At 35.2% G+C, this 72089-nt stretch overlaps 3 protein-coding genes and 2 pseudogenes across 3 annotated transcripts; 4 read left to right on the top strand and 1 right to left on the bottom strand.

The window, feature by feature from the left end:
- Positions 1 to 3086: 3086 nt before the first annotated feature.
- On the top strand, positions 3087 to 4899 carry LOC105862126 (olfactory receptor 4F3/4F16/4F29-like). The gene has a single exon (XM_012748174.3). It carries the CDS (start codon positions 3810 to 3812, stop codon positions 4746 to 4748), a length of 939 nt encoding a protein of 312 aa, XP_012603628.2. The 5' UTR covers positions 3087 to 3809; the 3' UTR covers positions 4749 to 4899.
- A 118-nt stretch (positions 4900 to 5017) lies between these two features.
- Positions 5018 to 6842, top strand: LOC105862127 (charged multivesicular body protein 2b pseudogene; annotated as a pseudogene).
- Positions 6843 to 17365: 10523 nt separating this feature from the next.
- LOC105862125 (protein N-terminal asparagine amidohydrolase-like) lies at positions 17366 to 21417 on the bottom strand (annotated as a pseudogene).
- A 2762-nt stretch (positions 21418 to 24179) lies between these two features.
- LOC105862128 (olfactory receptor 4F15-like) lies at positions 24180 to 25112 on the top strand. The gene has a single exon (XM_020285910.2). The coding sequence runs from the start codon at positions 24288 to 24290 to the stop codon at positions 25110 to 25112; it is 825 nt and encodes a 274-aa protein (XP_020141499.2). The 5' UTR covers positions 24180 to 24287.
- A 15973-nt stretch (positions 25113 to 41085) lies between these two features.
- Positions 41086 to 42076, top strand: LOC105862117 (olfactory receptor 4F3/4F16/4F29). Its single transcript, XM_012748162.2, has one exon. The coding sequence runs from the start codon at positions 41105 to 41107 to the stop codon at positions 42041 to 42043; it is 939 nt and encodes a 312-aa protein (XP_012603616.1). The 5' UTR covers positions 41086 to 41104; the 3' UTR covers positions 42044 to 42076.
- The last annotated feature ends 30013 nt before the right edge of the window (positions 42077 to 72089 follow it).

Below are 72089 nucleotides of genomic sequence, written 5' to 3'. Positions count from 1 at the left end.
ATGATGTTTACCAGAGACTGGGAAAGGTAATGGGGAGGGAGAGATAAAGAGCGATTGGTTCATAGGTACAAAATTACAGTTATGTAGAAGGAATAAGATCTAGTGTTCAGTAGCACAATAGGGCAACTATAGTTAATAATTTATTGTATATTTCAAAATAGCTAGAAGAGAAGATCTGGAATGTTCTCAACACAAAGAAAGAATAAATGTTTGAGGTAATAGTTTTATCAATTACCAGATTTGATCATTACACATTGTATGCTTGTATCAAAATGTACCCCCAAAATATGTACTGTTATGTATCCTTAAAAATAAAAATAATGAAAAATAAAAAATATTATTACTCTTTATGTATAAAAAAGGTATTGGCTTTGATGTTTTGGGAACAGAAAGTTAGGGTAACTTAGTTTGTTGCATTTATATATATATAAATTTATTTGAAATAAATAGAATTATATGTATTGCCCACAGATATAGACAGTAAAAGTTGAAATAGTCTTAAATTAAAGGAGGCAGAATTTTACTTAGGTATAAAGAAGGTTCTCTGACAATTAAAGTAAACATGCAGAAACTTTGAGCTGTGGGAGGTGTTGAACATGCAATATTTTTAGACTGAGTAGGAAATATATATGATGATGGTTGAGATTTGTACCTTGTTCATGCCTAGGAGCTATCTGTACATTCTTTTTTAATTTGATAACTCTGTCATTTGGAACCCAAGTTACCAATATTTTCTTCATCTATAAAGGATTAAATGTGTGGGAATCTATTTTGGAGGATTGGTCAATTCTATATGGGTGGAGAAAAAGTATAAATCACAACAGAAGACAAAGAGGTAGGCCTTGTCTTTTGCATCATGGATACTTAAAGTTAAAAATGATGAGTAAAATTAATGTGTTTAATACATACTGAATTGGCCAGGCATGGTGGCTCATGCCTGTGATCCTAGTACTCTGGGAGGCCGAGGTGGGCGGATTGCTCGAGGTCAGGAGTTCGAGACCAGCCTGAGCAAGAGCGAGACCCCATCTCTACTAAAAATAGGAAGAAATTAATTGACCAACTAAAAATATATATACAAAAAATTAACCTGGCATGGTGGCACATGCCTGTAGTCCCAGCTACTCTGGAGGCTGAGGCAGTAGGATTGCTTGAGGCCAGGAGATTGAGGTTGCTGTGAGTTAGGCTGATGCCATGGCACTCACTCTAGCCTGGGCAACAAAGTGAGACTCTGTCTTAAAAAAAAAAAATACACACTGAAGATCTTATTATGAAACTTTATTTTACTCCTATAATTTACCCTGAGACATTAGTATTATTATTTGCAATTTTATAAATATATAAACTGAGGCTCAAGAGTTTAGGTAACTTGCTTAATATCACCTTGTCAGTGGCTGAACCATGATACAAATCTTGGTTTCTGACAGTCTGTATTTTTCCACTATGCTATGTTGCTTCTCTAAATAAAACTGAACTTACAGTAAAATGTGATAAATATTCACATAGAGGCTTGAACAAAATGCCTTCCACTGTATCAAAATGCCCTTCATAGTTTAAGCTTTTAAGAGCATGTGCTAAGTACTCTAGGGTAGTGCTTATCAAATTATCTTCTCATATTATCTTAGTTATATGTATTTTTTCCAATGCTTCTTTGACTGATACTTTAGTAGAATATAAAATCACACAGTTCAGTCTTGCTGTAATGTTAAATTGCTAGAGAAGTTTCTAAACACTCTCAATTTTGGTACTTAACCTGATACAAACTGGTAACTGACAGTTCATGGAACTGCTCCTCTCTGTGGACCACTTTTTTATTGCTTCAGAGAATTTAAACGTGAATAAGTCATAATTTCTGTCTTCCAGAAGCTTCCAGTTTACTAAAATATAAGGGATAAGAAAATAAATGCTAGTAATACAAAGCATGACCTCACTGCTATGATGAACATTTAATAAACCTTGAAGATAAATATTTTTCAGAGTTGGTGTGTGGGAAAAAAGGGCTTCTTTGCCAGCATATGGGTGTAATATTGGAGTGGATACAATAGTTGAGAAAAGGTGAATTGTCTTGTGTGATTAGAGCCAGGCTGTATAAGTCTTGAAGCAAAACTCAAAAAAGTTTGGGGGCTCAATTGCTGTTACCTAGTTATCCAATTTTGTGTCTTATAAGGAACATTGAGGCAACTACCCTAACTGAAACCAGAGGAGTATTAAATGCAGAGATAACTTAGTGGAAGAGAGCTCCATATGACAGCTTCTACCTTCTCCATGTGATCACAATTTCAGAATCGGTGAGCATATTAGATTGTTACCCTCTGCCACAGCTTTATTAAGGTATGAATGACAAATAAAGATTGTATTTATGGTGAGCAATGTGATATTTTGTTACATGTATAGATTGTGAAATGATAAATCAAGCTAATTAACATATTCATTATCTCACATACTTTTTTGTAGTTAGGACATTTAGAATCTATTCTCTCTCTTTTTTTTTTTTTTCTTTTGAGACAGAGTCACTTTGTTGCCCAGGCTAGAGTGAGTGACGTGGCGTCAGCCTAGCTCACAGCAACTTCAAACTCCTGGGCTCAAGCAATCCTGCTGCCTCAGCCTCCTGAGTAGCTGGGACTACAGGCATGTGCCACCATGCCCGGCTAAATATATATATATATATATATATATATATATATATTAGTTGGCCAATTAATTTCTTTCTATTTATAGTAGAGACGGGGGTCTCGCTCTTGCTCAGGCTGGTTTCGAACTCCTAACCTTGAGTGATCCGCCTGCTTCGGCCTCCCAGAGTGCTAGGATTATAGGCGTGAGCCACCACGCACGGCCAAGGATCTATTCTCTTAATAATTGTCATGTATGCAATACATTATTATTGCCTATAGTCATCTTGATGCATCATAGATCTCAACTCTTCATCCTTTCTAACTGAAACTATGTACCCTGTGTTCAACATCTCCCCATTCTCCATCAATCCCCAACCGGCTCCTGGCAACTACCAGTATACTCTTTGCTTCTGTAGATTTGAATTCTTTATTTTAAAAAATTATTTTAAAAAAAATTACAAAATATTAAGGGGGTACAAGTGATTTTATTACCTGGATGAACTGTGGATGAATTCTTTCGATTCTACGTACAAGTGAGATCTTGCAGTATTTGTCTTTCTGTGTTTGTTTTATGTCACTAAGCATAATGTTCTCCATGTTAATTCATGATGTTGCAAATGACATGATTTCCTTCATTTTTAAGGCTGAATTGTATATACGTCACATTTTCTTTATCCATTCATGCATTGACAGAGACTTAGATTGATTCCAAATCTTGGCTATTGTGAGTAATGCTGCAGTAAAATGCAAGTACAGATACCTCTTCGATATACTTATTTTATTTCCTTTGACTAAATATCCAGTACTGCAATTTCTGAATCATATGGTAGTTCTATTTTTAAGTTTTTATAGAAGTTCCACATTGTTTTCACTATTGGCTATAGTAATTTACTTTCTCACCAACAGTGTACAAGGGTTCACTTACTACAAAGCCTCACCAAACTTATCTTTTGTCTTTTTGATAATAGTCATTTTAAAGGTGTGACAGGATATCTCACTGTAGTCTTAATTTATGTTTCCTAGATGATTAGTGATGTTGACAATTTTTTCATACCTATTGGAAGTTCAAATGGTTTTAATGCTAAAGTAGAAATAGGCTTTCATAACTTTGATTTCTCTCTGTCCAGTTTACTAATATAATTATCATAATTTATATTCTCTCCTGTTATTCTCCTTCAGGAGGCACTGCTACCAAAGCAAATGGATGGGGCAAATCACTCTGAGGTGTCAGAGTTTGTGTTCCTAGGACTCACCGATTCCTGGGAGATCCAACTTCTCCTCTTTGTATTCTCCTCTGTGTTTTATGTGGCTAGCATAATGGGTAATTCCCTCATTATACTCACTGTAACTGCTGACCCTCACTTACATTGTCCCATGTATTTTCTATTGGCCAACCTCTCCTTCATTGACATGGGTGTTTCTTCTGTCACTTCTCCCAAGATGATTTATGACCTTTTCCAAAAGCACAAAGTCATCTCCTTTGGAGGTTGCATTGCTCAGATCTTCTTCATCCATGTCATTGGTGGCGTGGAGATGGTGCTGCTCATAGCCATGGCCTTTGACAGATATGTGGCCATATGTAAGCCTCTCCACTACTTGACCATCATGAGTCCACGAATGTGCATCTTCTTTTTAGTGGCTGCCTGGATGACAGGCCTCATCCACTCTGTGGTTCAGTTGGCTTTTGTAGTAACCTTACCCTTCTGTGGTCCTAATGTGTTGGACAGCTTTTACTGTGACCTTCCTCGGTTTATCAAACTTGCCTGCACAGATACCTACCAACTAGAGTTCATGGTCACAGCCAACAGTGGATTCATCTCTGTGGGCTCCTTCTTTATACTAGTCATCTCCTATATCTTCATCATTCTCTCTGTTCTGAAACACTCTTCAGCTGGTTCATCAAAGGCTCTGTCTACACTTTCAGCTCACATCACTGTGGTAGTCTTGTTCTTTGGTCCTTTGATATTCTTCTATACATGGCCATCTCCCTCCACACACCTGGATAAGTTTCTGGCCATCTTTGATGCAGTTCTTACTCCTGTTCTGAATCCTATCATCTACACGTTCAGGAATCAAGAAATGAAGGTGGCAATGAAGAAAGTATGCAGACAGCTAGTGAGTGACAGAAAGATCTCTTAAATAAATATTTGTATTGTCAAGAGTCCTCATTGAGTATTAAAGTTCATTGTGAAGGTCAACTCAGAGAGAAGCTTCTTTTACTCCTACTTTGATTTGATCATCCACATTGATATTGGCTGTATTTTGTCTTTCATTTAGGAGGGGGGACATTTGGTTCTGAAAGGAGAAAAAATTTACATAGAAAGTATTTAGAATCCAGAGATTATAATCATCTTGAGCCTCAATTCTTAAGGGATAATATTTATATGAAGTAATTATTAGAGATACATATGATGGTAGGTACTTTAAGTCCTTCAGAACAGGGAGAAATTTCTCCCTAATCCACTGTAATCAAGCATGACCTCATCTTAAACTGACTATATCTGTATAAACCTTATTTGTCCATATGAGCATATTCACAGGTACTCAGTGTTAGAACCTCAGCATACCTATTGGTGGACACAAATCAAACTACAGCGGAAGAATAGATAAGAATAGATATGGTTGTAATATAGTTGTCTATTTATTAGAGTAAAAATATATTTAAAATAAACCTAGTAGAAGTAACTTTTGCTTTTTGTAGGCAAACAGCTATTCTTTTTTTTTTTTTTTTTTTTTGAGACAGAATCTCACTTTGTTGCCCAGGCTAGAGTGAGTGCCGTGGCGTCAGCCTGGCTCACAGCAACCTCAATCTCCGGGGCTAAGCGATCCTACTGCCTCAGCCTCCCGAGTAGCTGGGACTACAGGCATGCGCCACCATGCCTGGCTAATTTTTTGTATATATATTTTTAGTTGGTCAATTAATTTATTTCTATTTTTGGTAGAGACGAGGTCTCGCTCAGGCTGGTTTCGAACTCCTGACCTTGAGCAATCCGCTCGCCTCGGCCTCCCAAAGTGCTAGGATTACAGGCGTGAGCCACCGCGCCCGGCCTATTCTTTTTTTTATTAAATAATGGAGAATATAAAAATAGAAAGCACAAAAATTTATTCTTGTGAAGTATATAATCTCTGACTACTAGGAAGATTACATACAAGGTAAAGAAAAATATTTACTGCATCTTTAAAAGAAGAAAGAAAAAATTTGTCATGTCGTTCAAATAGAAAATCAAATTCTACTCTAGCTCCAAAAAGTGTCTTAGTTCCTAGTCACCTGAGCTCCCGGCGCCACGGCTGCGGTAGCCTCGCGGATACGCCCCTTCGCCGGGTCCTGCTTGGGGACCCTACCCTCCGCCCGCTGGCCCTTCGCTCGGCCACCCCGAACTCGCCAAGGGCCTGTCCTTTTCCTCCTGTCCTTTCCCTGTCTCGGGCCGGACCGGGCCGAGCCGGGCCGCCAGGGCGCGGTCCCTGACCACGGCGTCCCTCTTCAAGAAGAAAACCGTGGATGATGTAATAAAGGAACAGAATCGAGAGTTACGTGGTACACAGAGGGCTATAATCAGAGATCGAGCAGCTTTAGAGAAACAAGAAAAACAGCTGGAATTAGAAATTAAGAAAATGGCCAAGATTGGTAATAAAGAAGCTTGTCGAGTTTTAGCCAAACAGCTTGTACATCTACGAAAACAGAAAACAAGAACTTTTGCTGTAAGTTCAAAAGTTACTTCTATGTCAACACAAACAAAAGTGATGAATTCCCAGATGAAGATGGCTGGAGCAATGTCTACCACAGCAAAAACAATGCAGGCAGTTAACAAGAAGATGGACCCACAAAAGACATTACAAACAATGCAGAATTTCCAGAAGGAAAACATGAAAATGGAAATGACTGAAGAAATGATCAACGATACGCTTGATGACATCTTTGAGGGCTCTGATGATGAAGAAGAAAGCCAGGATATTGTGAATCAAGTCCTAGATGAAATTGGAATTGAAATCTCTGGAAAGATGGCCAAAGCTCCGTCAGCTGCTCGAAGCTTATTACCATCTGCCTCTACTTCAAAGGCTACAATCTCCGATGAAGAGATTGAAAGGCAACTCAAAGCTTTAGGAGTAGATTAGTAAAAAAAAAAAGTCGTAATATTTTTGCTTATGTAGTATAAACCAGGCACAGTGCAGATTCCTTTTACAAAACACATTTATTTTGCAAAAATAAAGAACATGATTGAACAGTTGTTTCCTAACCCATGGCTATTTTGAATCTTTTGCCAAAGAATGACAATGATGCAAAAGTGGGAACAGTTTGGATTTTAATTAGAACTATTTAGGAGTGATGATGTGTGAAAAGTTGACTTCTTTTCTGCATGGCACAGAGAAATTATATTCATTACTTAGTGTTGGTTTATGTTCTAAATCTTTTTACACTGAATATAAAAATCTTGTTAAATGCCAGTAGGCATCAACTTAAAGAGACTTGTAAAAATATTAAAAGTATATCATTAATTCTGTATCTGTTGCTTGTCTTTCGTAAGCGATTGTGTGTTATGACCATAGGCAGTTCAGCTGCCAAATTATTTTTAAATGATCTAAAAGAAGAGTGCTATTTAAACATCTGTCTTAAGCAAAAAACTGCCATGGCTTTTTTTTTCCTTTGGGAGAACATTCTATTTGGTAAGTTTATTACCTTTCCAAATGTGCTTGGCACCTGCCTTAAGTAGCACAGACATTTTGTACACATCGTTAAATTATTTTGACTGGCAAAAAAGAATTATATCTGAAACTAAAATTGAGGCCTTGTACAAAGATTTTCCAGGCTTTCTTTAATAAAGCTTATAAAAGTGAATTGAATATAATTAGCAAAAAAAGGACACTGAATTAACAATATTTTACAGCAATAAAACAAAATATTTTGGCCTTCCGAAAACTGAGGAAATTTTTTCCATGTGAATTATAATTTAATCTGTTTAATTTTTAACTCTATTAGTGTGTATATTGACTTCTCTAAATTGAAGCCATTCTCAAGTACTACTACTATGACAATACTCAAACTAAGTTTTTAATATAAAAGTTAACTTTTTTTGGTAAAATTACAATTTTGTTAGAAATTACTGCCTAAATGTGTAGTAATGTATTAGCAGTATTTTTAAAGGTAAAGTTGCTGTGGTATTTAATATATATATAGAGCGTGAGAGAAAATGAAGGAGTGCCAAATTAGTTAGGAATAGAATTTAGGATTAGGTTAGTTTTGAAAAATGAGGTAATATGGGTTCTAGCACATCCCACCACAAAAATTGAAGGAGATCAGGTATGTATAACCTGTTTAATTTGGGATGATGGACATTTTGGACTAATGTTGACAAAATACATTTGAGGACTAGAATACATGTGACATATGGATTGGTGGGAAGAAAGAAAAACTAAACTGTATAGTTTACACTCCATAAGTCATTTTATAATGCTCAAAGATTAGGTTTCATTGTCAGTATTAACAACATAATTTTTCTGAACAGTGATGGGTCAAAACATTTTACTGGATTATTGAATGTTTACTGGGAACATGTTTTGATTCTTGGATGTACATAATAATGACATCTAACTTATTTACTTTCTTGTGTACATGTAGGGGCTTTTGTTTTTCAAAATTATTTTGTTAAAAAAATTCCAATAAAGATTTTATTACTGTTAAAAAAAAATTCTACTCTAATGTTAATGTAATATTTGACAATAAAGCATTCTTAAGATTTTCTAGTAGACCCATAAAAGCTAAGCTGTGTAAACTTTATCAAAATTTTAACATATGTCATTACTTCTATTCAGATTTATTATTTGAAGTTACATATATGTAATCAAGGCAAATAGAATTCACTTCCAGAACCTTCTACATCTTTCTCTATCCATTGAGCCTTGTCTTTTACTATTGAGTTTCACTTTCACATTTTGGAATAACAAGACATTTTATTTTAAGATGAATCTACCTTTTTTTTCCTTGATAAAGAAAACCAGATCCTATTTCACTGTATATCAGTCATATATTTGGCTATTACTTTTAGTTTCAATCAACCATATTATTTATGACGTTAACCAAAGAAATTAACTTTTATCTCATAAAGAGTGCTTGTTAAAGAAAACTAGAACCTGACAATAGTTATGTGATAAAAAAATTTTATTCAGGAATTATTATAATAGGGAAAGGAGGCCTCAGTATAGGATTGGGCTCAGTTCCCAAAACAAGAACAAATGTGGATTTATGGCTAAGGAGTAGGTTGTGGTGTCAGTGGGTGAAAAATTATTAATAGGAGACATCCAGGGTAGGGAGAATTCTTGCTAAACAGACTTAACTGGATTCTTGCCGAAGGAAGGCCAGGGCAATCAAATATCAAGGGTGGGGTTGGGAATTTGACCAGCTATCAAGGGTAATCAGAAATGAAACATGGAGGATTATTTCTACACTGACTTAGCAGAATTCTTGCTAAAATTGCATTATGCAGCTCTAGTAGGGAAGAGGGCCAAGGATGAGGGTTAGCTGAGAAGAGAGATCAGAAAAGTCTGACTAAATTTTGGTCAAGGAGAGAGTCTTTGTCAACTCAAAGGTGAAAAATTGAGACTTGTCTGACATATTCACTTATATTAGTAGACCAGCAAAACTCATTAGCATTCAAAATATAATTCTTGTTTTTAAATTTCACAGTATTGTGGGGTATAAATATTTTTGGTGATATGGATTGCTTTTTTTAATTTCAGAAAATTATGGGGGTACAAACATTTTGGTTACATATAATGCCTTTGCGTTGCCCAAGCCAGGGTTACAAGTGTGCCCTTCCCCCATACAGTGGGCACTGCAACCATTAGTTGGGAGTTTATCCACCCCTTACCACCCCCTCCCACCTGACTGGTACCCAGTGAATATTACTTCCATATGAGCACCTTAGTGTTGGTTAGTTAGTATCAATTCGATGGCAAGTACATGTTATGCTTGTTTTTCCATTCTTGTGACACCTCACTTCGAAGGAGGGGCTCAAGCGCTATCTAGGATAATATAAGAGGTGCTAGTTCCCCATTGTTTTTTGTGGTTGGGTAGTATTCCATGGTATACATATACCACATTTTATTAATCCACTCATGTATTGATAGGCACTTGGATTGTTTCCAAGTTACAATTGTGAATTGTGCTACCATAAATATTTGAGTGCAGGTGTCTTTATTATAGAATGTCTTTTTTTCCTTTGGGCATGGATTGCTTTTAAAATGCTTGAGTCATGGTTATAAGTGTGCTCGTCACCCAGATAGCATTCACTGGACCTGTTAGGTAGGTTTTCACCAATTCCCTCTACCCGCGTCCCCCCTGCTTAATTTCCATTAAATTTTAGTTCCCTCTGTGCACATGTGTACTCATCAATTAGTACTAATTTAACAGTGAGTACATGTGGTGTTTCTTTTTCCATTCTTGAGACACTTCGCTTAGGGTAATGGTTTCCAGTTCCATCCAAATTGTTGCAAAAAGCATTAAGTCATCCTTCCTTATGGCTCAGTTGTATTCTCTGGTATAAATATACCACATTTCATTATCATTGCAATTATGAATTGTGCTGCAATAAACATACATGTGCAGGTATCTTTTTGATAAAATGACTTCTTTTCCTTTGTTTGGGTAAATATCCGGAAGTGGGATTGCTGGATCAAATTGTAGGTCAACTTTTAGTTCTTTGAGGAATCTATATACTATTTTCCATAGAGGTTGTACTAGTTCACAGTTCCACCAACAGTGTATAAGTGTTCCTTTCTTTACTGCCACAGATATCCTATTTGAAACTTCTTAAAGGCAGTAAATGTTATTCTTAAAGTAGAAAATATAAATATACTTACTATAATAACATTATTTGAAGATATAGACACACCATAAAGGTATAAATAAAGTGACACACATACATACACACACATACTTGCTCCCCCATGATCAACGTTTCAATATGCATACACAATTTTATTTAAATTCAAAGACTATATCTGGTATTACTGTATATAACACTAAAACAAAGTGTTAGGACAAGTAAGGATCTTAGAAGTTGTATCTCAGTGGAAAAGCTATAAAACTTTTATAATTCCAATTGATTGAACAAATAATTGTACATTTTTAATAATTTTAAATGCTTGCTTTAAACTCCACGATGATAATATCAAGGAGAAGACCTATAGGTATTATATAAAAATATTATAAAATCAGTCTATGCTATGCAATTTTGATTATTTGAATTTGGATTCTTATATAAAAATGTTCTAAGCTGGTAATTTCTATGAGAATATTTTTCTGAAAAAATTGGCATATTTAGACTAGTAGACATTCAGTTTTTTCTATTTCTTGGGAATTTAGGGACTATTAGATTTAAGTAAGCACTTGTTAATTTCTATAAAGCAATACTAATAGAAATCCTTGAAGAGGTTTTATATCTAGTTTATTAATATATCCTTGAAGTAGGAAAATATTTCACATCACACATTGAGAGAAAAAGTCTTCTCAGTTATGAAATACAGTCTCACATAAACCTCCTAGGCTTAGTTCTACAACTTCAGCTATAGTTCAAGACTCAGATTTACAAAAAAGTTGAAAGTAGAGACAAATACATAAAATCTCACACTAGACCTCTAAGAGCTATTCTACTTTTAGTGAAATCAAGAGAAATTCTTGCACAACACACAGATTTTTTTAAAAAGCAAACTGACAAACCACATTCTCAATCATCTCTCATCTGATAGGTAATAGGTCCCCACTATTCCTATAGAGATTACCACATGATCAAATCACAAAATCAAATTTGTAATTTTTGCTGTCACTAATAAGGAATTACCTATTGGACTTGTACAAATCAGAACCAGAATTAAATTTGGCCAAAAGCAAGAAAAACAAAACTGAAATTAGAGTGTCAGTGAAGGTAAAGTTTTGCTGCTATTTGATATTTGTTATGGGAATCAAGAAGAATACGATTGAGCTGAAACAATTCACAAGGTGCATTGTTTGGGAAACACATTTAATTGGCTCCAGAGGTGTGTCCACCTGGATATTCTGATGAGGTCTTTAGGGTGGTCAAAATATAATTTTTAAAACGTTTAAAATACAGCTTATATAAAGTTATCATGTGTCATTTATCTCACTGCCGAGGGAACCAGCAAGATGGTAAGCTGGTTCCAATTAAGTTTTGATGAAATCAGTTTCTAGGACTGAATGAATTCCCCTGGAAGTGCTCTTCAAGTTACCAATTCCATGATTCTGACTGTGCCAATGTTTCATAGGTGGGCTAAAGCACAGTGAACACTTTGGATCTTTTAAGAGACAAACTGTAACTGGCTATATAAATAAGAAAACATTTTTGATAGTGTTTTTGTAGTTTTTTTATGTTTTAAGTTTTTAGGTCAGTAAGATTTATTGACTAGAATTTTATAACTTCTTGTTGTATTTTTTTGTTTTTTTTTTTAAGAAACAGTGGAGCCCGTTTGTTGTCAAGAGATAATTATAAAGTCTTATATTTGTTTATTTATTTATTTTTTTGAGACAGAGTTTCACTCTGTTGCCCAGAGTGCCATGGCATCAGCCTAGCTTACAGCAACCTCAAACTCAAGCTTGAGCAATCCTTCTGCCTCAGCCTCCTGAGTAGCTGGGACTACAGGCATGTGCCACCATGCCCAGCTAATTTTTTCTACATATTTTTAGTTGTCCAGCTAATTTCTTTTTATTTTTAGTAGAGACGGGGTCTCAGTCTTGCTCAGGCTGGTCTTGAACTCCTGAGCTCAAATGATCTGCCCGCCTCGGCCTCCCAGAGTGCTAAGATTACAGGCGTGAGCCACCACACCAGGCCTAAAGTCTTATATTTAATATTACCTGTTTGTCCATAGAAGAGAAGAGAAGTGATTCTCCACCACAGATTGTGTCTAAGGACACACTGAGCCTGTGCATAAGGCTGAAAAAATGGCCAATATTAACCCCTAGCTCATTATATTACTAAAATCTCCACCCTGGGAGAGACTTATCCCCCATTTTTTGATCATGGGATGTAAGTACTAGCATGATTTCTTACTGTACTTGTGTGCAGTACACTTGTGTACACTGCCCTCACAGTACACTTGTATGGGCACTTGAGCCCAAACACTTAATGATGCTCACTCCCCTCATACATTATTCATTTCACTCCAAGAAAACCCCTTACCCTGTTGATCAGGGAGGCAGATTTGAGGCAGGTCATACCTCCCTACTCCAGTAGATGCATCTCCTGCAATAAATTCGGTCTTCTTTGACAATCCTTATTGTCTCAGTAATTGGCTGTGTTGTCAGCAACATTGAAACCCCCACCTCTTGTGGGTTCTTTAGCAAAATCCAAGGAAAAAACCTAGAATCAGATGGTGCCTATTTACAAAAGTGGTCTACATTTAAAATTTTGGTTTACATTTTTGTAAATTAGCTTTTTCTCATATATTCCCTTTTAATGTGCCATTTTTTCCTGTTGGGATCCTAACTGATACAAGTATTTTATACATGAGATTTAGATACATGTGTAGTGGCTTGTGCCTTTAATCCCAGCTACTCAAGAGGCTGAGGTGGGAGGATTGCTTGAGGCCAAGAGTTTGAGACCAACCTGGGAAATACAGTGAGACTCTATCTCTAAAAAAAAAAAAAAAAAAGAAAAAAAAGAAAAAAAAGAAAAAAAATTAGCTGTAGAGCCTAGGAGGTCAAGGCTGCAGTGAGTTATGGTCATGCTGTGCTACTGTATTGCAACCTGGGGGACAAAGTAAGACTCTGTCCCTTAAAAACAAAAAAAACACCCCAGACCAAAGATATAGAAGCATTCTACATTTTAAGAAGTTTAAGGGGGCCAGGCTTCGTGGCTCATACCTGTAATCCTAGCAGTTTTGGGAGGCCATGGAGGGAGGATTGCTTGAGGCCAGGAGTTGGAGACCAGCCTGAGTAAGTATAAGACCCCATGTCTACAAAAAATAGAAAAATTAGCCAGGCATGGTGGCATCCTCCTGTAGTCCCAGCTGCTTTGGAGGTTGAGGCAGGAGGATCACTTGAGTCCAAAAGTTTAAGGTTGCAGTGAGCGATGATGATGCCACTGCACTCTCGCCTGGGCAACACAGCAAGACTGTCTCAAAAGAAAAAAGTTGTTAAAATAAAGAAGTAATCAATATGAATATTGCTCAACTTTACTGTTAATTTAATCTAATCAGGGAAATTCTAATTAAATAAATTCTCTACACTGAAAGCCTATATACTGGGTGGGACATGATATGCTGTTTACAAGATGTGGACTGGAAAGTTCCTGAGCTCTGTGACACAGTGAGATATTCCTCTCTTGGAACCTGGAAACAAGGCCCAACTGACATGACAGAGTGTTGGTTTATTGGCTAAGATGCTGATGAAGTATTCCTGGGTTCATATGGGATATAAGCCCTAGAATGAGGTCATCCAGTGCTCTTCATTGTTGGTAGTTCCACTCTTTAATGGTCGTGAATCCACCAGCCCAGCAGAAAGAAAGGCATTAATATGCTGTGTCCACCAGCTAATGTAATTGATCCTTTGCCTTAATTGGTAAGTATCTCATACAAGTAAATATGTGAATGTATTCTTCTATTGACCAATTAAATAGCAGTTGTGGTCATGAGAGGCACTTTCATATGGGTCTATTTAGTAGTATACGTTATAACATTCATCAGGTGTCGGGCAGATGGGAGGGGATGGGTATATATACACATAATGAGAGCGATGTGCACCGTCTGGGGGATGGACACGCTTGCTCTGATGGGGGTGGTGGTGGGGCAAGGGCAATATACATAACCTAAACATTTGTACTCCCATAAAATGCTGAAATAAAAACAATATTTCCTAAAAATTCTACCTCTCATTATATATCCTTTGGCAGTATTAAATACCTGCACATGTGTATAAGAAGTCATGTAAAAAATATTTGTCTGTTGTTACCTATAAAGTAAAAATTTATAAACACTTAAGTGTCCACTAATGGAAGAATGGTTAGATAAACCATTCTGATGGCTGTTCTCTACTCACTCTTCCATGTTGAATTGTCACAATATTCCTTCTGCTTTGTGCCCTGTAGCCTTCAACTTGATGGACTAAATCAATGGGTAGCCCTCTGGCTTTTGCCTGGGTGCAGCTAATGGAGGCTATGGCAGAAATTTGGAGGACTGGAAGACAGTGAAATCACAGTATTTATTCCCTCAGTTCCCTCCCATCTGGGCTTCGTGTTGGCAGTTACTGTAACTAAAGGCCTACACTTTCATTGGTGGCTGCTTTTTGCTGTTGCAGCTCTTTTTCTGGTTTCTGGTACTGCTTCCCCCTACTGCCCCTCAGCATTGGGGGTAGCGATAGCTCCCTGTTGTAGCTAGTGCTGGGTACTTCACTGTTCCTTGTTGATTTCCTTTGATGCTGTCTGCACCATTATAAATTACATTTCCTTGTTTACTCCATTTGAATGTGGTATTTTTTTCCTGGTGAGAACCTGATGTATTTGTGCATGGAGAAGCCCCAAGAAATAGCTCCTTAATATGATGTCTTGGATTAGCTGGCTCACATATTTGAGGCGTACCTGTATAATTTCCTTATCTTTAACATTTACTTATGTTCTGCTCATAGTCATTTACTACAATTCTATTTAAAAACTATTTTTACCCTTTTTTTTTTACATTTTAGCTTTGGCCTAATTTTATACTTTATATTTTAGCTTTGTTCAGTTAAACAAATATTTAATATGTCCCAAAAATGTACAAGGCACTGGAGATATAGAGAAAAATAAGGCAACATCCCTATCCATGAAGAGTTTCCATCTGCAGGACATGGAGAGAGAGATAATAGTTTCAAGGTCACAGGTGGCTGCAGTGATACAGTATGCACAAGATGCTGTGTGCATATACAGAGGAACAGAGAGTGAAGTAGTGGTTTTAGCAATAGCTGTGCATGGGAATTACGTGAGACACTTCTGAAAAATACAAAGACTCTTGGCCCACACCCCAGAGAGTGTGATTCAATTGTTCGGATTGGATACATTATTATTATTATTATTTTGCAATTGAGACTATTTTCTTTTCTTTTTTGCTTTTTTCTTTCTTGTTCTTCTAGATATTTTGAAATACACAATAAATTACTATTAACTATAGTCATTCTGTTGTGCTACTGAACACTAGATATTTCTTCTATCTGTATTTTTGTGCCCATTAACCAAACTTTCTTTACCTCCTCCTCCAAGCTACCCTTCCCAGCCTCTGATAAACATTCTACTCTCTAACTCCATGAGATCAATTTTTTAGGTCTCATATATGAGTGAGAACTACGATATTTGTCTTTCTGTGCCTGGCTTATTTCACTTAATTGCCTCCAGTTCCACCCATGTTGTTGCAAATGACAGGATTTCATTTTTTTATGCCTAAATAATATTTTATCGTATATGTATATACCACATTTTCTTTATCCATTCATCCCTTGATGAATACTTAGGTTGATTCCATATTTGGCTATTGTGAATAGTTCTGCAATAAACATGAAAGTATAGATATATGTTCAATATACTGATTCCCTTTCTTCTGGGTATATACCCAGCAGTGGGTTTGCTGGATCATATGGTAGTTCTATTTGTAGTTTCCTGAGGAACCTCCATACTGTTCTCCACAGTGGTTGCACTACTTTATATTCCCACCAACAGTGTACAAGTGTTCTTTCTGCACATCCATGCCAGCATTTGTTATTGCCTGTCTTTTTGATAAAAGCCATTTTAACTGGAGTGAAATGATATCTCATTGTTGTTTTGATTTGCATTTCTCTGATGTCTAATGATGTTGGCCATTTTTACATATACATGTTGGCCATTTGTATGTTTTCTATTGAGAAATGTCTATTCAGATCTTTTGCCCATATTTTAATTAGATTATTTGATTTTTTTTTTCTGTTGAGTTGTTGGAGCTCCTTATATATTCTAGCTATTAATCCCTTGTCAGATGAGTAGTTTGCAAATATTCTTTCTCATTTTGTGGGTTGTCTCTTCCCTTTGTTGATTATTTCCTTTGCTGCGTAGAACTTTTTTTTTAGCTTGATACGTCCCCATTTGTCAATTTTTGCTGTGGTTGCCTGAGCTTTTGAGGTTTTAATCAAGAAATCTTTTCCCAGACAAATGTCCTGGAGCATTTCCCCAATGTTTTCTTTTAGAAGTTTCATAATTTTAGGTGTACATGTTTTTTTGAAAGCTCTCTGACTCTTCTCTTACCACTCTCTACCCTGTACCTAATATTCCTTTAGTACTAAACAACTATAGTTTCTCAAACATGCCATAACATGCCGCACCTCATTCTGCATGCTATTAGGTCTTCCTGGAATTAACCCCACCTCCCCTCGTAACTTTCTCTCTTAAGCCTCTACTCAAGTATTACTTTCCCTAGGAAATCTACCTAGTTTCACCCAGGTAGGTTTAGGGTTTTTTTTCTTCTGTGTTCCTACCCATAGCATTGAACATGCTATTAGTAGAGCTATTATCCAGATTGGATTAAAACACTTCATTTGTATGTATATGTCTCCTCCTGAGCTCCCAGCTACTTGGGCAGGGACTGGCATATGGGTAATTGTCAAGAATGGGTTGAATGAATAAACTCCATATCTAGGTACTAGCTATCAAGGGACTTACAATCATTTGGGCTTTTTCTTTTCTTTTCTTTTCTTTTTTTTTCTTGCTAAAGTAAGATTTTATTTCGAAAGTTATCTGAAAGACATCAAGTAAGGAAGGAGACCTAAGAGTCAATGGATGTAGGTTCCAAATCCATATTCCTTCCAGCCCCTACAGTGGTCTTTGTCATGCCAAAAAGTTGCTTTATCTGATAATTCCTATTTTTAGCTTCCTGGAGAAGAGATCTTTTCCCATAAGCCACCATCTTCATTTATTTTGTAGAGTAGAGCTGTACTTCCAGGAAACAGTGTGTTAGTTGGAGATGGGTATTTTTTTTTTTTTTTTACCTTTTTTTTTTATTATTATTTTTATTTTGGTATATTATGGGGGTACAGATTTTAAGGTTTCAATAAATGCCCATTTTCCCCCCTCCCCCCAAAAGTCTGAGTCTCCATCATGACCATCCCCCAGATGGTGCACATCTCACTCACTATGTATGTATATACCCACCCCCCTCCCCCCTCCCACCTGCCCAATACCCTATTACTGTAGCACCTATGTGTCCACTTAGGTGCTACTCAGTTAATACCAGTTTGCTGGAGAATATATCTGGTGCTTGTTTTACCATTCTTGGGATACTTCACTTAGTAGTATGGGTTCCAGCTCTAACCAGGAAAATATAAGGTGTGCTATATCACCATTGTTTCTTAGAGCTGAATAGTACTCCATGGTGTACATATACCACATTTTATTAATCCATTCTTTGATTGATGGGCACTTGGGCTGTTTCCACAGCCTTGCAATTATGAATTGTGCTGCTATAAACATTCGAGTGCAGGTGTCTTTTTTGTAGAGTGTCACTGGATCATTTGGGTAGATGCCCAGCAATGGGATTGCTGGATCAAATGGTAGATTCACTTGTATCGCTTTAAGGTATCTCCATATTGCTTTCCACAGAGGTTGAACTAGTTTGCAGTCCCACCAGCAGTGTAGGAGTGTTCCTCTCTCTCCGCAACCACGCCAGCATTTATTGTTTGGAGATTTTTTGATAAAGGCCATTCTCACTGGGGTTAAGTGATATCTCATTGTGGTTTTGATTTGCATTTCCCTGATGATTAGAGATGTTGAGCATTTCTTCATATGTTTGTTGGCCATTCTTCTGTCTTCTTTAGAAAAATTTCTGTTCAAGTCCTTTGCCCACTTTTTAATGGGGTTATTTGATTTTTTCTTCCTAATTTTCGTGAGTTCTAAGTATATTCTAGTTATCAGTCCCTTATCGGATGCATAGGATGCAAAAATTTTCTCCCATTCTGTGGGTTGTCTGTTTACTTTCATGACTATTTCTTTGGCTGTGCAGAAGCTTTGTAGTTTGATCATGTCCCATTTATTTATTTTTGTTGCTGCTGTGATTGCCTTTGGGGACTTCTTCATAAACTCTTTGCCCAGGCCGATGTCTAGGAGAGTGTTTCCAACTTTTTCCTCTAGAGTTCTAATAGTTTCATATCTTAGGTTTAAGTCTGTTATCCAGCGTGAGTTGGTTTTTGTGAGAGGTGAAAGGTGTGGGTCCTGTTTTAGCCTTCTACAGGTGGCTATCCAGTTTTCCCAGCACCATTTATTGAAGAGGGATTCTTTTCCCCAGCGTATGTTTTTGTCTGCTTTGTCAAAGATGAGATGGCTATATGAGGATGGTTTTATATCAGGATTCTCACATCTGTTCCACTGGTCAATATTCCTGTTTTTGTGCCAATACCATATTGTTTTAATTACTACAGCTTTGTAGTATAGTTTGATATCTGGCATATTAATGCCTCCCATTTTGTTTTTGTTGCCTAGAATTGCTCTTGATATTCGGGGTCTTCTTTGGTTCCATACGAAGCGTAAAATTATTTTTTCTATACCTGTGAAGAATGCTGATGGGATTTTAATAGGTGTTGCATTGAATCTGTAGATCAGTTTGGGTAGTATAGACATTTTGATGATATTGAGTCTGCCGATCCACGAGCATGGTATGGATTTCCATCTGTTTACATCCTCTGCTATTTCCTTCCTCAGTGTTTCATAGTTCTCCCTGTAGAGGTCTTTTACCTCTTTGGTTAAATATATTCCTAGGTACTTTAATTTCTTTGTTGCTATTGTGAAGGGAATTGAGTCTTTGATTTGGTTCTCAATTAGATTGTTGTTGGCGTATATGAATGCCTCTGATTTCTGTGTATTAATTTTGTATCCTGAGACTTTACTAAATTCATTGATCAGTTCCAGGAGTTTCTTGGTTGAATCCTTGGGGTTTTCTAGATACAATATCATATCATCAGCAAACAGTGAAAGTTTGATCTCTTCTGCCCCTATTTGGATACCTTTGATTCCATTTTCCTGTCTGATTGCTGTAGCCAAGACTTCCAGCACTATGTTGAACAGAAGTGGAGATAGTGGGCAGCCTTGTCTGGTTCCAGTTCTAAGTGGGAATGATTTCAATCTTTCCCCATTCAGTATGATGTTGGCTGTGGGTCTGTCATATATGGCTTGTATCATTTTTAGGTATGTCCCTTCTATGCCTATTTTCTTAAGTGTTCGTATCATGAAAGGGTGTTGAATTTTGTCAAAAGCTTTTTCTGCATCTATTGAAAGAATCATGTGGTCTTTGTTTTTGCTTCTGTTTATGTGGTGAATTGCATTTATAGATTTACGTATGTTGAACCATCCCTGCATCCCTGGGATGAAGCCCACTTGGTCGTGGTGGATTATTTTTTTGATAAGTGTCTGGATTCGGTTAGCTAAGATTTTGTTGAAAATTTTTGCATCTATATTCATTAGGGATATTGGTCTGTAGTTTTCTTTTTTTGTTGCATCCTTTCCTGGTTTTGGTATCAGAGTAATATTCGCTTCATAAAAGGTGTCGGGGAGGTTTCCGTTCTTCTCGATGTTGTGGAATAGTTTCTGCAAGATAGGTACCAGTTCTTCTTTGTAAGTATGGTAAAATTCAGGTGTGAAGCCATCTGGACCGGGACTTTTCTTTTTAGGGAGATTTTTAATTGCTGTTTCTATTTCAGCTGTTGAGATTGGTCTGTTCAGGGAATCTATTTCTTCCTGGTTGAGCCTAGGGAGGCTGTGTGTTTCTAGAAATTTGTCCATTTCCTCCACATTTTCCAGTTTGTGTGCATAAAGATTTTTATAGTATTCATAAATTGTATCTTGTATCTCTTTGGGATCAGTTGTGATATCTCCTTTTTTATTCCTGATGGAGCTTATTAGAGATTTCTCTTTTCTGCTTTTCGTTAGCTTAGCCAATGGCGTGTCAATCTTGTTTATAGAGATGGGTATTTTTTTAAAAACATCAAGGTAGATCTAATATGTTCAACAAAGTGTGTGTGTGTGGGGGACTCGGCCAAAGGTGAAGTGGAAAAGTTCTCTAGTATTTGCTTATCATCTTGCTGCAACCAGAAATCCACATGTGGAAATGGCACCCAGGAAAATGGTTCTATGCGAAGTTGTTCTGTCTTTGCGTCGCAGATGCTACTCATCGGTCCTCCTGTTAAAGCCCTTGCAGCACGCAGCTGCTTCTCTTGACCTCGGTCTTGAAAGGCGGCTCTGTAAATCTCCGCAGTGTTAACATTAACAGCTATGCCATAAATTACTGGAAAGTGGTTTTCATTTTCTTCTCGGTCATTTAATTCTGTCACACATAATGTCACTAAGTGAATGTCCTCTTCTTGTCCATCAAAGTCACTGAGAAGCTGATGAGTAAGTTTTTGTGACAACTGCCTATCGTCACTGAAGCCTCCCACCTTGGTGGGAGGTGCAATTCCAGCCTTCCACCTTGAGCGTGGTCGGAAAAGGATTTTATGGAGTTCATGATCAAGGGGACCTCAGCTTTGGTGTGGCTTCCATCACAGTGTGTCAGGCAGGTAGCCCCATGACCTTGTGTGCCTCAGGACCACAATGTGACAAGTGGTGGCATCCTCAGAACCCAGAATGGAGATGGAGCCATCCTTTGGGGAGGTCACTGCAAGCTCTCTTTGCTGAACATACAGAAGGCCCTGGGCTCCCACTTGTTGAACAGACTGACCTCTGAGAAGTCTGGCTCTTTCCTCTGGAGGCTGGTGGGCTCGGACCAGGTCCTCGACGGACTGAGGAAGCCACACTCGCCGCCCCACCACGAGCTGCAGCATCGCAGAGGCGTCTGCCCGGGCAGGCCCTGGGAGGCAGCTGCCTCTCCAGCCCCGGGCAGCCCGCTGCCCCTGCCCCTGCCCCTGGGCTTTTTCTTTAAAATTGACTTTTGTTGTCATTTTAGAGATTGTACATTGTATGCCATTTTTTAAATGTGAAAGAGATTCAAGTAATTTCTACTGCATATTCTGCATTGTGTGTGCTTAACCTGATTGAAATTTGTAGTGAAATCCATGTGATTTTGATTAAGTATGTTCACATTCCCCAGGCATTCTGTTTTATTTTGAACCACCAATGACAGAGTCAAAATTGGCAGATAAAATTGCTAAAGGTGATGCTCTTGAAACATCTAATTTCAGTTTTGTTTCCTCTCCAGTGACTTGTTAAAAGATTTATTCTTTTGGTTGTTCTTACCAAGCCAGTCAGGTTCTGGGGACAATTTCCCTGATCACATGATCACATTAGCAGAGTTGGCAAATCCCGGTTTCTGCAGCAGTACCTGGTCATTACTCTTCAGTGCTGTTAATTAACTACCTTTTTTTTTTTTTAAAAAAAATTCTTTCAGCTTTTTATTTAATAGCAGTGGCACAAACAGAAGCTCAGTTACCAAGATACTCTTATTACCTGATGATGTTGTGGTCTGGGAAGAGGTAGGTGAAAAATATAAAGTCAAGATAACAACAGGAAAAAAATTGACTTGGTTTATTAAATTCAGTTTCAGAAAATAGGTATAGTGGCAGAATCTACATTTATAGATATTAGATAAGTTTTTGGTTGTGGTCAGGTAGTTATAATGTAGGGAAAAAGGAAGAGGTCACATTAGGTGGTACATAAAGTGCTATAGATTGTGGAGAAAGGCAAATAACTGACTTTGACTTTTACATGGTTGTGGAAATGTATCATGGGTTTCTAGGGTGAAACTAAAACTATGAAGGAGAGTCAAGATCAGCACAAGACAGTATTTTAAACATAGGCAAGGGATTTGGGGGTTCAAATGATGATTTAGAAAAGGATTTATTTTTTTTTTATCTCATTAACCTGTTTGATAAAAGCAAAGGGAAAGTAATAAAATCCGATACCACTTGCTCTGTTTTATTTCTGTCTTTGCAGAAAAGTTAAAACAGGAAGAAGACCACTAGAGACTAGTGTGTTATGGCATTTATTGGGACCAAAACCAAATTATATGCACAGAATTTGGAGGATTGACTGGTAAACTGTCTAAGAGCCCACCTGTCCTTACCTGCATGCCTGATTACAGACCTATCATCATTTTCAGCTGTGATGAGAAAAACTGCTAGAATGGTATTGATGGGGGAATCAATTCTTCTGCTATGATAGTATAGTTATTGGGCATTTAATTGTGTTTTTTTTCTCTCTGATTTTGGCCACTACAGTGTAAAATAGAAGTAGATAAGTTTCAGGGAAAAATAACAAATTTAGGAATCCAGGAGCATGAAAATTGACCTAGAGGAAAGGTGAAAGGAATGGGCAACTTAGTTTGATTTATTTAATTCAAGTTCAGTAAGTATTTATATGAGAGGGTTCATAATAACACTTATATATTTCCTTTTATAGAGAAATAGACAAGTGGATGTAGGCTTAAAACAAACAATCAGAAAACTCATTTGGGAGCAGGGAAGAAGTTTTGGATTGTCAGAATGATAAAGCATAAGAATAGCCAAAAAAAAGACGAATATTGAATTCTCAAGTATTATGTTTTTAGCTAATTTAGACATTCTACTGATGTGGCTGGATCAAAAATTCTATTTTATTTCTATGGCTTTATTAGTAGGGCACTCTTTTTCTCCGTTTTCTTCAACTTAAACTTTAAAATATATAAGAATCTCTTCTGGGAGACTGACCAAATCCATGTGAATCTACAAAAGAAATTATGTTGTGTAGCGAGCAAATGTCAAAAGAGTCATAGTTTGTAACTTTAATGTCCTTTAATTAAGAAAAGCAAAAGAAAACATGGTGGAGAAAAGTCTTGGAGAGAAAAAGATTGAAAGCGTTCTATTAGAATGAGCTCAGTTTACCCAAAGCAAAAAATGGCTCAGAGTTCACTGACCAACCTTCAAGGACAGTAGAATGCCTTCCTCTAGCTTTGTGTATTCAACCAGGAGCAACTCTTGTCTCTGAGACTCTGAAGGCACAAGTCATACACTTTAATGTCTTCTGGTTTTCAGTTCTTTGCTTTGTTCCCACCCCCTGGCCTTCCTTTTTTTTTTAAAGGTTATCTGGCCCATTTCCCTTTTTTCCTGTTTCCTTGTCCAATTCTTCCATTGGTTGTATCTCATCAAACTCATTATAGTTGAACAATATCAAAATTTGAGCCATAGGTTCTTACAAATTTCTGTTATTTCTTTGTCTAACTAGTATATGTATGTTATGGGTTATATTACTCCTCTAGAAAGAGGATGGCTAACATTGATGATTAAAGGATGGTTAACATTGATACAGAAATTTAACATCAAATGCCCTTTCATTTTGGTTTCATCAGGTGCACTATGGGTACCGGTCCACTAGATCATTCACTGTCTCTCAAGTTAGCAAGCCTAAGCGGCAATTCACTTACTGTCATATGTAACAACAGCTTTAGTGGCCAAAAAAATGTTATTCGATGCCCAGGTAATATTTGACTTCTATACTTTATATACCTTTAAATAGATTTTATTAATAGAATACAATTATGATTAATTTGAATTTTTTCATTTTTTCCTCTTTAGGTAACATGGGAGTGAACCTCCTGAATGAGCCAATAAATAAAGCCAACCACTCTGTAGTGTCTGAATTTGTGTTCCTGGGACTTTCAAATTCCTGGGAGATCCAGATTTTCATTTTTTTCTTTTCTTGTCTTTTCTATGTGTCCAGTATGATGGGAAACCTCCTCATAGTGGTCACTGTAACCTCTGACCCTTACTTGCACTCCCCCATGTATTTTCTGCTGGCTAACCTCTCTGTCATCGATCTGATATTTTGCTCCATCGCAGCACCAAAGATGATTTGTGATCTTTTCAGGAAGCGGAAAGTCATCTCTTTTGCAGGCTGTCTAGCTCAGATCTTCTTTAGCCACGCTGTTGGGGGCACAGAGATAGTGCTGCTTATAGCCATGGCCTTTGACAGATATGTGGCTATATGTAAGCCTCTCCACTACCTGACCATCATGAACTCGCGAATGTGCATTCTGATTTTAGTGGTTGCCTGGGCCATTGGTCTCATTCACTCATTCATTCAGTTGGCTTTTGTTGTAAACTTGCCTTTCTGTGGCCCTAATGTATTGGACAGCTTTTATTGTGACATACCTCGGCTCATCAAACTTGCTTGCACAGATACCTATAAATTGGAGTTCATGGTAACTGCTAATAGTGGGTTCATTTCCTTGGGTGCTTTCTTCTTGCTCATCCTCTCTTACATTTTCATCCTGGCCACACTTCAGAAACACTCTTCAGAGGGTTCATCAAAGGCTCTTTCCACTCTCACAGCTCATGTTACTGTTGTGGTTTTATTCTTTGGTCCACTGATTTTTTTCTATATGTGGCCCTCTCCTTCAACACCTCTGGATAAATTTCTAGCCATATTTGATGCAGTTTTGACTCCTTTTCTAAATCCAGTCATCTACACATTCAGGAACAGAGAGATGAAGATAGCCATTAGGAAAGTGCTCAGTCAGCTTATGGGTTTTAGAAAAATCACTTAAATAGCTTTATTGAAACACAAAATTTCCAAGTGACTATTGGAAGTCCCTAATAGGCAAACCTCATAAAGAAGGGACTTTCTACTATGAATCACTTGGATCATTCACAGACCTTCATTGCCATATAGTGGGTTTATTTTGTTCCCACTGAAGACTGTGTGACATTCTTCCTTGAAGAGAAAGAAGGATTTTTTAATACAATATATAGAAACCAAAGATTATATTAACTCTTACATTTTAGTTCCCAAATAATTATGCTAATAATATTGTTCACATATATTAAACAATGTTGTAAATAAGTTTGTTTCTCAGGATAACTGTGCTGCAGTTTTCAAGCTGTCCTGCCCTATAACTGATATACTTATTAACATCATGCTTTACTGTTTACATTCCATAATTCCCTTTTTATTTGTTCTGTGTTATTATCTCAGCCTTTTGGTTATGAGTAAAATGCAGCAGTTATCTTTAGGATTTGTGGTCCACTTGTATTCTGGTATGTATTTTCATTGCTTTGTGTCACCTGCAGAACTAAAGATTTTGTAGTTTACTACTTCCTTCTTCATGTCATTGGTTAAAAAAAAGAGAGAAATATTTACAGAGTATATACTATATGTAAGACACTGTTCTTAGTATTAATTCATTTGTACTCACAGTGGTCCTTGAGATGGATAGTTTTATTACCCTCATTGTACAGATTGGTTGATGGAGGCACAGAGAAGTCAAATAACTTGCCTAATGTTAGTAAACGGTAGATTTGGGTTTAAACCCAGGCTATTTAGGGAAAACTCTCAAACCGTATTTGTCCTCTGCTCTTGTAGCACAACAATCCTCAACACAGAAGAATTATTCTGTGACCAAATGCAGGGGTTTATTTTCCCATACAGCAAGCAGCAGAAACTAGCTGGGAGTCCTCTCATTCAGTTCTCACACTATCTACTAGGAGATAGCGTCAGATCCCACGGGGAGAGGGCTCAGTTCCCAAGACTGCCCCCCCACCCCAGTCACAAGTGTGGATCTACGGAACTTCTGACTGATTAAGAAGTTGGGGTTCTCACAACCTTTTTATGGGCCCAATTAATTTGTTAGAGCAGTTCACAGAATTGAAGGAAACACACGTATTGGTTTATTATAAAGGATATTACAAAAGATACAGCTGAAGATGTATGGGGCAAGGTAAGGGAAGGGGCATGGAACTTTCACACCCTCTCAGGGCATGCCGCCATCTAGGAATCTCTCCTTGTTCAGCTATCTGGAAGCTCTCTGAACTCCGTCCTCTTGAGTTTTTATGGAGGCTTAGTTAATAATGTAACAAAGGCATCATTGACAACTGTGTAGGAATGTGATTGAACAAAAATACATGTTCTAAGCCCAGGAAGGCCTGTCTGTTCAGATTCTTCCCAGCTTCTCTGTATAGCATTCCTTCCTCCAGAGCCTCCAGGGTATATGGCAGGGCCCTCTCTGGAATGAGGTTCTTTTGACCCACAATGAGATTAGAGTCCTGTCTTAGGCAGGCAAAAGGTAGACAGAAGTTTAGTTTTGCAGGATACAAAATTCTAGGCTGGCAGTTGTTCTGTTTAAGAAGATTGAAGATGGGGGCTCACTCCCTTCTGTCTTGCAAGGTTTTCACTGAGATGTCTGCTGTTATCCTGATGGATTTTCCTTTGTAGGTCAGGTGTTGCTTACATCTAGCTGCTTGTAGAATTTTCTCTTTCATTTTGCCTTTGGCCAGGTTGATGACTATGTGTATTAGAGATGTCCTGTTTGCTATGAATCTTCCCAGAGTTTGATGACCATCTTGTATCTGGATGTCTGATATCTGGTGATACTAGGGAAGTTTTCCTCAATAATTCCCTCAAATAGATTTTTCAGGGTTTTAGTGCTTTCTTTTTCTCCCTCAGGGATACCTATAATTTGTATGTTGGTTTGCTTCCTATAGTCCCATATCTCTCTAAGTGATTGCTCTGCCTTTGTTGTTCTCTTCTCTGCCTGTTTAAATGATTGGGTTAGCTTGCGAGCCTTGTCTTCAAGCTTGGAGATTCTTTCTTCTCCTTGGTTTAATCTGTTGCTGGAAATTTCTGTTGCATTTTAGAAATCCCTGAATGATGCTTTCATTTCTTTAAGTTCTATTATATCTTTCATAATTTTGTCTAGTTCTTTAGTGACTTTTTCATTAATTTCCTGAAATATTTTTTGGGTTTATTTTTGTTGGGTTTCAACTTTATCTTCAATTCTGTTCATCTTATTTGCCATCCATATTCTGAATTCCATTTCAGTCACTTTGACACTTTCTTGTACTTGGAGTTCACTGCTATAGTTCCATTGTGATCCCTTGGGGATGTTTACCTGTTTTGATTTTTCATGTTGCCAGGGTTCTTTCGCTGGTTTCTTCTCATCTGAGACCTCTTTTCTCAACTCAGGGCTTGTATAGGTTTGCAGGGCTCCTGTTCCTTGCTGGAAACTCTCTTACTTAGTTAGAGTAAGGGGAGGTCACTAGATGGCGCTCTTCTTTGCTCCCCACTCTGGAATGTTGACTTGGCAGAGGGAGGGGTATGTGTACTAGAAGCTTGTAATGCAGCTGTTCTGATTTGTTCTGTTCACCTGAGATTGCCCCTGTGCAAGCCTGTGCTGAATGCTGTTTGGGTTGAGTGTTGGTAGGATGTTTGAGTTGGGAGCCTGGTGAGACCCTCTTCACTGAGGCTGCTGTTGTGCGGAGTTGCTTTCCCCACAGAGATAACAGTAGCAGCTGGATGCGGTTGGGTTCTCAGGCTGTGTGCCTTTGCTCAAACTGGGTTGCAGTGTACTGGAGACTTGAGGCTGGGAGTCCCAGGCAGGGCGTTGGACTTCGGAGCAGTTCTTCCAGCCCTGCAATGGCGAGGGAGGCTCTGGGGTGGAGTCTTGGGGTCCCGGGGTTCCAGGTGCAGTGCTGGAGACTTGGGAATGGTGTCTAGGGCCTGGTGGGTGTTCTCAGGCTCCCACCAGAAGTGGAGTCTCAGGCTTCAATGTGAGAGCCTCAGAGTCGGGACTGGGGAGGATCTAGAAGTAGAGTTTCTGAGCAGAGTCCAGGAGGAGCCAAGAAGCAAGGCCAAGCAGGGCCGGAATCGATGGCGGGTCTGATCCAACTTGGTGGGCGGGATCAGGACCAAGCAGTCAAGAGAAGTTGGGGCCTGAAGGCAGAACTGGGCGAGCAAGTGGCAGTTTGTTTCACAGGCTCAGAGACCCAGTTTCGGCAGCCCAGGGACTATGGAGTTCTCCACTCCCCACCCAGAGCCTGGTAAAGCAGTTGCCCAAAGCCCCTCAGAGGTCAGACTCTGCTGCCCCCTGATCAGTTCCCATGCTCAGATCCCTTTGTGCTCCAGGGAAGAAGTACTTGACTTTAAGTCACCGGGTATGGCTCAGGGAAGCCACAAGTCAGTGCACACCCTCCCCAGCCCGGTGCAGATCAGGCACAGCGCACCCGAGAGCTCAGGATGTCTTTAACTGCTGCCTGATCCTCTCCGAGCCCGTTGTTTGGTGCAACGGCTCTGCACGGACTCCAGGCAGGTCCCCAGTCCAACCAAGCAGAGGTCTGTGGGGGTGGTAAGAGCCCTCCTGGAGTTTGCACTGTGCTAGCACAATGAGCCCCGTGCTCTGTCCTCCTATTGTTCCCGGGCCTCCTCTGATCTTGTTATATGCATCACCCCGTCACATTTTCACCCTGTCACATTTTTTTTTCCCTCACTCTGAGTGTCTGTTGCTTCTCTGTGATTTCACAATGCTGCTTCATAGAAGAGGGATCCTTATGTAGGCAGCTGCCTGTATCTTTCACTTCTTTCCTTGGGAGCAGCGAGCTGGCAGGCTGCTTCTGGTCTGCCATTATTTTTCCTTTCAATATTTACTTTTCTCTGAGCTGCCTGTTCATTTTCTTTGCCATATTTTAATGAAGTCATTTAGATTTTACTTTGTATAATAAAAATGTTGACCTTTAATTCACAAATTAAAAATATTTTCTCCAGTTTTTATTTTATTGTTTTGATTGGTAGCTTTTTTCCCATATGAATTTATGTAGTATAATTTATAATTTTTTTTATAGCTTTTGGGTTTCATCACTTAGTACAGTTTTTCCTAATCCCAATTGAGATAAAAAGAAAAACAATACTCCAATATTGTATAATCATAATTTTGTTTCCTTTTGTTTTAGTTTTAGGTTTTATAATTAAGCCTTTAATTAATCTGGAATTTACTTTGAGTTATATAGTATTACTTTTTTTTTCCAAATGACTTGCCAGTGTTCCAACTCTATTTATTGAATGACTCACTTATTATTAAATCTCTATAGATGATGATTTAAATTGTGCTGCACAAGGCTTTACTTATCCCCCAAATTTTATCACCTTTATTCTCACTGCATTCTGGCCTTGATTTAGTAATGAGTACAATTTTTATTCAAAAGGATCATGTGAGAGTTTCACAAACCAAATATTTTGGCTTCCAATGTAGTGTTAAAAAGTGTGTAAATATTATTAATAGTATAAATACCTTTTATCATTGTTCCATGTACCACATCTATCTCTGACTTCTAAACTTTTCATTTTTTTGCAACCCCTTTATACTTTAGTTATTCAAATTTTTAAAAATTCCATTGAGTTTGTGTTGTCACAAATTTATAAATTGGACATCATCAAAATTAAAAATCTCTGTTATGTTAATGAAGTAAGAGACCACAGAATGGTAGAAAAATATGTGTACATCATATATCTGAGAAGCATCTTGTATTTTGGATGTAAAAAGAACACTTAATAACAAGAAAAAAATTACCCAACTTAAGTATTTGCAAAAGATCTGAACAGATACTTTTCCAAAGAGGATATGTGAATAGAAAATAAGCACATAGACAGATTCCCAACACTGTTAGTTATTAATCAATCAAATAAATAAGGGAAAAGAAAAACTGCTAATTCCAAGTTCTCTTGAGGTTATGGAGTATCTGAAACTATCATACAATAGTGGTGGTAACTCAAAATGGTATAACCACTGTGGATAACCATTTAGAAGTTTCTTTTAAGTTAAATATACACTTGCCTGACAATCAGAAATCCCATCAGAAGTCCTAGGATGTCACATCTGCTGTACTCTTTTAGTCAACCAAGTCACTGGTGTCAGCTCAGATGCATTTTGCTCAGGATGTTTGAGTCTGTCATTTATATTCCTGACCATGTTTTTGGCAGCATTAATCTTTCCTCTCACTATTTTTTTTCCCCTGCTTTTATTGATCTTATTTCTTTCATGATTGATTTAATGCACCTTGAATTTTGACAGATTATTTTTTATCACCTTATATTTACAATTATTTATTTCTTTTCACTCATGTCTTCCAAATGTCATTTCAGAGAATATATATTTTAGAGAAGGCATATTTTAAAAAGACTTAGAATATTTGCTTGTAATCTTCACTACTTCATGGTATAATCTTCTATTATGTGTATGCTCTGTACCTTATGTAATTTTTCCTTTTCTTTCTTCTTCCAGTATTTTTACATAGGTCATCACCTGTTTTATTTTTATAATAAAATTATGATACACAGTTATATTGTATAATATTATTAATCTTTGGATAGTCTAGATATTTGTGAAAGGATATTGTGAAGAGGAGCTAGGGGTGACAGTGAGATATGATAGAAGGCCGCTGAGTGTTGGAATGCTGTCTCCAAAATACCTCTTATCTCTTGGGATGGTTCTCCTGGGCTACGGGGTTAACTACTGGCTCAGAGTGCAGACATATTTGTTAGTTTTGTCATGTGTTTTGTGATTTATCCTTTTTCTTTTTATTATAGAATGGCAATTGCTGTCTAGTCTATATGACTGTTTCCCCCTCCTCTTGCCTTGATTTTTCTTCCATTACACACCACACACGTCCTAATTATTTCAAAGGTGATAAGTCTGCACGTTTCTCTTTAAGCTCCTTTTCCCCATCTCTGTGTAGTGAGAGTTCATATGCTCCAATGTTTCCATTCCAAGTAAAGATGACTGTTTTTTGTCCTCAGTGTATCTACCTCTTTTAGAGACTGCTGAGCTTCCTGACTAGCTCAATATCTTTAGAAACATGTACTTTATTTTGGTTTTTAGGCTTGCCCTATTTCAATTTTTGTTGTACATAAGGTTTTCTTCATGTGTTGTGGCTTGTAATTACAGACAGTTCCTAGTCTTTGTAAAGCTGTAGCTCACGTTTTTGTTTCTTCTGGGTTAAAGGAAGAGAGAGAAAGAAGCATCTCAAGTTGGGAAACTTAGGTTGGAAGTCTGAATTTATTTACATCATTGAGGTTGACCTAAAGATTTATTTTTGCTGTTGTACTTGCCTGAAATTTGTATTTAAGGTCATATGTGCTTCATGAATATGTTGGGTAACATTGTGACTTTTCTATAATTTAAAGAGGTTTGGTGTAGGAGAAAGGAAATTTTTGAAAGAGTCCTAAATTCATGTATGGCCTAACCTTTTAATATCTGTGTAATTTTTGATGATAAATAATTTGTGATTATGTGGCAATAATAACATCTGTTTCACAGTGTGGTTGTGAGGATTCAGTAGAAAATGTATATAAAGTGTTATTTTTGATGTTACTTTAAACCAGTTTGCCTTTATATTCTCTCTACTTTTTTCATAGAAACTTATATGCTTTTATGTCCATATTTCAATCTCATACCTTTAAATATTATTCTCTGGTTAAGTTGAATATAATTATGGTAATCATCATAGAAATAATTACAGCATTAAAAATTTAAAAGAATAGTGTTTAATGTAGATCTGGAATTCACCCATTGGTCATCATAAAATAAAGATTTAAAGTATCCCTAGAAAATGGCAGAAGGCCTCTTTGTCATAAGAAAATTAAACACCCTTTATTTCTCCTAATTAAGAGTTTCTGTGCTTGGTTACTCTGGGAAAACCAAAACGACCACAGGCAATAATTCCCCAGGCCATGTGATCTCAGTCTGGCAATCCCCGATTTCTGCAGCATTAGTTTGGTCACTGCTCTCTGGGGTTGTAATTAGCAGGTCCCTTATTATTTTATACAGCTATGTGTGGGTGTCTGTAGTGATCATGTATTGGATCTGGCTGATCTTGTGAGAACTGTATCTATCTGAATCTCTAATGATGCTTTTTTTTTTTTTTAGTTCCCTTGGCAAAACAGGTAAGTGAGAGGGACAGAAATAACATATATAGTGAGTAAATCAGTGAGCCAAGATCTATGTCTGGGAATGAGGAAAATAAGTTTTCCTTAAGTAGGTGTGATGTCAGCCTTCTGTGTGGGAATTTGCTGTTGGCACTAGAGAAGCAGAAAGGAGCAGGAATCAGGCATTGTGAAGGGAACACGCTGTGTACGCCAGTGAAGGGTATGGGCAGGGGAAAATGAACATCAGTCCTTAAGGAATGAGGACAAAGCTGTAGAAGAATGTCAGTGAAGAATCAGAGTTTATTTTAAAACTACTCATCCTCTTTTCCGAGTTTTCCCAACCATTTAGCCCCACATTTTTTTTTTTTTTTGGTTGGGGACTCTCATTTGCTTTCCTGTGTGGCGTGTGCTCTATGGTCAGTCCTGCCACCTGGTTGGTCTGTCCAGTGTCTAGAAACCTTTCGCTCCTTTGTGACCTTCTGCCTTTCCTACCAGTCCACTTCTCAGCCCTTGCCATTCTCATGATTAGACTTCTTTTATTTTTCATTTATTTTTATTTCAGCATATTATGGGGGTACAAATGTTTGGGTTACATATATTGCCTTGGCCCCACCCGAGACTTCTTTTTAATTGATTTTAAGCTGTTCAGCAGTGCTGGTGTCACAACCGTGTGGCACGTAGGTTCTCTAAAGCTTTTGTCACCTAACCTCTAATGGGGATTTTAATTAATTTATTTTTGACAATTCTATCACCTTTATTATATCATTCATTCATTAATGAACTCATTTAACATTTATAATGAGTGTCTACACTATACTAGGTCAAAACTGCCCATTTACAATGTAGAAAATTTATGTAAATTTTTATGTCAATTTTCTTATACTTCTCCTCTACACACTGTATCACCCCACTTTCTTTGCTGTCACAAATTTTTTCTACTTCCTCCCTTTGTTTTCTTTTCTTCTCCTTTGGTGCCCTCTTCTCTTTTGGCTTCTCAAGTCCACCATGGTTGTCCTCCTAGCTCTGTGATCTGCCTAATTTGTCAGTTTCTTTGCCTATTTTACATTATCAATGTGGACAGTTTCCATGGTTGTGTCTTTGCTTTAAATTTTTTTTTTTTCCTATATACTCTTTCCTTTGGGAACCTTATTCACTCTTATGCATTCGTCTATTACTTTTATGTGGATTACTATGCAATTATATCTTGAATCCATACTTCTTTCCATACATCGTGTTGCAGATTTCCACCTGAACATCTCAGTATTGTCTAAAACTCTATTTGCTTAAAATACATGTGATTATATATTTTCTGTATCTTCACATATTCTATGTGCAATGTTCTTATTTCTGAAAATGGATCCATCATTGTCTTATCTATTCATGCTTAAATCTTGGTATTTTCTTTGAGTTTACTTTCCTTCATGCTCACTCCAGGTATAGTAAGCCACCAATTCCTTTGGGTTTTTACTTATCACTATTTCTATTCTGCATCTACTGTCATGCAGCCAGAACCATGTAGTCCCAGTTCTTCTGCGTAGCTCTCCAGATCTGCTTTACTTCAACATTCTCTTAGATGGACTCCTTCTCTGTGTTTTCCCTTTCTTCTGTTTGAACTGATCACACTTATAGATAGAGCATCTTCCCTAATTACTGGCCTCATCATTAATTCTTTGTACCCACATTTCATTGCCTCCCTAAATTTATTTAAAAATTCCTATATATCTTTGAGACATTCCCAATGCTAGGCAAAAATGAATCTTAACCACCTTTTTCATCTTATTTTCCTTTCTTCTCCAAAACAATTTACATGCTCTAATCTGAATGCTTCAACATTAACCCACTGTACACCAAACTTACTGGCTTTTCATATTTTACAATCTGCTTGAAGTGAATTCTTTAGACCCTATATTTGTGTATTTTAATATTTATTTAATATTTATCAATTTTTACAGCTGTACACAATGCCACATAACTATGCTGCCTTCTCTCATCACTGTGGCTGTCTCTTTCTATTCAATTCATGCATAAGAGGATTTGTTCCATTTCTATGACATGCGTCACACAATGTCTGATGTGTATTTGTATGCATGTTGGATAAAGATTTGCTTTATACAACATTAGTGTTTATTGATAGGTGACACAGTAAGCAAATCCACTTTAAATTAACAAAATGAATAAGTGATAAGGTAAGACTGGAAATAGAACATAACTATGACTAGGAATTGGGTCTTGAGTAGCCATTTGATTTTCTAATGTGCATAACTACCTGCTTTCTGCATCTGTGAAATTTAACTTGAAGTTGAAACTGAAGAATTCTATGTTTCTTACAAAAAAAGGCAGTTTGGGAGAAGTCTCTTTTCCTGAGTAACAGGTATTGATTGAATAGTTTGGCTTTTTTGCCTTGGCTGGTCAACACCAATTTATACCTGGATGGGCATGGTCTTCAAAAATCCCTTCAAGCACCCTGGCCCTTCTACCTTTTTCCTGTCTCTCACTCTTAATGACAAGCAAAATATCCTATGCTATTAGAAGTAGTTGGAAAAGACATAATTTTTTCTTTTCATGTGGGGAATTAAAATTTATGCCTTTAAATTGTAGGGCTTACCATTGTGGAAGAGGTATAGCCCAGTCAGAGTACAAATCTTCGTGCATTACACAACAGTCTTTGATTAGTGTCTCAACTGAGGAGAAAAAAATTTTTTTGGGGGGGGGAAATATACTTAAGTGATTGAATGCAAGTATAGACACAAAATATTTACTTAAAGCCAGGTCTATTTACAATATCATAATGGAGGATTCATAATTTGAGGCATAGTTTCCTATACCTGAAAATGTACTATGCTTTCATGTAGAGAGCCCTCAACATATAATATATATTATTTATTGCGCCATTATACTATGTAGTAGGTACTAGGTTAGGTATTTTTATTATTTATTTATTTTATTATTGATTTATTTTTTTCAGCCTATTATGGGGGTACAAATGTTAAGGTTACATATATTGCCCTTACTTCCCCCACCCCCAAGTCAGAACTTCAAGCGTGTCCATCCCCTAGTTGGTGCACATCATGCTCATTATGTATGTATATACCAATCCCCTCCCCCCACCTGCCTGACACCTGATAGATGTTATTTCTATATGTCCACTTAGGTGTTGATCTGTTAATACCAATTTGCTGGTGAGTACATGTGGTGCTTATTTTTCCATTCTTGGGATACTTCACTTAATAGAATGGGTTCCAGCTCTAGCCAGGAAAATACAAGAGGTGCTATATCACCGTTGTTTCTTATAGCTGAATAGTACTCCATGGTTTACATATACCAAGGTTAGGTATTTTTACATATATAATTTATTTCTCACAAAAGAACATGGAAGAGCCAGGGAGGTATTATTATCCTCATTTTATTGATTTATTTTTTTCTTTTCTTTTCATTTTTTTTTTTTTTTTTGAGACAGAGTCTCACTCTGTTGCCCAGGCTAGAGTCCTATGGTGTCAGCCTAGCTCACAGCAACCTCAAACTCCTGGGCTTAAGCAATCCTTCTGCCTCAGCCTCCCTAGTAGCTGGGACTATAAGCATGCACCACCATGCCCGGCTAATTTTTTCTATATATTTTTAGTTGTCCAGCTAATTTCTTTCTATTTTTAGTAGAGATGGGGTCTCACTCTTGCTCAGGCTGGTCTTGAACTCCTGAGCTCAAATGATCCTCCTGCCTAGGCCTCCCAGAGTGCTAGAATTACAGGTGTTAGCCACCACGCCTGGTGTGATTTTTTTTCTTTTATTTTTTAAATTAAATATCATAGTTGAACATATTTTTGGATTACATGTGATATTTTGATGCATGTATATAATGTGTAATGATAAAATCAGGGTAATTGGAATATCCATCACCTCAAACATTTATCTTTTTTTTGTGTTGGGAACACTATAATTTTTCTCTTATAGCTATTTTTAAATATATGATAAATTATTGTTAATTATTTTTTACTGTACTATTGAACACTAGAACTTATTCCTTCTAACTGTATATGCCCATTTTAATAACGAAGTATATTTAATAATATACCCATAATAATAATGAGAAATAATGAGAACTGAAGCTCAGAGAAGTCTGATAACTTTGTTATGTTCACATAGCAAATGTCTCATGGAGCCTGGATTCAAAGTCAGGCCTTGGCTGACCTCAAAACCCCAGTTATTAAGCATTCTACTATAATGCATGAAAGTAAGTCTGTGAATTTTTGCATTTTTAGGATTGAAGAAGAGAGAGATTAAATTTGGAAACGGTTTCTGGAATTTTGAGTGTTAGCAAACAGCTGTGGGATAAGTCCACCATGTAGAAGAACCACAACCTTTGGAAATAAGTCTACTGTGACCCTCAGTAGCAGAAGCTACTCCTGGGGTGGTAAGACAGAGAAAACACACACTGAGGAGAATTTCATGTGCCTGCTGTCTGTTCTGTACATGTCCCTCTCCTGATTAGTGTATGCTAGGATCCTCAAATCATAATAACAATTCTATTTACAGTGAATTGCAGGTGTGTATATCACTGTGCAGTATAAAAGGCAATATTTCCATTATTATCATCTGTGATTTTTGCAGAAATTCTGTGAGCTTGACAGGGCAGGTAATAGCAGCATTTGCCTTTTCTCTCCTTTAAATGCAACCAAATGTCAAAGTCAGGAGCAGTCCTGAATCAGTATATTAAAGGTGAGAAAATTATTTTATTTATGTTGTCTTTAAGTTACTTGTGTTCTCAGAAACAGAGACTACCATATTTCATCCTGTCTGAGACTTGTCCAGCTCTTTCTCTTTTTCCTTAAGGCTTTCTTTTTTCTTTGTCATTGTGCATATCTTTCCTAATTTCTCCTTTTCCCCATCTTTCCCCTTTTTTCCTTTTTAAAAAATTTTAATTATTATGAGTACATAATAGTTGCATATGTTTATAGGATACATGTGATATTTTGATACAGGTATACAATATATATTAATCAAATCAGAGCAATTGTGGTATCTATCCCCTCAAGCATTTATCATTTTGTTTGTGTTAGGAACATTCCAATTCCACACTTTTTAGTTATTTTAAAGTATACCATAACTTATTGTTGACTATAGTCACTTTGTTGTGCTATCAAATATTGTTCATTCTTTCTAACAAACTCTATTTTTGCACCCATTAACCGTCTCCACTTTATTCCCTGCTCCCCACTACCCTTCCTATCCTCTAGTAAACATCATTCTACTCTCTGTCTCCATGGGATCAATTGTTCTGATATGAGTGAGAATATGCAAGATTTGTCTTTCTGTGATTGGCTTATTATTCCTATATTTTTAATCTCCATTCTTTTTTCTTTATGTCTGCTTCAGTTTTCTGTGTCTTCTATTATTCCATAGACTTTGGAAAAATAAGTTGAATGGTGGCTGTTGGTTTGGAGGTTAAATGCTATTGTATCCCTAGTGAGTAATATGTTGTAACTCTTAGGTGCCTTCTCACTGAGAGACCATTAGTGATGGCTACCATAAGTTTTTAGAAATTTTCCTTTATGTATGTTAAAATTATTGAAAAAAATGTTGGGGAGAAGAGAGACAGGAATAATAAAGATCACTGACTTGAAGGCATAGCCTTACTACAAGCTGGGCTTATTAATCTAACTTACCAACTAAGCACTATTTACCTACTTTCTGTATGTACCTGGGTATATAATATGGGTAATATAGACATGAATAATGATAATTGATACTGAAAAGTCTTTTCTTATTATATTGTTTAAGGTATACACATTATATACCTCATCCTTCTCCTATTGAATTTTCACTAATTTCTAAAGAGCTAGATGAATGTTTCTGTCTTTGGCATAGCTTACCCCTCCTGCTCTTGGTGGCACTAGCATCTTCTGCCTTTGAATGTCTATAGGGCTTTTCCCCCCAAAACTCACTAAATGTTTCTTACTATTTACTTAATATGTATTGTATACAACATTGTTACATGTACAATTCATGTTTTTTCAACTGTTTTTTTTTTTTTTTGATTCTTTGGTTTACGGGAATTAGAGAAAGAACAAATCAGTATGAAGGAGAATTATTAATAAAAATACAGGAAGAGACTGAGATTTTAATTTACCTTTGAGGATAATAAAATTTAGAAAGACTAAAAGGATAGACTTCACAGAAACTTGACCTTAAATTTTTTTACAGGTGTAGCAACCAGTTAATCAGCAAAATATGAAGAATACAAATCATGACAATAATGAACAATCACTTTCCAAAATGTAATTTACTATTGTACTAGTTAATCTTTAACTGTGTACACATTTTATGTGTTATTTATTTATTGTTATACTGCTATATAATTTGGTATTAGTAATGGATACTATATATGAAAATCTCTGGTCAGTTTTTTTTAACCAGGAAAAAAATCACTGTTTTGAGTTTTGCTCTTTTTATTTGGTTATGTTTTACTTGATTATTTGCTCATTTGATTTTATTATTATTACGATTTGTCTTTCTGGAATAGGAATCAAGAGACCTGGGTCCCCATTCTATCAATCGCTTGAATTTTGGAAATTCAGATTATTTTTCTGGGTCTGATGTTTTTCATCTGAATTGTGACCACATTGGATAAAATGGATTTTATAAAATTCCATATGTATTTCATTCCATCACACTGGGGACATGTGCTTTCCCTCACCAAGGCCTCAGATCTTTTCCAACAGTGATTGAGTTTTCCTGCCCACCTTCCCAGTGCTTCATCACCTCCCCATGTGTGTTCATCTCATCAATCTTCCACGCTGACTTACCTTACCCTGATCTGCAGAACCTGTGGCTGTTTTTGCTCTCTAACCCAGGCTATAGGTTTCTGGTTATAAAAAGTATATACCTTGAGACTGTGGACTGTTAGCTCAGGAGGCCACAGTATAATCACTATGTGTAGATGACAATAGAGAGAGACCCATGCCAGTGGTGGTGACTCAGGATTGGAGTCAAGGCACAGTATGTGCCTGTGTGAGTTTTGGGATCTAGAATGAATTATGGCACCAAGCAGATGGCTCTTTGCATGAGAAGGTTTCGAGTTGCAGCTGCAAAAATGTAAGACACCAGTATATTGGCTTTTTTTGTACCTCAGCAACTACTTAAATGCCTGTATTAAGAGTTTTCAGAAGCTGCTTTCTACTATAGGGGAACAAATTGAGGTGAGTATCTATCTGGACACAGAGAAATATAACACTATTTTCTGCTCACTTTCTACCTCACATATAAACACAATATGTATTAAAGGACTAAATCACCAGTGTCGTGGTTTTTACTTCATAGTTCAAAGTTAATAAGAAAGCTTTTCTGCCTTTCTAAAATGTGACTTATTAATGCTTCATACTCATCTAATTTTATAATCATGAATTAAAAGTATAAAATTATAAATTTCCTTGAAGATAAAATATCTGAATAGGGGCCGGGAGTGGTGGCTCACGCCTGTAATCCTAGCACTCTGGGAGGCCGAGGTGGGAGTATTGCTCAAGGTCAGGAGTTCAAAACCAGCCTGAGCAAGAGCGAGACCCTGTCTCTATTAAAAATAGAAAGAAATTAATTGGCCAACTAAAAATATAGAAAAAATTAGCCGAGCATGGTGGCACATGCCTGTAGTCCCAGCTACTCGGGAGGCTGAAGCAGAAGGATTGCTTGAGTCTAGGAGTTTGAGGTTGCTGTGAGCTTGCTGACGCCATAGCACTCTTGCCCGGGCAACACAGTGAGACTCTGTCTCAAAAAAAAGAAAAAAAAAAATATATATATACATGTATATATCTATATACATCTGAATGGGTTTTAGTCAAATTAAGCTTGATAATATCAAATGTCAGAATAGGTTACCATGCAAGAGGTACTGAGTACTTTAAAGGGTGAGGAATACCAGTGTACATAAAAGCTGGTACCAAGGGGAGGCTGAGACATTGATGAATTAAAAATATCTCAGCTATTTCAAGTGCTGATCCTCAATACATTCACGTATATGAACAAAGAGAAACTGTTTGCAGGGATATATTACATCCTCTGTGGCCACTTTAGGCATATGCCTTAGTAGAAACTCTGGTGGAATGCCTCCAACACACATTTATTAGGCCTGGAAAAAGCCTTACATGACAGATGGCACAAGCTCCTTATGAAATCTTTACAGAGTATGAAGCTATTTACTATATTGTAATTATGAAAGGTTGTGGAACCTGGAGCTACTTAGATAGCAGTGAACATGAGAAAACATAATGGGTAATAGCGTTGTTCTATTTTTATGCATGTCCACATATATCCCTTGTTCCACTACAGTTGTGGGCTGTCCAATTCCACATACCCCAGTGTCTTTATTAAGTCTTAGTCTATAGCCTATCTTAATTCGGTCCATCTCAGGTACCTTTTACTCTGTTAATCATGATGTTCCTCTTATCCCTACTTTCTATCAGAGAATTGTGAGTGCAAACTGGGGACAGAAGGGAATTATGAGAATATGCATAAATGCAATATAGAATATGTTGTAAATGAGGAATAGTCAATATCACAGGTGATTTAAATACTTGATAAATGTCACAGATAGGCATGAATCTTTTGTTCTTGAGCGATCTGTTAATTTGAGAACAGACATATCAGGAGTGTTGGTGATAAGTTTAAATCATCTTATAGCTCACATGTTTTGATGATATGTTGATTTTTGTTATTTTTTATACTAGAGGAACTGGATAACTATATTTCTAAGACAATTGAAATATTATTGATGTTAATACATATTATTATCCTTGTAATCACAATTTTCTCCTCATTTTCTTAGTTCTCATAATTTCAGACACAGGCCAGCTGGCTAGATCAATGGATGGAGGGAATCACTCAGTAGTGTCTGAGTTTGTGTTTCTGGGACTCACCCATTCATGGGAGATCCAGCTTTTCCTCCTGGCTTTCTCTTCTATTCTCTATGTGGCAAGCATGACTGGAAACATCCTCATTGTGTTTTCGGTGACCACTGACCCTCACTTACACTCCCCCATGTACTTCCTACTGGCCAATCTCTCCTTCATTGACATGGGAGCCTGCTCTGTCACTTCCCCCAAGATGATTTATGACCTTTTCAGAAAGCACAAAGTCATCTCCTTTGGAGGCTGCATTGCTCAGATCTTCTTCATCCATGTGATTGGTGGCGTGGAGATGGTGCTGCTCATAGCCATGGCCTTTGACAGGTATGTGGCCATATGTAAGCCTCTCCACTACTTGACCATCATGAGCCCACGAATGTGCATATTGTTTCTGGCTGCTGCCTGGGCCCTTGGTGTCAGTCACTCACTGTTCCAATTGGCATTTCTTGTTAATTTACCCTTCTGTGGCCCTAATGTATTGGACAGCTTTTACTGTGACCTTCCTCGGCTTCTCAGACTAGCCTGTACAGATACCTACAGATTGCAGTTCATGGTCACTGTCAATAGTGGGTTTATCTGTGTTGGTTCTTTCTTCATACTTCTCATCTCGTACATCTCCATCCTGTTTACTGTTTGGAAACATTCTTCAGGTGGTTCATCCAAAGCCCTTTCCACACTTTCAGCTCACATCACTGTGGTCTTTTTGTTTTTTGGTCCAACCATGTTTGTGTATACGTGGCCACACCCTAATTCACAGATGGACAAGTTTCTTGCTATTTTTGATGCAGTTCTCACTCCTTTTCTGAATCCAGTCATCTATACATTCAGAAATAAAGAGATGAAGGCAGCAATGAAAAGAGTATGCAAACAGCTAATCATTAACAGGAAGATTTCATAAATGATGTGATAAGGCCTTCTCATTGATCATGATGTAGCTATGTGTTTCTTTCTTTGATATGTTAGATTCAAGAACTTTGTGACATCAAACAATGATTTTAATGTTATTAGATCTGTAACATTATTCTTATTTGATGAATATATTTATATTTTGTGAAGAATGAATCATGAATACAGTATATCTTTCCATCTATGTTAGCTCCTTTTAATTTCCTTCAGCAATGTTTTGTAGTTTTTGGTGAACTGGTCTTGTATATATATTTTTATATTTATTCCTAAGTATTCTATATTTTTGATGCTCTTTTAAATGGCATTGCTTTTTGGTTCAATTTACAATTGTTTATTTAGCATGTAGGACTATAATAGATTTTTTTGAGCTGATCTGCCTCTCTAATGCCTTTATTTTTGTTATTTCAAAATATTATGGGGATACAAATAATTTTCGTTACATGGATCAGTTTTGTTATGCTTGAGTCAGGGTTACAAGTGTGCCCATCACCCAGATAATGTTTACTGGACCCGTTAGGTAGGTTTTCACCAATCCACCTCCTCACCCCTGATTTGATTTCCACTGAGTTTTACTTCCCTCTGTGCACATGTGTGCTTATTGAGTAGTTCCAATTTAATAGCAAGTATACATGGTGTTTGTTTTTCTATTCTTTAGATACTTCACTTAGAAGAATGGTCTCCAGTTCCACCCAAATTGTTACAAAATACATTAATTCATAGTTCTTCATGGCTGAGTAGTATTCCATAATATACACAGACCACATTTTGTTAATCCACTCATGAATTGATGGGTACTTGGGTTGATTTCGCATCTTTGCAATTGTGAATTGTGCTGCTATAAACATTCAAGTGCAGATGTCTTTATTATAGAATGTCTTTTGTTCCTTTGGATAGATACACAGTAATGAGATTGATGGATCAAATGGTAGTTCTATATGTAGCTCTTTGAGGTGTCTCCATTTTACTTTCCACAGAGTCGGAAGTCCCACCAGCAGTGTATGAGTGTTCGTATCTCTTCACATTCATGGCAACATTTATGTTTTGGGACTTTTTGATAAAGGCCAGTGTCACTGGAGATAAGTGATATCTCATTGTGGTTTTGATTTGCATTTCCCTGAATATTAGAGATATTGAGCATTTTTTTCATATGTTTGTTAGGTATTAGCCTATCTTGTTTTGAAAAGTTTGTGTTCATGTCCGTTGCCCACTTTTTGATGGGGTTGTTTGATTTTTTTCTTGGTGATTTTCCTGAGTTCTGTATAGGTTCTAGTTATCAGCCCTTTATTGGATGTGTAGCATGCAAATATATTCTCCCATTCTGTAGGTTGTCTGTTTGCTCTCATGGTAGTTTCAGAATGGTCATTATTAAAAAGCCAAAAAAACAACAGATGCTGGCCTGGATACAGAGAGAAGGGAATATTTATACACTGTTGATGGGACTGCAAATAAGTACAGCCCTATGGAATACAGTATAGAGATTTCTCCAGAAACTAAAAGTAGACTTATCATTTGACCCAACAATCCCACTACTGGGTATATACCCAAAAGAAAAGAAGTCATTCTATCAAAAACACACGTGCACTCGAATGTTTATTGCAGCACAATTCATAATTGCAAAGATGTGTAATCAACCCAAGTGTCCATCAATTCATGAACAGATTAACAAAAATACACACACACACACCCCATGGAATACTACTCAGCCACAAGAAGAAATTAATTAATGTCTTTTGTAGCAATTTGGATGGAACTGGAGACCATTATCCCAAGTAAAGTATCTCAGGAATGAAAAAGCAAACACAACATATACTGTCTAATACTTGGAACTAATTGATGGGCACACATGGGCACAGAGAAAAGTAACTGTTATTGGAAATCAGGAAAGGGGAGGTGAAGGAGGGAGAAGTAAAAATCTACCTAACAGGTACAATGAACACTATTTAGGTATTGGGGACACTATTAAATAATAGCCCTGACTTAAGCATTATAAAAGCTATCGAAGTAACAGCAACATTTGTACCTCCCTAATATTTTGAAATAAGAAAGCCCAGCTTAACAATGAGAAAATAAACCCAATTGAAATATGAAGTCTTTTATGTTTCTAGCCTTTTAAGGTAGCATAGTGTTTTTAAAGTTCATCTATATTGTAACATGTATCAGAATTTTATTCCTTTATATGGCATTCTTCAATACCTAATCATCTCTAAATGATATTATTTTGTATTAAACTACTGGTATAATTTATGATTCCTGTCTGAATGCTGACTTATACAGAAATTTATAACAGCATTGGTCCTAAGAAACAGACCCTCAGATATGGAGTTTTGGAATTGGCTTGTTCTTGTTTGGGGACTAATCACAGTGCTGAGCTCCTTGCCAATGTGAAATGGGGATGCTAATAATCCCATCATTGGAAAGCATCAGTATTATGAATAGCTGGATTGATTGTATCAAAGTGCCAAATAAAGTAAGTGACTTTTGTACTTGATCATTTCTATATGATAATAATTATAACTAACAAGTGTGGTATGTGATGGATTCTTTTGAATCTTACAGAAAGAAAATAACAAGCTCAGATCTTTATTTATTTATTTTTGAAGTTTCCTTCTGCTTAGCTCAATTCTGTTTTGTTTTAAAAATTTAATAGCAAAGATATAAAATGTAACCAAAGTGTTTGTACCCTCATAATACCCTGAAATAAAAAAAAATTAATAGAATTAGTGGGTAAAAGTTGGATTTTGGTCCATGTGTGCATTGTATAGTGGTGGAGTCTGGGCTTTTGTGCCCACCACGTGAATGGTGTACATTGTACCCCATAGGTAATTTTTTATCCCTCCCTTGTTTTGAGTCTCTAATGTCCATTTACCACTCTGTGTGTCCTTGCATAGCCACTGTTTAGCTCCCACTTATAAGTGAGAAGATATTTGCTTTTCTGTTCCTGATTTACTTCACTTAGGATAATGGCCTATCGTTCCATACAAGTTGCTGCAAATTGGAAGAGGAAGTTCAATTGTCTCTGTTGATGACGTGTTATTACATATAGAAAGTCCAAAAGATTCCAACAAAATAATGTTAGAACTGATAAACGAATTCAGTAAAGTTGCAGGGTACAAAATCAACAGACACAAGTCACTTGCACTGCTTGCTCTAAAAATGATGTATCCAGAAAATAAATTAAGAAAATCCCATTTATAATATCAACAAAAAATGAAATAAAAACCATAGGAATAAATTTAACCAAGGAGGTGAAAAACCTATATATAAAATCTATAAAATATTGATGAAAAAAATTTAAGATCACACAGATAAATGGAAAGGTATCCTATGTTCATGATGTTAAAATGTCCATACTACATAATGTGATCTATAGATTCAATGCTATCCCTATCAAAATTGTAATGCCATTCTTCACAGAAATAGAAAAAAACACCTTAAAGTGTATTTGTTACCAAAAATACCCTGAATTGCCAATTTTACCTTGATTAAAAGAACAAAGCTGAAGATCATATTACCTGATTTCAAAATATATTTGAAAACATAATGTAAAGTACTTTCATTTTAATGAAGAAAAAATATAAAACATATGGCATACTTGTGGAGAAAAAGGAACATAAAGTTTCTGAGGAAATAAGTAGTTGAACAAGATGGAGCAAACGGGTTTGCCAAAGATCTATTGAAATGAGGGTTTATGGATATTCATAGCTGAGAGAGACATAAAGCATTAGGAATGAGAAAAACATTTTGATGGTATTCAAACAGAGAAAAGTTTGAATGATCTAAAGTGACAGTGTTTTGAAGATATTATATGTAGAATAACTAAAAAGGGAGGAAGGAGATGAAAAGCTTAGAATTAAAGCATTTGGGTGAAGAGGTGTTAATCTAGGAATTAGATTAATTTTAATAACCTAAAAATTCACAAGGTGGGAATGTTCCATTGGAGCCATTTGGTAGACAAAAGTTAGAACCAACTTCTTTTATTTGTCTCTCCCTTCTTACCCTTCTCTTTCTTTTACTTTTCTCTCTTTTCATTATCATTAAAATAAACAAAAGAATAAAACATCATGAGTTAGAGCAGAGAAAGAAGACTAGCAAAGATCCCAGATGTTGAAAGTATCAGATACACAAAACATAATAAAACAACTATGCTTAATATGTTTAATGTAAAACCAAAAAATGAAAAATATTTTTATTGAATAGTAAACTTTACAGAATGGCCAAGAAGATTGAAAGAAAACAAATAGAATGTACATAATAAGTAAAATAATTGAAATTTGAAACCTGAATGAATGCATTTAACAAAACATTAGTATGTTAGAAGTAGCTGAAAAATGAATTAGTAAATTGCAAGATAGGTCAGAAGAAGCTATCCAGAATCCACACAGGAAGAAAGAAATGAAAAATAAGAAACAGGTAGTTAACAGACATGCAGGCTAGAGAGGGAAGGTCTAAGAATGTTTAAAGGCTGTTTCAGAAAGAGAGGAAGGAGACAATGAATCACAGTTAATATTGGAAAGAAATTAGCTAAAATATTCTTAGAGGATATGAGACACAATGCATTGATAAAAATGCCACATGAATTAAAAAACAATAAATACAAATGGAATTTTTATCTAAAGATATAATAGTGAAATTATGACATCAAGGACAATGAGAAGCTCATAGAAGCAGCCATAAGATAGATTATCTTAAAAGGAGCAAAAGTAGGCTGACATCTGATTTCTAATCAGCAACAAAGGAATCTAGAAGATAGTACAATATAGCTTCAATGTTTTTAGAGAAAATAACTTTCAATCTGGAATTCTATAACAAATAGTTTTAAAGAGTAAGTAAAATTAGAAGTATTTTCAAATGAACAAAAACAAAGATTTTGCCACTAATAGATATTCACTAAAATAATTCTATAAAAAGAAGTACAGTCATCTCATATAAAAGGTTTAAGTCTAAGACAAAGAGCAAAGAAAGTGACACATGTGAATAAGTAGAAAATAGCTGACTATATAAAACAATAATAATATTTTAGGAGTCAAAATATAGAAATAAAATATATTAAAAAAGAGCATGTATATCAACAAAAGAAAAATAAAGTTAGAGTGTTCTATGCTATTTGCTTAAGAAGAAGGTAAAAATATTGATTATTTCTCTATGTTAAACTGTTAAGACTGAATTTTCTTTTCCTAAGATAACCATTGAAAATTGGAAAAGTGTTGGATATTTTCCAAATTAAAATATAAAAAACAGCTCAGATATAATTATTCCAAAAGAAGGCAATAAGGAAAGCAAAAGAAACACAGAAAAAATAAAACAAATAGAAAAATAAAATAAGTTGATAGCTGTGAATCTTGATATGTCAGTAAGTAAAATAAATTTCAAAGTACAAAATGTTCTGGTTAAATGACAAAGTTTGTTGGATTGTATTAAAATGCTGATCTATATGACATGTAAAATATCAAGATAGAGAGATAGTGAAAAATAAAAGGATGAATGAAGACGATCAGTCTATGTACAAAAAAGCTTGCTTAGATACAACATCAGATAAAATGCATGGTGAGGCAAAAAGCATTACCTGATATGGTATAATAACTTAATAATAATAACAATAATATACGCATGGTCCCTGAATTATGAGGGATTAATATCCCTCATATTTAATTTTAATTTATTAATTAAAATTTATGATGTTTTATGATGTTTTGACTTTATGATGGTAAGGAAAGTGATAAAAATTCAGTAGAACTGTACTGTACTGTGTAATAATGACAACAAACAAACTGTACAGTCAAAACTTGATACTTCCTAAATGGTGGTGGTGCTCACCAGGGTTTGGGGGCGGGGAGATACACATCTTAGGGTTGTGGCGAGCATGAAGGGTGAGGGAGGGAATACCTCTAACCCTTCGTAGGGAAAGGCAAAGATATACAATGGTACCCAAAGGTCAAAAAAGAAAAAAAAAAACCAAAACTTTTATCGGGTGGTGGGCAGATGGGAGTGGGGAGGAGGGGAAGGTTATATACTTACAAAATAGGTGCGATGCACACCACCAGTGGGTAGGACAGGCTTGATGTTTTGGTAAGGCGGGGGCTGGGGGAGGAATGACAGGGGCAATATATGTAATCCTAACAATATTTGTACCTCGTAATATGATAAAATGAAAGGAAAAAAAAAACAATTGATATTCCTGAAGAACACTATGCCTCGTAAATCATGAAGTGTCAATGCCTTAGTGCCTTCTACCAGCCATTCTTGAGCCACCTCAGAAAAGAGATAAATTTATGACCCTGTTGCTGCAGTATCCACATCATCCAGAATTAATTTTAGTTTAATGCTTTAAGCATTATTCAGGCCCAGTGTGCTTTGAGCGTTATATATTAATAATGAGTACCCATACAATCATCTGTTTTTTCATCTTTGGAACAGGATTCAATAAATTCCATGAGATATTCAGCACTTTATTATAAAATAGGCATTTTGTTAGATGATTTTGCCCAACTGTATGCTAATGTAAGTGTCTGAGCATGTTTAAGGTAGGCTGGGCTAAGCTATGATGTTTGATAGTTTAGGTATATAAATGCATTTTCAACTTATAATATTTTCAATTTAGGATGGGTTTATCAGTATGTAACCCCATTATAAGTTGTGAAGCATCTGTAGTCACTTAAATTTACCAGGGAAGTTATAAAAATTTTAAATTTGTATGCATATAAGAACATAGTATCAAAATATATAAAATTGATACAAATTTGGAGAAGAAAGTAGATAAAAATCATAGTGGGAGTGGTATAGTAGATGGTAGATGAAGCAGACAAAAAAACAAATGTAAAAGATTTAAAGTTGATCTATTGGAAATTTATATATATATATATATCACTACCTTGGAATAAACATTCAATGAATGATTATGGAATACATATTTGTTTTAAACATACTTGGAACATTTATAAAAACTGGCCATATATTGAGCTATGTAACAAATCCCAACAAATTTCAAGGTATTGTTAATGCACAAACCATTGTTTTTAACCACAGTATATTTAAACTAAAGTTCAATTTTTGCTACTTGTTATTCTGCCACTCTTTGCTTTTTGTAGAAGCAGCAAAACACTATCACTCTTGCTATAATAATGAGAAATCAAATGATATATAAAATAATTTTATAAATGCATAAAACAACTAAGCATGGAAAAACGTTTATATGAAGTAAACTTCAGAAAGTGGTGAGCCTTCTGTAAGTGAATAGAGACTGGTGCCTGGTTTTCCTCCTGGGTGCATGGGTGAGAAGGGGTATGAAACTACAATACATTTGAGGGAAGACTTTGTTGGGGTAATAAGAAATCATCTGATCTTTTAACAACCTTATGGGCTGGCATGGGGGATTAGAATCAGGAGGAGACTTGGATGCAGAATTAATTCTACTGCAAATAAGTGCTTCCTCAGGATTGGTGGACCCTACACACAAGACATTTGAAGCAAATGTTGAATTGAAAGTAGCTAAATATGCAACCAGGACCTGATCTATTTTACTGATGAATTTGAAGGTACCAACTCTCAACCTTGCTTTCTGATACAGGAAAAAGTATCAACTGAAGTTTTTGCTATCCTTTTGCAAACAAAGACTGACATGTAACAAAGAATTATGAGACATGAAGAGAAGTAGAAATGTGACAATGCAGAGAAGAAATAGTCAAGACAAGAAGATATTGGAATAAGCCAATAATGACTTTATTTCTTAGAAATATATTAAATAAATTCAAGAAAAGATGAAAATTTCAGAAGAGAAAAAGAAAGACAAAGAACCAAATGTAACTAAATGTAAATTCTTGAATTGAGGAATATGTAATCTGAAATACAAAATTCATTAGATGGGCTTACAGTAAGACTGGACAGAGCAGAAGAAATAATCAATGAATATGAAGATAGTCCATTGAAATTATATAAGCTGAAGCACAAGGAGGAAGATGAATCAAAACCAGAAATGAATATTCATTTCAAAATGAGAAATGTCATAGTTTGAGAAATAATATCAAAAGATCTAACTTAATGTTTGAATCTCAAAGGGCAATCAAAGGATAAGAAGGCAGAAGAAATACTTGAAGTGATAATGGCAGAGAATTTTCCAACATGAGGAAAGACTTCGACAATAATCCCAAGAAATTTATGAAACCTCAAATAGAATAAATACAGAGAAAATGACATCAAGGTGTATAAAAGTGAAACTTCTGAAAACCAAAGACAAAGAGAATATTTAAAACATCTACCAGAGGGAAAATACACATTTCATTCAGAAAACGGTAAGAATGGAGCCTAAATTTCCATCACAATGGAAGCCAGAAGACAACAGAATGATATTTTAACACATTGACTGCCACACTAGACATTTTTCCCCCCTTGGGGCCATGGTGCTTTATTACAAAAATAGAATAAAAAGTTTGGAAACAAAATGATCCTTTCTAATTTAATGAAAAAATTTGTTATTTTTTATTGTTTTCTGCGTGTGAGTTATAAGCAAACTTGAAAACCAGTTCTTGCAGCTCCCAAGGTAAAGAAATATGAGTTACATATACTTCACGAAGCCCAGGGCTCAAAACTATCATGAGTTAAATATAGCTCACATGGTAGTTAGTGTGTTAAAGTTAGAAAAGTAATTTTCAACTTAGAATTCTATACCCAGCAAAATAATGAAGGTAGAATAAGGATATTTTCATACAACAATAGCTGAGAGAATTTGTCATTAGTGAAATGCAAACACTAAGGAAATGCTAAATGAAGTTCTTCAGACTGAAGGAAAATGATGCCAGATGGAAGACTAATTTGAAGAAGGAAATGAAGAACATTAAAAACACAATATATATGAGTAAATGTTAAAGAATTAGTTAAAAATTCTTTATAAATTATTTCACTTAAAGGAAAAAATAGTAATATGTGCTAGGGTATGTAATATACATAAAAGTATAATATATTAAACCAATAACAAAAGGACAACATAAGAAAATTAAGTTACACTGTTATAAATTCTTTTTTCATTTTAAAATTTTAATATATTTAGGAGATACAAGTTGAATTCTGTTATATATATATATTGTATGGTGGTAAAGTCTTAAAGTCTGGGCTTTTAGTGTATCCATTACCTGAATAGTGTACATTATGCCCATTTTGTTCTTTTTGACTCTTATATAAATGGAATCATATGGTAGAAGTTCTTCAAATACCTCATTCAAAAATAAATTTACATATTTCAACCATGTAAATACATGGTAATTTTTTGTCCCTTACCACACCCATCCTTTCCCTTTTTGAGTATCTAATCTGAAAAAAAGCAAGAAAGGGGAACCAAGAAGCAGAGAAGAGATGTAACAAAGATGAAACAAATAGTATTATAATAGGCTTAAATCCATGCATATTAATAATTTCATTAAATTAAAAATGCTCAGAACATGCCATTTAAAAGAAATTATCAGACTGAATACAAGAGCCAGTTGCATAATATTCACAAGAAATTCTTTTACATATAAGACTATAATTGTGACTAAAAGGAAAAGATGAATAAAATAGACTATGGAATCACTAATTATAAGAAAGACAATGTGACCATTCTACTGAGTGAAGTATGACAAGAATGGAAAAACAAGCACCACATGTACTCACCATCAAATTGGTATTAACTGGCCAACACTTATGTGCACATATAGTAGTAACATTCATCAGGTGTCGGGCAGGTGGAAGGGAGGAGGAGGGGATGGGTTTATTCATACCTAATGAGTGCACTGCACACTGTCTGGGGGATGGACATGCTTGAAGCTCTGACTTGGGTGGGGCAAAGGCATTAATGAAACCTAAACATTTGTACCTCCGTAATATGCTGAAATAAAAAAAAAATTAAATGAAATGCAAATCCAATAAAAAATAAAATAAAAAATTAAAAACATTATTTAAAACTTGAAAAACTATAAAATTTGTATAAAAATCATGAGAATATCTTCATTACACTGGACTAGAGAAGAGCTTTTTTTTCCCCCATGGACATACAAGGATAAAAAAGAATAATGGAAAAGATTGGGAAACTTAAATGCATCAAAATTTAGAGCTCTTCTTAACAGCAACAGAAATATCTGAGGGGAGTGGCAAGGAAAATCTCAAATTGAAGAAAATATTTTCATGATAAAGTATATATAAATGATGAAAGATTTTCATTCAGAGAGTGTGTGTGCTATGCTTGTATACATATTGATAAATATATATATTAATTGAAAAATGGCAAAATCTCGAATAGTCCCTTACACATGTGGAAACTCAAATGAGCAATAAATGAATGAAAATGTATGTTCAACCTTACTAACAATCAGAGAAATGCGAATTTGAAACAAAATGGGGATAACATTTCATCATATTGAGAAAAATTAAGATGTCTGACAATATTAAGTGTCAGTAAGGATGAGGAGCAATGGTAATGCTTATTTATTGGTGGTGGGAGTGTGAATCGGTAGGACCACTTTGAAAAGCATTATAGCACTCCATGGCAAGGCTGAATACCTCAACGATTCCACTCTTAAGTGTGTACCCCAGAGAATCTGTTGCATATGTGCACTAGGAGAAGCACAAAAGAATGTTCACGGCAGCATTGTTAGTAACAGTTAAGAACTGGAAAAACTCCAAGTGTCTATCAACAATAGACCTGAAGAATGAAGTCTGAGAAATTTATGCAGTAGAATACCATATATTAATAGTAATGAGAATGGATGAACTACATACAGCAACACGTACTTACATGGTTGAAATATGCAAACTTATTTTTGAATAAAGTGAAAGTACTTGAAGAACTTCTAAAATATGATTCCATTTATGTAAGAGTCAATCAGAGCAAAACTAAATAATACATTAGTTGGGATCCATTCATGGGTTATAGTCTATAAAACACACACACACACACACACACACACACACACACACACACACACAATGGAATGGAAGGATAGTGATTATTTTTACTAGAAAATAGAGGACAATATGTTACCAGCCAGGTCCAAGTCTGTTCTGCCTGCACGGAATAAGTCAATCACTGTGACATGGGTTTTGTAAAAGAGAAAAGATTTAATTGCAAAGCCAGGGAGCGGGAGAACAGCTCTCAAATCTGGCTTTCTGAAGATAAGGTTTAGGAATATTTATAGGTTAGGGAAGTGAGGAGGCCTAAGGTGTGGAGAAAGGTGATTGGCAGTGGGGACAAATGAAGTAACAGGTTTATTTTGCGCAAGCGTGGTTAGGGTTCATGGCATTTCATAGGGCAAATGGAAGGAAAAGAGTGGCGGTAGCGTGACCTGACGGTGGAGTTTTTGACTTTCTGAAGTCAGAAGGCCATCTCTGGGGCACTTGCGCATGCCCAGGTTGAAGGGTGGGTGGTCTGAACTGTTTCGAACTGGACAGGAGCTGGCCCAAGTACCTGAAAAACAACCGAAGCACCATTACCATGGTGAACTAACTAATAATAAATGTTATCAATAAAGTAGCCAGCAAAGCTTAAGTTTCAGCTTTCAGCTGCAAAGCCTTCAGCTTCATGAAATAAGGAAACAAACAACCTCCCCCCTCCCCAACAAACAAAAGAACTCAAAACAAAAAACAAGCGACCGAGAGCAAGCAAGGCAGGCAGACCTGATCCAATCAACCCCTTGGTTTCAAATGTACCGTGTTTCCCCGAAAATAAGCCCTACCCATAAAATAAGCACTAGCAGGATTTCTAAGCATTTGCGCAATATAAGCCCTACCCTGAAAATAAGACCTAGTGATGGGCGTGGCTACAGAGCGTATCTGCACAACCCATGCATTTCTTCTCGGAGTGGTAAAGAGGATAAGCAGCCCTTCTCATCTGCCCCATGGTGACAGCTACTATCCCAGAAGTGACCGGAAAGGTGCGGGCTCCCCACGTCAGGTCCCGGCCACCCTGTGTGTGCTGCAAGCTGAGGCTTTGAGGGGAAAATAACACATCCCCTGAAAATAAGCCCTAGGGTGTCTTCTTGAGGAAAAATAAATATAAGACCCTGTCTTATTTTCAGGGAAACACAGTAATTCAGAAGGGGCACCCAAGGTTGCTTGGAAGGCACTAGTAATGTTCTGTTTCATATCCTGTATGGTGGATACATAGGCATTCACTTTGTTGTCAATCTTTAAACACTAAGTATACATTTTCATACTTTTCTCTGTGCAATACTCCTCTTTCTCCAGTCAATTTAGGATACTTCCTTATCCCCCTTCCCTTCTTACCTTCTCTCCATGGATCATATAAATTCTGTGACATAGGATAACTTACACATTCTCATGTGGTAAGAGTGGAATGGAGGCATTTGTTGGAATAAACATCATCCACCTATTATTCATCCTTTTTCCTCACTTCCCACAATCAATCAAACACCAGGTCATGTTCTTTTTACTTCCAAAGACATTTCTTTCTTGAATTTGCTTCCTTATTTCTATTTTCACTACTCATTTAAGTCCTTGATTACCCCTCATCTGTACGGTAGCTGTAGTTTCCTAAATATTCTTCTTGTTTCCTGTCTTGTTCTTAAATCTTTTCCCCAACAATTTAGCCAGAATGATCAACCTAAAACACTATCTTTATTAAAATATTCATAGTCTCCCTATCTCTTATATTTCAAATTTCTCATATTTCAAGCAAAATTTCTCATAACCTGGACACTTTTTCTCCAGCTTTTGTTACTCCCAATATTCTAATTATCTATCAGTAATACAAAGCTGCTTACACCCCCTTTATACTTTCCTTTATTTCTTACCACCTTGCATTTGCTCATGCTGTTCCTTTTTGTTTGGAATACTCACACATTTTTTCACTTGGTTAATCCTTGTTCATTTTGAGGATTCATATGAGGTATCATTGACTTTGGAAGCCTTCCCTGAACACTTACTCTGTGATTTTGTATTATTTTATTAATTAATCTAGTTTTTCACTTATTAGAGTACTTTCTTTATATGTCTCTCCCACTAGACGCAAGCTTCCAGACCACAGAGATGACTTCTCATTCATCTTTGTATCTGGAGCACCCAGTATAGTTGCTGGTTTCCCATAGCCATTCAACATTTGTTGAACTGAACAGTATTTTGGGGCACTGACTTGAGACTGTGGTATTATGATGGGAATATTACAGAGTGACAGGGCAGTCTCCTGATGCTTATATTTTTTTTTTCTATTTGATATAAATGATTTGAAAAAACCCTCTGTGTTAATTACTTAATTATAATTATCCTGAAGTTACACCAAACTCCGTAAATCACCTTTACATGCTTTCTGTCACTCTGTCTCTGTCTCTGTTTATATTTCTATCTCTCTCTCCCTTCCCTTTCTATATATGTATATGTATATATGTAACACATACTTTACAAAAATGCACAGGAAACAAATATGAGCAAAACTGGTTGGAGATACAGATTCCCTACATTCAAATGTGAGCTCCACTAACTTTATGGTTAGGGCAAAGATTAAGTGCAAAATAAAAATAAAGCATTAATACACTGCTTGACATAGATGAATTACTCAATAAACATTTGCCACCATATTTACATTTGTTTCTAATCATGGGCTTTAACAATTATGTAGACATTTTCTTCTTTTTGGCTATGTTTGAATATTAGATGTTTTTTCCCCTTAATTTATGTTTACTCTTAATTTGTATTTTTTTCATTCATTGTATTCTCCTGGACCAGATCCAACATTTTCTTTTAAAATTGTTACTATAGAAAATTAACCTTTGGATGGTTCTGTTCACAGTAAAACTAATATTTCTAAGATCTGTGTTAATGTTCTTATTGGTGTTTATACTTTGCAAATTAAAATTTTTATGGACCAACAGATCATCAATATTTCTCCCACCTAGATTTTTGTAATTTCCATTGTATTCATTCCATTGCATCTCACTTCCCCCATCCCCGTTCATGCAGAAGTTAATGAATGGATAGCTAGGCAAAGCAATAGATTATATGGGCTACTTCAATGTATTAAAGTGCATGTGATGAGGCTATGGTTTATATTCCTAGTGTAGAATTTCATAGTGTAGAATTAGTTTTAAAAGCATAAAATTATTCACACTGTTTTTCTTTCTGTTAATTTTATTCAATTATAATCTACTTTCCTTGTTATTCAAAGGCCATGTTTTGGCTTCATGGCCAAAAAAAAAAAAAAAAAAAATTCTTAGTAGGAGAAAGAAAAGGTAATTTACAGAAAAAGATGGCACCCCCCAAGTGACCCATTAACCACTTTTCCCCTTAGTTACCTTGGGAAAACCAGCATGATTCTAGAAGACAATTCCCATAACAGACCCATTTCAGGCTGGCAATTGCAGGTCTCTGAAGTTCCATTTGGTCACTACCCAAGTACAATTAGTGCTGTAAATTAACTATCGCAGCATTTTGTGTAACTGTTTGCACAGGGGAGTATTATGCAACAGAGAGAAACTTTCTGATTAGTTCTGACTCCCTGAAGATGACGTTGCCTTACGCTGTGAATCAGAGGAGCAAAATTTCCCTTGTTTATTGTGTTTCAGGGTAAAAGTATGACTGCACTGACAGGATTAGCCTCTGGCAATGGTAGTTGCATGTAGGTCTCCAGACAAGGGTAGTTATAGATTGGAGACTTTGTGCTGCCACTTGTTCAAAAAGCTTTGGTTTTGATTTCATTTATTTATTATTTTTAAGTTGTAAAATAAAACATAAAACAGAAAATGTCACAAAACAATTTATAGCTCAATTTTTATAAAGTAATCACATTTGTAATCATCACCCATGTCAAGATTTAGAACTTTTCCAGCCATTCCAAAATTCCTCTATGTGACTCTTCCTAATTGTAACCACCTTTCTTTTCAAAAGTAACTATTATATGATCCTGATGGTTACAGTAAAGACCTTTTTGCATTTTCACAGCTTTGTCTTTCAAGTGTGCATTCCAATACACTATCATTTAGTCTTGCCCATTTTTTTTATTTGGCATTTTTTTTTTTTGTTAAATCTCATCTAATATGCAGGTTCCCTTCCAAACTTTTCTTTTCCATACAATTTATTTGTTGAAAAAAATTATTTTCCTATACTCTAAATTTTGCTGATTACAGACTCTGAGTGAAAAGCAACATTTCCACTAACCTTTGTATTGTATCTAATGGCAGTTGGATCCAGAGGTTTGACTATATATATATGTTTAATTCTATTTTTGGTGGGATTATAGGAGGTGGTGTGTTCATTCACCAGGAGATTTAATTATGCCTTTTCTCCTCTATTAGTAGCACCTGTTAATGCTTAATATGTGTATACATATATGTTATATATCATAATATTATATAGTAGCATATAATATATAATATAATACATAATATATTATAATATAATATATTATAATAATATATAATATATAATATATGTATATATAATATATTATAATATATATTATTATATATATTATATAATATAATATACTCACATTATATATAGAAAGGGAGATAAAGAGAGAGTGAATGAGAGAGAAAGTATGTTTATATTGATGACACCAGTTTTAATCCACTCCAGTGGGATGATTCTTGTCTTCTCCTATTACATTTTTGTATTTCTGTCCTTTCATAGTCAGAATCCTGGATCCTAACAACATAAATATATTTATTCATTGGCTTAATCCTGAAATGCACATATAATTATTTCACAATTGCTATATCTATACCAATATAAAAAAGAAAAGAAAACTAACATGAAGATTTAACAATTTTCTTGCAGTTATTTTATTTTTTAAGGAATAGGATATAGTCAAAGTACTATGTTCAAAAGTGAATTTGAAATAAAAGAAGGAACAGTTTTAAAAGTTAATTAGATTAATTCTTATTTTTTTCCCCTTCAGTTTGATTATGCCATTAATTCATTTGAAATCTATTTCAATTCATTTGTGTCCCTTTACATTCAATTTTGGGTCTTTTAATAATTTATCTTTGCTTAATATTAAATATTGAATATGCAAAAAGATTAACTCAACTAAAAATTTAAAATTATACATAAAAGCATTCTTAAAGATTATCCTATTCTCCTATATCCCTTTTGCCCAATTTCCTCCCAATTCTCATAGAGAACATATGCTATCAGATTATGGCAAATTTTTGCTGCATTTTTTAAATGAGTAAGTTAATACATTTTCTTATTTATTCTTTTTTTAAAACAAAATTTGAGTATTATGCATACTCTTTTGCACTTTGTATTTTTCATTTACGAAATCATTCCCTATCAGTTCTTAATTTTTTATAGATGCATAATATTCCATTGTGTGTATGTTTCATAGATTATTCAACCAATATCTCCAATATTTGCACTATATGTAGTTTTCAATATTTTGCAATCATTGCTGCATATATATTTTTGTGTTTTTGGTGGTGTGTCTCCAGGGTAAATTCCTAACAGTGGGATTTATGAATCAAAGACTAATGCATACATAGTTTTGTAAATATTACCAACTTCTCCTCTCTAGGGGTTTAACTATTTTGCATTCTCATGAGAAACTTACTGTTTCTACACAGTCTTGCCAAGAGCTTTCACATTTTTAGCAACCTATGTGTGAGAAATAGTATCTCATTGTGGTTTTAATTTGCCTTTATCTTATTATGGATGAAGATGAAATTTTTTATATGTTTAAGAGATATTTTATATCTGTTTTGGGAGTGTATATATCTTGCCAACTTTTTGAATTTTTTCAGTTGAGGCAGAATTCCTCTTTGATCTTCTCTCTAGACGCTCTATCCCTTACTAATAATAGTTGGATTTCAAAAGCTTCAATTATTTTTGTAGAACTCTCTATATCTTCCTTCAATTCTCTCAATGCTTGCTTCATACATTTTGGTGTTCTGTTGTTTAGTGTGCATGTGTTTATAATTGTTATGTCTTCCTGGTTAATTTTTAAAAATCAATATATAATGTTCTTCTATGTAATAGTTTTTGACTTAAAGTCTATTTTGTCTGATATGAGTATATTCACTTCAGATCTCTTGGTTATTACTTGCAAGGAGTATTTTCTCCCATCCTTTCACTTTCAACTATTTGTGTTTTTTGGTCTAAAGTGATTGTCTTATAGACAATATAGTTGGATCAATTAAACAAATTTATTCTGTCAATCTCTTTCTTTAGATTGGAGAGTTTAATACATTTGTGTTTAGTGCAATCACTAACAAGGAAGGGCTTACTACTACCATTTTGCTATCTGTTTTCTGTATGTCTTATACCACTTTTGTTTCTAATTTTTTCCATTACTGCCTTCTTTTGTATTTAATTGATATTTTGTCGTGTATCATTGTGTTTACCTTTGATTTTCCCTTTCTGTATTTTAAGGTATTTTCTTAGTGGTTACCATGGGGATTTACAATTAACATTCTTAATTTAGAACAATTTAGTTTAAATTGAAACCAACTTAACTTCAATAGCATACAAAAATATCTCCTTACCAGCTTCTTACCACCTTCTCTATGTTGTTAATTTCACAGATTATATCTTTAAGCATTGTTTCCCACTAACATATATTTATTGTTATTTTATGCATCTATTTTCTAAGTCATATAGGACATTAAAAAGGAGTTAGAAAGAATGTGATAATATGGGCTTTTATTTGTTTTATTTCAGAATACAATGGGAGTACAATGTTTAGGTTACATGTATTCCCTTTGCCCCACCAAAGTCAGAGCTGTAAGTGTGTCCATCCCCTACACAGTGCACACAACATTCGTTAGGTGTGAATATACCCATCCCCTCCTCCCTTCTCCCACCTGCCTGACACCTAATGAATGTTACTTCTATGTATGCACATAAGTGTTGATCAATTAATACCAATTTGATGGTGAGTACATGTAGTATTTGTTTTTCCATTCTTATAATACTTCTCTTAGTAGAATGGGCTCCAGCTCTGTCCAGGATAATACAAGAGGTGCTAGATCGCCATTGTTTTTTTGTGGCTGAGTAGTACTCAACGGCATGCATATACCACATTTTATTAATCCACATTGCAGTGTTTTATTTTTTCATGTGGCTTTGGTGTATTTTTATTTCTATCTGAAGAGCTCTTTTTTTTAGCATATCTTGAAGTGCAGCCTCCTAGACATGTACTTCTTCAGCTTTCTTTCTTCTTTCTTCTTTTTTTAAAAGCTGGGATGTTTGATAAATTGCCTCTCTCATGCTACTTTCAAAATTCTCTCTTTGTCTTTTGATAATTTGATTATGATGTTTCTCAGTGTGAATGTCTTTGCATTTTTCCTTCTTGGAGTTCATTGAGCTTTTTGAATGTGTAGATTTGTATCTGTAATCAAATTTGGGAAGTTTTTAATTACTTTTTTCAAATGTTCTTTCCACCTCTTTCTCTCTCTTCTCTACCCTGGGAGTTTGTATGTAGACATTCTTGCTGTTGTCACACAGGTCTGTTCATTTTTCTTTATTCTTTTTATCTTCCTCCTCTTCATATTATCTAATTTCATTTGATCTCCCAAATTTGTAGATTCTTTATTCTACCTGCTCAAGTCTTCTATTGAAATACTCTAGAAATTTTTCATTTAGTTATCATACTTTTCAGCTTTAGAATTTCTGTTTGGTTCCTTTTTATAATTTTTATATCTTATTTATATTCCTAATTTGTTGTGGGACATAGCTGTCTTTTTGCTTAGTAATTTTTGTATGCTATTTTTGTAGTATCTTTATTCTTTCTTATGTTTGATCTCTGAAGGCTCAGTTCCTTTAGCTTGTGTTCATTTAGTGATTCAAAAGAGATTTTCTTGAATGCTAGGAGGCAAAAAAGAAAAATAAATAGAGAAAAAGAAGAAAAATAAAGAATGAGAAATGAAGCACAAAAACTGCCCCAAAGCCTCTCCCCAGTCTTTACTAATCCAAAGAATGAGGAAAAGAGGAGTAAAATGGCAAAAGTCATAAATAGATAAATGCAAATGAAATGCAAATCCAATATAACTCACTTAAAACATGCTAATAATCATGTTAAATATAACAGTTAAATATTCCAATTAACTATCACAAATTTTCAGACTGTACAAAAAGTAAGACTCAACTTGTTTTTAAGAGATGTACTTTGTATATGAAGAAATAAATAATTGGAAATAAAATGATGGAAAAGGATGTACCAAATAAAAAACTGGAATGACAATATTATTACCAGACAAATTGGCTTGAAGAAAAAAATTACTATCAGAGATAAAGAATGACATTTCATAATAATAGAAGGATAAATTTCTCCAGAAGATATAACAATACAAAATAAATTTTTGCCTAGTAAAAGAGCTTCAAAACCATAAAGTGAAAATTGATAGAATCAAAATAATAATTGACATTTTAACAATTCTCTTTCAATAATTCTTTTTTTTTTTTTTGAGACAGAGCAAAATACACATACTCTACAAGGGCACATGGAATGTTTACCAAGATAGGTCATAAAATAAATCTCAAAACAAAAATTTGTCAAAAGACAAAGAGAATTCTGAAAGAAGCAATAAGTAAATCCCCATGACTACCAGTGGATTTCCCAGCAGAAACTTTACAGGTCAGGAGATAATGGGTTAATATGTTCAAAATACTGAAAAGAAAAAACCTTCCAACCAAGGATACTGTACTGGGAAAGTTATCTTTTATAAATAAGGGAGAGAGAAAGTCTTTCCCAGACAAAAACTGAGGGATTTCATTACCACTACACCAGTCTTATAATAAATGCTTAAGGGGGTTCCTCAAATTGAAACAAAAATATGCCAAATAGCAACATGAAAATATCAAAGACTAAATCTCACTTGTAAGAGTAAATATATTGACAAATATAAAATAATGTAAAACTGTAATGGTGGTACATAAATTACTTATAACTCTAATATAAAAGTTAAAAATTTTTAATGAATATGTAATATAAAAAGAAACAAATCTGACTATAAAAACACAAAATATGTGTCTGGGAGTGTAAAAGTATAGAGTTTTTGTATGTGATTGAGCTATGTTGTTATCGACTTAAAATTGATAGTTATAACTACAAGATATTTTTTGCAGTCTTTGAGCTCACCACAAAGAAAAAATTTATAATAGATATACAAAAGATAAAGAGAAAAGAATCAAATCAAATCAGTACAAAAATTATAAAATAACAAGGAAAACAGCAAAAGAGGAAGAGAGGGACAAAACAAGAGCAAAATAGAAAAAGATCAATTAACAAAATGGCAATAATACATCCTTACCTATCAGTAATTACTCACCCCACCTATCAAAAATTACCAAGTGGATTAAACTCTCTAATCAAAGGCAGAATGTCTAAATTCATTTTTAAAAACTAAGGTCCAGTGATAAGCTGTCTGTAAAAGACTCATTTTAAATTTAAAAATACATATAGACTGAAAGTGAAAGGATGGAAGAAGATAATCCATACAAATGGGAACCAAAGAAAGCTGGATGGCTATACTTATATGAGACAAAATAGGCTTTAAATAAAAGCTATCTGTAGAGAAAAAGAAGGTCATTATATAATGATAACAGGGCAAATTAAAAAGGAAGATACAACAGTTATAATCATAAAAGCACCCAACATTAGAGCAACTAGATATATAAGCAAATATTGATAGATCTAAAGAGAGAAATTGACAGCAATACAATAATAGTAGGGGGCTTCAACACCCCACTTATTTTATAATAAGATAGAACATCCAGGAATCAATACAGAAACAGCTGACTTGAGCAATAATATAGATCAAATGGACAAATATAGAACTTTCAACCCAATAGTAGAATACTCATTTTTTTCAAGTGCCCATGGAACATTCTCCTGAATAGATCACATGTTAAGTCACAAAATAAGTCTTAATAATTTTAAGAAGATCAAAATTATACCAAGTATCTTTTCTGACCACAATGAAATAAAGCTAAAAAATCAATAACATCTAGAAAATTATACAGTTATCCCTTGGTATCCATATGGGATTGGTTCCAGGACACTGTGCAGATACCAAAATCCATGGATACCCAAGTCCCTTATGTAAAATGACATAGTATTTGATATAACCTATGCACATTCTCTAGTGCACATCCTCTACTTTAAATCATCTCTAGTTTGTTCATAATACCTAATATAATGTAAATGTTATGTGAATAGCTGTTATACTTTGTTGTTATTAGTATTTTTATTATTGTATTGGTGTATCTTTATTATTTTGATTTTTGAATATTTTCAATCTGTGGTTAGTTGAATTGTACATATGCTGAATATGCAGACATAGAGGGCCGGTGGTAAATGAAAACTAAACAATATACTCTTAAACACAAATTTGGTCAAAGAGGGAATCTAAAGAGAATTTAAAAAGTATCTTGAGACAAATGAAAACAAAATAAAATATGCCAGATATTATGGGATATAGCAAAAGAAATAGTAAGAGGAAAGTTTATAGTGATAAATGTCTACCTTAAAAAAAAGAAAGATCTCAAACCTAACTTTTCAGCTCCACAAACTAGAAAAAGAAGAACAAACTAAGCACAAAGTTGGCAAAAGGAAGACAGTAATAAAGATTAGAGCAGAAATAAGTCAAATAGAGAATAAAACAATAATAGAAAAAGATCAACAAGAGTTGTTTTTTTTGAAAAGAGAAACAAAATTGACAAAGCCTTAGCTTGACTAAGAAAACAAGAGAAGACTCAAATAAATAAGAAATGACAAAGGAGACATTACAATGGGTGCCTCAGAGATAAAAAAGATCATAGGGACAATTATGAACTATTACATGCCAACAATTGAATTATCTAAAAAAATGGATAAAGTTATAGAAACACATAACCTACAAAAACTGAATCAAGAAGTAATATAAAGCCTGAACAATCAATAACAATTGAAATTGAATCTATAATCAAAAACTTTCCAACAAAGAAAGCCCAGGGCCAGATGGCTTCATGGGTGAATTCTACTAAACATTCAAAGAAGAATTAATATCCTTCCTTCTAAAACTCTTTCAAAAAATAGAAAAAGAAAGATGACTTCCAAACTTTGTGAGGTCAGTAGCATCCTGATATTTTGTGAGGTCAATAGCATCCTGATATCAAAACCAATGACACCACAAGAAAAGAAAGCTACAGGCCAATATCCTTGATGAACATAGATGCAAAATACTCAACAAAATACTAATAATCAGAATTCAACAGCACTTTAAGAGAATCATACACCATGATCAATTGTGATTTATACCTGGAATATAAGGAAAGCTCAACATGTACAAATCAGTCAATGTAATACACCACATTAACAAAATGAAAGGACAAAAACAAAACCCAAAACATGATCACCTCAACAGACACAGAAAAAGAATATGACAAGGTTTAACATTCATTCATAATTAAAACTCTAAAAAAGTAGACTTAGAAAGAACTTACCTTGAAACAATAAAAGCTACATATGAAAAGCTCATCAATGGGAAAAAAACTCTAAGCTCCAGTATAAGGTAAGGATGCTCATTCCTGATACTTCTTGTCAACATAGCAGAAGTCCTAGCCAGAGAAGAAAAAGAATTAAAAAGCAATTAAATAAAGAAGTAAAATGATCCCTGTGTGCAGATGGCATGATTATATACATAGAAATTCCAAAGACTCAACAACAAAACAACAACAAAAACCTGTTAAAACTAGTAAACAAATTCAGTAAAGTTGAAGGATACAAAATCAACATAAAAAATCAATCACGTTTTTGTACACAAACAACAAACCATCAGAAAAGGAAATTAAGAAAACAATTTTACTCTTATAGCAACTAAAATAATAAAATACTTAGTAATAAACTTAACCAATGAGGTAAAATACTCATACATTGAAAATTATAAAACATTGATGAAGGAAATTAAAGAATATACAGATAAATGAACAGATATACTATATTCACAGATTAGAATAATTAATATTGTTAAAATGTCCATACTACCACAAATGATCTACAGATTTAATGCAATTCCTGTTGAAACCCCAATTACATTCTTTTTTTTTGAGACAGAGTCTCATTTTGTTGCCTGGGCTAGAGTGCTGTGGCGTCAGTCTAGCTCACAGCAACCTCAAACTCCTCAAGCAATCCTCCAGCCTCAGCTTCCCGAGTAGCTGGGACTACAGGCATGTGCCACCATGCCTGGCTAACTTTTTCTATATATTTTTCGTTGGTCAATTAATTTCTTTCTATTTATAAGTAGAGACGGGGTCTTGCTCTTGCTCAGGCTGGTTTCAAACTCCTGACCTTGAGTAATCTGCCCTCCTTGGACTCCCAGAGGGCTAGGATTACAGGTGTGAGCCACTGTGCCTGGCCCCCAATTACATTTTTTACACAAATAGAATATATAATCCCAAAATTTATATGAAACCACAAAAGACTATGAATAGCCAAAGTAATCTTGATCAAAAAGAATAAAACTGAAAGCATCATACTACCTGATTTCAAAATATGCTACAAAGCTATAGTAATTAAAACATTATGGTATTGTCACATAAATGTGTAATATATAGACCAATGGAACAAAATAGAAAGCCCAGAAATAAACTCAGGTCTATATTAATATGATTGAGTTTGACAGGTGTGCCAAGAATGTATTTGGGGAAAGATAGTCTCTTTAATAAATAATATTGCAATTGTGAAAGGTATTGAGTCTTTGATTTGGTTCTCAGCTTGACTGTTGTTGGTGTATATGAATGCTACTGATTTGTGTACATTGATTTTGTAACCTGTGGCTTTGCTGAATTTGTTTGTCAATTCCAGTAGTTTCTTGGTAGAATCTTTGGGGTTTTCAGGATATAAAACCATCTTGTCAGAAAAGAGCAATAGTTTGACCTCGTCTGTCCCATTTTGGATATGCTTCATTGAATAAAAATGGTGATAGTGTGCAACCTTGTGTGGTTTCAGAAAAGACATTCTATAAAAAAGATACCTGCACTCAAATGTTTATAGCAGCACAATTCACAATTGCAAATAAGAGGAAAGAACCCAAGTGTCCATCAATGCATGGGTGGATTAATAAAATGTAATGTATGTATACCATGGAGTACTACTCAGCCATTAAAAATGGTGAACTAATATCTCTTGTATTCTTCTAGATGGAGCTGGAGACCATTCTTATAAGTGAAGTATCACAAGAATGGGAAAACAAACACCACATGTATTACCATTAAATTGGAACTAATCAATCAACACTTATGTGCACATATGGAAATAACATTCATCAGAAATCACGCAGGTGGGAGAGGGGAGGAGGGGATGGGTAAATTCACACCTAATGTGTACAGTGCACACTATCTTGGGGATGGGCACAATTATAACTTTGACTCAAATGGTACAAAAGCAATTTATGTAACCAACATATTTGTACCCCCATAATATTCTGAAACAAAAATAAATAAAATAAAAAATACACTCATAACAACTTCTAGACTAGCATTTGACCAAATATCTGGGTGACGTAGCTAAGGTGAAACATAAAATTAGCTACCATAATTTACTAAGTCAAGAGTTGAATCTTTAAACTGTTTAATACACTTGAGAACTCCTTAGCTGGGTTGATCAAGGAAAATAGAGAGCAAAAATGACCAATATTAGATTGAAAGAGGAGATATCAGTGAATATCCTAATAGCATTAAAATGATCATAAAGGAATATTGAAATTCTATGCCAATACATTTAACAGCTTAGATGAAATTGACAAATTTATAAAAAAATACTTTTCTTCTGAAATTTGTAACAAGGCAAGAATCTCTTCTCTTAGAACTTCTTAGCCATTGTATTGAGACAAAGAAAAGAAAAACAAGAAATAAAAATTTTAGAAAAACCGTTTCCATGTGTAGATGACTTCATTATTTGTTTAGAAAATACTAAAAAATCTGCAAAGTAATGACTAGATCTGATGCATGAATTTAGCAACATTATAGGGTACAATATCAATAAAAAAGTATATATAATTTTCATGTTTGTAGAGCATACTTGGAAATTAAATTAAATAATCAACTCCATATATAATAATACCAGAAACAAAAATAGTCAGGATTATATTTAACAAAATTGTTCAGTGAAAATTACATAACATTGCTGAGAGAAATTAAAGAAGACATAGATATTAATAAATAGAGATATACCAGGTTACATATTAGAAGACTCAATGAACTCAATTAGAAGACTCTGCTCCTTATGTCCTTTCTGCCTCAATAGTCCTCATCTCTGATATTTGGCTCCTTAGCCAGATGAAGTTGCTAGAAGTTCTGCTGTCTTCTCTGTCTCTCAGCAGTTTCCACATAGCTGACTTTTCAGCCTTTTGACTATGCCAAGAATTGATAAATACACTATGGAGCAAAATGGTATGCAAGATGTTGGCCTCATTTCAATTAACAATCTTCTTCCTCCCAAAATCTTGGTTTCTCAGTTCCTACCTGTCTCTTATGCTTTTCTATCTATGTCTATATCCATATCCATATCTATATTATCTATGTCTGTCTATATTTGATATTATCAAATACCTCGTTCTTTTTAAAATTTTCCTTATTGTCTCAAAAACATTTGTTGAAGTTGGTTTATTTGAATTAGGATCTAAACAAGGTTCAACATTGCATTGGTTGATATATATTAATATTTTCAATCTATACCAATTTTCCTCACTCCAGCTTATTCACTCAATGTATTTGCTAAATAATCCAGGCTATTTGTTCTGTTGAGCATTCCATACCTATGTTTATCTTATTAAATCCTCATAGTGTTCTTGCATGTTTCTTTATTTCACGTTTCCTGTATACTGTTATTAAACAGGGAATCTTTATTAATCAGGCTCATTTCCAGTTGGTTCTAATTATTTTATATTACACTTTATGTAAATTCATTACATGTGATATGAAAAGTAATCAGTGGATTCGGGTGTTCTCAGCTGATTAATTTCTAACATGTTTTCTTCTGAAACTGCTACTCAGTTGTTTTAGTTTCTGTTGGTTGTCATTGAGAGCTGCAAAGTGGTGATTTTCTAATTCTATAATTCCTTATGCAATTATTAACTTGAATTTTTCTATAAAGAAATTCTCTTCATCAATTATGTGGTTACCTCTTCCCAAAATTATCACATAAGAAAGGCAGAATAAATACTAAGAAACTCTAAATTTATTTTGGTGGGAAATAGTATTTGAAACCACACAAGGACATTAGAGGATGTTCATCACTGCTGGCCTGTCATTGCTTCTAAGTCTGTTTGGTGGACAGTGTTAAGAAATACTTATATTTTTAATAAAAGAAAAATAAATTAGTTTATAATCATTAATCCTCCTTATAATCTTTAATTTCTAATTAAAAGTAAAGAACACAGATCATGTATTATACTTAGCTGCTTTAATTTGTATCTCCTTTCTCTAATGCTGAAATATTGACTTCTATTGGTACTAACATATTTATTTGATTTATCCTGACATATAATACTTTTAAAATAGTAAAACTAATATTACTGCTAATAAGTAGACAGATTGAGTTCTTCATGTTTTGTCCTCAGGATATAATCCACAGTATTTTGACTGTGTTTTAGTGTCCAGTAAAACAATTCTTTTCTCTGATATTGTACTACCTAATGAAAATGCTACTAAATCACTTGTTTTTGTTTGAACTTGATGTTTAGAGATAGCACTTTTTTTCTTGTTGATTTAATTTCTTTTAAACTATGCAGCATAGTTTTTCATACATAACTCCAAATCAAAACTATAAGATATATTCAGAAAAGCCTTGGTTTTATCCCTGTGCCTTGCCTTGTTTCCTCCTCCTGCCAGAAGAAAACATTTCATTATTTTTGTTTACCATTTAAAATATGTTTATTTAAATATTTGTAAAGATATATTTATAAATTATTTATAAATTATTTATAAATTATATAAAAATATAAATCTGTATCTTTGTTTTCAGATAAAAATTAGCATTCTGGACATACTGTTTTGCAGCTTACTGTTTTCACTTAAGATATACCTTGTAGATTATTCCAGAGCAGTATTTAAAGATATTCCTCATTCACTTTTTTTTTGGGGGGAGGGCTTTTTTCAAACTTTTTTTATTTATTTATTTTTTATTTCGGCATATTATGGGGGTACAGATTTTAAGGTTTCAATAAATGCCCATTCCGCCCCCTCCCCCCAAAAGTCTGAGTCTCCATCATGACCATCCCCCAGATGGTGCACATCTCACTCATTATGTATGTATATACCTGCCCTCCTCCCCCCTCCCACCTGCCCAATACCCTATTACTGTAGTAATTATGTGTCCACTTAGGTGCTACTCAGTTAATACCAGTTTGCTGGAGAATATATCTGGTGCTTGTTTTTCCATTCTTGGGATACTTCACTTAGTAGTATGGGTTCCAGCTCTAACCAGGAAAATATAAGATGTGCTATATCACCATTGTTTCTTAGAGCTGAATAGTACTCCATGGTATACATGGAGTATACCACATTTTATTAATCCATTCTTGGATTGATGGGCACTTGGGATGTTTCCACAGCCTTGCGATTATGAATTGTGCTGCTATAAACATTCGAGTGCAGGTGTCTTTTTTGTAGAGTGTCACTGGATCATTTGGGTAGATACCCAGCAATGGGATTGCTGGATCAAATGGTAGATTCACTTGTATCGCTTTAAGGTATCTCCATATTGCTTTCCACAGAGGTTGAACTAGTTTGCAGTCCCGCCAGCAGTGTAGGAGTGTTCCTCTCTCTCCACAACCACGCCAGCATTTATTATTTGGAGACTTTTTGATAAAGGCCATTCTCACTGGGGTTAAGTGATATCTCATTGTGGTTTTGATTTGCATTTCCCTGATGATTAGAGATGTTGAGCATTTCTTCATATGTTTGTTGGCCATTCTTCTGTCTTCTTTAGAAAAGTTTCTGTTCAAGTCCTTTGCCCACTTTTTAATGGGGTTATTTGATTTTTTCTTCCTGATTTTCGTGAGTTCTAAGTATATTCTAGTTATCAGTCCCTTATCGGATGCATAGGATGCAAAAATTTTCTCCCATTCTGTAGGTTGTCTGTTTACTTTCATGACTATTTCTTTGGCTGTGCAGAAGCTTTGTAGTTTGATCATGTCCCATTTATTTATTTTTGTTGCTGCTGTGATTGCCTTTGGGGACTTCTTCATAAACTCTTTGCCCAGGTCGATGTCTAGGAGAGTGTTTCCAACTTTTTCCTCTAGAGTTCTAATAGTTTCATACCTTAGGTTTAAGTCTGTTATCCAGCGTGAGTTGGTTTTTGTGAGAGGTGAAAGGTGTGGGTCCTGTTTTAGCCTTCTACAGGTGGCTATCCAGTTTTCCCAGCACCATTTATTGAAAAGGGATTCTTTTTCCCAGCATATGTTTTTGTCTGCTTTGTCAAAGATTAGATGGCTATATGAGGATGATTTTATATCAGGATTCTCACATCTGTTCCACTGGTCAATATTCCTATTTTTGTGCCAATACCATATTATTTTAATTACTACAGCTTTGTAGTATAGTTTGATATCTGGTATATAAATGCCTCCCATTTTGTCTTTGTTGCCTAGAATTGCTCTTGATATTCGGGGTCTTCTTTGGTTCCATACGAAGCGTAAAATTATTTTTTCTATATCTGTGAAGAATGCTGATGGGATTTTAATAGGTATTGCATTGAATCTGTAGATCAGTTTGGGTAGTATAGACATTTTGATGATATTGAGTCTGCCAATCCATGAGCACGGTATGGATTTCCATCTGTTTACATCCTCTGCTATTTCCTTCCTCAGTGTTTCATAGTTCTCCCTGTAGAGGTCTTTTACCTCCTTGGTTAAGTATATTCCTAGGTACTTTAATTTCTTTGTTGCTATCGTGAAGGAAATTGAGTCTTTGATTTGGTTCTCAATTAGATTGTTGTTGGCGTATATGAATGCCTCTGATTTCTGTGTATTGATTTTGTATCCTGAGACTTTACTAAATTCATTGATCAGTTCCAGGAGTTTCTTGGTTGAATCTTTGGGGTTTTCTAGATACAATATCATATCATCAGCAAACAGTGAAAGTTTGATCCCTTCTGCCCCTCTTTGGATACCTTTGATTCCATTTTCCTGTCTGATTGCTGTAGCCAAGACTTCCAGCACTATGTTGAACAGAAGTGGAGATAGCGGAAAGCCTTGTCTGGTTCCAGTTTTAAGTGGGAATGCTTTCAGTTTTTCCCCATTCAGTATGATGTTGGCTATGGGCCTGTCATGTATGGCTTGTATCATTTTTAGGTATGTCCCTTCTATGCCTATTTTCTTAAGTGTTCGTATCATGAAAGAGTGTTGAATTTTGTCAAAAGCTTTTTCTGCATATATTGAAAGAATCATGTGGTCTTTGTTTTTGCTTCTGTTTATGTGGTGAATTGCATTTATAGATTTACGTATGTTGAACCATCCCTGCATCCCTGGGATGAAGCCCACTTGGTCTTGGTGGATTATTTTTTTGATAAGTGTCTTGATTCGGTTAGCTAAGATTTTGTTGAAAATGTTTGTATCTATATTCATTAGGGATATTGGTCTGTAGTTTTCTTTTTTTGTTGCATCCTTTCCTGGTTTTGGTGTCAGAGTAATATTCGCTTCATAAAAGGTGTCGGGGAGGTTTCCGTTCTTCTCGATGTTGTGGAATAGTTTCTGCAAGATAGGTACTAGTTCTTTTTTGTTAGTATGGTAAAATTCAGGTGTGAAGCCATCTGGACCGGGACTTTTCTTTTTAGGGAGATTTTTAATTGCTGTTTCTATTTCAGCTGTTGAGATTGGTCTGTTCAGGGAATCTATTTCTTCCTGGTTGAGCCTAGGGAGGCTGTGTGTTTCTAGAAAATTGTCCATTTCCTCCACATTTTCTAGTTTGTGTGCATAAAGATTTTTGTAGTATTCATAAATTGTATCTTGTATCTCTTTGGGATCAGTTGTGATATCTCCTTTTTTATTCCTGATGGAGCTTATTAGAGATTTCTCTTTTCTGCTTTTCGTTAGCTTAGCCAATGGTGTGTCAATTTTGTTTATTTTTTCAAAGAACCAACTTTTTGT

Source organism: Microcebus murinus, chromosome 6 (assembly GCF_040939455.1).
Source record: "Microcebus murinus isolate Inina chromosome 6, M.murinus_Inina_mat1.0, whole genome shotgun sequence".
NCBI lineage: Eukaryota > Metazoa > Chordata > Mammalia > Primates > Cheirogaleidae > Microcebus > Microcebus murinus.
The sequence above is the reverse complement of the archived record's forward strand: the minus strand, read 5'-3'. Positions and strand labels throughout refer to the sequence as shown.

Excerpts from the sequence above, each read along its gene's own strand:
- LOC105862126 (XM_012748174.3), top strand. The coding sequence starts at position 3,810 with ATGGATGGGGCAAATCACTCTGAGGTGTCAGAGTTTGTGTTCCTAGGA.
- LOC105862128 (XM_020285910.2), top strand. The coding sequence starts at position 24,288 with ATGATGGGAAACCTCCTCATAGTGGTCACTGTAACCTCTGACCCTTAC.
- LOC105862117 (XM_012748162.2), top strand. The coding sequence starts at position 41,105 with ATGGATGGAGGGAATCACTCAGTAGTGTCTGAGTTTGTGTTTCTGGGA.